At 35.7% G+C, this 54,001-nt stretch overlaps 1 protein-coding gene across 3 annotated transcripts; it reads right to left on the bottom strand.

The window, feature by feature from the left end:
• Window positions 1–21,722: 21,722 nt before the first annotated feature.
• On the bottom strand, window positions 21,723–35,945 carry LOC110460625 (carbohydrate sulfotransferase 11-like). 3 transcript variants are annotated; one of them, XM_021513648.1, is made up of 4 exons: window positions 35,828–35,945; window positions 25,456–25,699; window positions 24,103–24,158; window positions 21,723–23,212 (listed from the first exon to the last, which is right to left on the bottom strand). In XM_021513648.1, the coding sequence occupies exons 2-4, from the start codon at window positions 25,640–25,642 to the stop codon at window positions 22,364–22,366; spliced, it is 1,092 nt and encodes a 363-aa protein (XP_021369323.1). In that variant the 5' UTR covers window positions 25,643–25,699; window positions 35,828–35,945; the 3' UTR covers window positions 21,723–22,363. The 3 variants fall into 3 exon arrangements, with proteins under 3 accessions (XP_021369323.1, XP_021369324.1, XP_021369325.1); XM_021513649.1 differs by lacking the exon at window positions 35,828–35,945 and adding an exon at window positions 31,140–31,474; XM_021513650.1 differs by lacking the exon at window positions 35,828–35,945 and adding an exon at window positions 31,182–31,474.
• Between the last annotated feature and the right edge of the window lie 18,056 nt (window positions 35,946–54,001).

Here is a 54,001-nt window from a genome sequence, read left to right as displayed (position 1 = left end):
GACATGGACGAATACGGGCTACCGGAAGTGAAAACTGGCTATTTTGTAAGGATTGCCGATGGGTTGATTGGTACAGTGACCCAAGTATCAAGTGATAGGCTTCAGATAAAATTAACAGAGTCGGGTAAGGTCGTGACAGAGCCCAGGTATAGGTTTGGTGTAATTTCGTCATGTTCTGGCCGAATTCGTGAGGCCGGTTCCGAGAACGCAGGTGTCTCTGTAGATCAAGTAGAATCTGACCATGATTCTCTCGATGATTTCGATATTAATGGGTTTATTGAAGCTGAACAGAACAAGAATACATTCAGGAAAACCCAACATGACCTGAACAGGTTTTGTACGTATCTTGAAACCCTCAAAGAGAAACGACCCATTGGAACTATACCCCCTGCTCAGGTGAGCAAGCTGATATGTGTTTATGTTATAAACGTTAACACAGCGAAGGGTGATGATTATGAACCATCAACTATTAGAAGTATGGTCTCTAGCATTGACCGGTATCTCAAATCAAAAGATTACGGATTACAAATTGTTTCTTCCCCGGAATTTGCTTTTGTAAAGTGTAAACAATGGACACTGAAACGGGGCTGAAAGGGGAATTTACAGAACAGGGCTGACGCATTGACATAGACAAACTGTACACATGTAAACAACAAGGAAATGACAACCCTGAAAGTCTGATACGCACTGTATGGTTTTAAAACACCCTCTACATATGTACTTTGGCATGAGGGGTGTAACAGAACACCATCATATGCGATGGGGGATGTGAAATCCAGAGGGAAATTAGTATCTTGAATTTACTGAGCGGCAAACCAAAACTCGCCCTTGATGTAACCCCAAAAATGTAAGGGCTTTACCACCTCGTGCTTGGGCTACACCAAACAACCCCTCCCTGTGCCCTGTCGCTATGTTGAAAGACTACCAGTCCCATTGTGCCTCCACCTACTGTTCTCCTGACGATCCCTACTACATAGCAACAAATACAAACAGAAACAAATCTTCCATATGGTTTAAATGCCAACCAGTAGGTGTTAACAAGTTTGTTGCATTTATGAAAACCATGGCACAGAATGCAGGTAATTATTAAATTAATGATAACAATTCATTTCCGATTTTACAAATTTATTGATTTATTGCAATTGGTATAACTCCGGCATTTTTCGCGTCGGTCTACTATCCCTGGATATCAAAAGCCTAATGTTGTTTTTTGATTGATAGGTTTAACTTGCAACGACAGCACTGAAGTTACTCAGCAGAAGAACAATGGCAAAAGGTTAACAAACCATAGTGCAAGGAAATATTTGGTGCAAAAGTTGAATGACCATGGACTGCCTCCTAATCAGATTATGCAGGTAACTATACAAATACGGTTCTTTGCACTAACCTTGAATCAGAAAAAAAAAATATCCCGTTACAAACATTTAGTAATATTTTAAACACAAACACTTGCTCACACTCGTAATCCGGAAATTATCCCCCCCCCCCCCCTCAGGTATCGGGACACAAACATATCCAGAGCATCAACAATTATTCAACCATCAACTCCAACCAACAAAAGTCGATATCCAGAGTTGCACACAGCAAAACCGTCCCACGTGTCGGCGATAGGGATGTCAACATCCTGTACTACACAGCGTTATAGCTCCTTCACAAGCAGCGTGCCTTTGTTTGGTGGTCCGATTTACGGAGGCACATTCCATGTAAACATACACAATGGGTCATCAGTGAAGCGTCCGCGAGTGATTTATTCGGACTCCGATTCACAATAAATAGTATTCAGCTGGTGATTAAACGTCCAGCTACCGGTACCCTGTCAAGGAAACTTTGGCGGTTATCCGGCATAACTGCGCGATAAAAAATAGTTCTTGCAATAAAGTTAAAAGTACTTTTATAATACACTGATGAATAAAAGAGAGCTCCTTTTGTGTTTATGGCCGAAGTTCAATACATTCTGAGATATAGTTTTTCATTTTGTTATTTTATTTCTTCAGACACGAATACAAACAGTGTTAAATATTAATATGCGCGCGCGACGTTTGAAACGCCGTGAAAAAACACCATGGCCTAATGGACAGAAACACTTCACGAAAGGGTATGGGATAAATAGAACACACCACTCGTACCGGTTTGACTTTCGAAAATTATCTAACTCGAGTGAGATAAATACGATATCAAACCGGCACTCGTTGTGTAACCTCTATCTACCCTGTGTTACTATAATCTACACTACGGTAATGGAATGCCCGATACGCAATACGGGAAATGACGACACGAAAATACGACAAGAAAAAACGTGTGTATTACGTAGGGTGGGAAGTCCTAAAGAAAATTTAACAACAATTATATCAAACCTTCAATCAGGCATCACAATATACTACCACAAATGCATTGTCCTAGTTTATGTCCCTTCAGCTAAAATATGGGAAATACCATTGCGCCAGTTCTAATTTTGTATTATGACGTCACACTGACACACTTCTCGAACAATAGGCTATCATCCGTTCCCGATCTATAAACAATGCTTTGCTAATTGTGACTATGGTTAGTAGGACAAGGTTACATCAAAATATCGCTACGTGCGCAATGACCTCACACATACTCTATTTTAACCTATACATAACGACATTATTTTCTGCTGTAGTTATCAGTGATTAATCTGATGGTCTAATCACAGCAATACGTGATTTATAATGGCTGCAGTTTTTATCATATCATTAGGTCTTGTTATCAACCAATTTTTGTTTACGTTGCCTAAACTTAATTTGATAATGATTGAATAATTTACAAATCATGAACATTAATCGAAATAATTACGTAATTGTCTTAATTCTCTTACGACAGGATTAGACATATCTTGCTGAAATTAAAATAATTCCATTCTTTTAAGTTCCCTCTAAAACAGGATTAGACATGCCCTGATGTTAAAGGGACTATTAAGTCTAATAACCCCATTAAAGTCTATTAGACACTGACAATATATACCTCCTTACGTAACTTGAGTAGTTGATAATGACATGTCCTGAAGCAAACGTCCAGCGTGGTCAGTTTTTTTGTTTTGCGAAAGACAGCTATAGCTACGACCGACACAGCGCAATATCCGGGCCTTTTAGTGATATGTAAAAATATGCAGTACCCTCTATCGACCGACACCACAGTGTCAGTTATTATGATGTTCGTGCATAACACATGTTTGTCGCTTTGAATTTACACATGACATCGCAAGCAAGAATAATAAGTAGCATATTACGTAAATCTAACGCCATGTTCGTGTTCACAGTCGGACAATGTTATACGCTACTCGGTTAATGACAAGGCTTATTTCTTCAGTAATGTTTTTCAGTGAACAAACCTAAATTGATGAAGGAAGTATGATACTTCTACATGAAGGAATTTCACCATATTCATCGCAAAATTTATATATCTCGCCTAGTAATATTGAGGATGCACTCAATGAAGTTTATACAAACAAGGCATGTGATCCAGACTTAATAAGTCCCAAGCTAAATCAGAAGTAATCCGTGACGTATGGAGCTTGGTAGTGGTTAGGAGGTTCGAGTTGTGTTCTTTGACATCAGCAAAGCCTTGGACAGAGAGTGGCACAAGGGTATATTGTTCAAACTGAAACAACATGGAATTTACCTTTCAGAATGGGTTGGGAGCTACCTCGAGGGCTGAAGCCAACAGGTCATTATAGAAGGAAGCTCTTCAACACTGGTCAATACTGGGACCACTCCTCTTTTATTAGGTCACCCGAGCTTTTGCTCAAGTGACCTATTGCTATCCGTCTTCGTCCGTCGTGCGTCGTCCGTTAACATTTTCCATTTCAACTTAAGCTGAAATACTGGCAAAGGAAATTCGTTTATATTTCATGGGAAGGTTACTGACATCTCCTTGACCAAGTGTTGTTATTTTTTCGGGTCGATCAGAAATCCATTATGGCTGCCAAGGCCGCCATTTTGAAAAACTATTTCAAACTTAAAGTCAAGATCTAATAGGCCGATTGAACTGAAACTTGGTAGGAATGATCGACTCATGGTCCTGACAAAGTGTTGTTATTTTTCGGGTCAATCAGAAACCCAATATGGCCGTCCCGGCCGCCATTTTGAAAAACTATTTCAAACTTAAAGTCAAGTTCTGTTTGGCCGATCTAACTGAAACGTTGTAGGAATGATCGACTCATGGTTCTGACAAAGTGTTGTTATTTTTCGGGTCGTTCAGAAATCCAATATGGACGCCATGGCCGCCATTTTGAAAAGCTATTTCAAACTTAAAGTCAAGTTCTGTTTGGCCGATCTAACTGAAACGTTGTAGGAATGATCGACTCATGGTCCTGACAAAGTGTTGTTATGTTTCGGGTCGATCAGATATACAATTTGGCTGTCATGGCCGCTATTTTTAAAATAACTATTTCAAACTCAAAAACAATTTCTAATAGGCCGATCTAACTGAAACTCGGTCTAGGAATGATCAGCTCATGGTCCTGACAAACTTAAGTAAACGTTATACTTTACTATTTTGTACTCAAGTTGGTTCATATTTCAACAACAAAAATAAATACTGTAGGACTCAGGTGACCGTTAAGGCCCATGGGTCTCTTGTTATTTTTATAAACGATATAGTAACTGATATTAATGCCCATATTCGACTGTTTGCAGATGATACCTCACTTTCTTTTACTGTTGAATATCATGAGAGTGCAGCAAATGTCTTATAAGCATGGAATGAAAACTTTCTACAAAATATATCATGATGCTTCAGCAATATATTTACAGAATTTGCTTCCTCCTGTGAAAGGAACTATCGAAAGTCATAACTTAAGGACCGATTTAAATATACATCCACCATCAACTAGAACTAATGTTTAAATGACTTCTTTCTTACAAACTGCCATTAGGTAATGGAATGCCATACCTAATGATATAAGAAATTCTCCGTTTCTATATACTTGAACAAATTACCTCGACAGTCAATGTATCAACGTATTAGTACACCACACTATTACTATGCAGATCATCGCTGGGCCCGGGTACTTCATACACGGCTTGGCCCTGTATGTAGCTCCCTAAATTGTCATCTCTATAATAATCATGTTTAAGACATAGATCTATGCAGATGTGGGCAGGTGGAAACTCTTTCCCATTTTAATGCACTGTACACTCATATTCAAGCTAGATTTACTTTGTATATTTATTTGAACTCTGAATGTATGGTGACCCAAATCTGTGTCCACATGATACACTGTAACATACTAATATTTGATAAGGTACAAAGGTACATTTTGGAGTCTGGTAGGTTCTAGGTGTGGGATCTGTTCATGCTCTCTTCATTACTGTTTCCATTCTTTTATCATACCTACCTATGATCTTTGGTTTATCACATAAAACGGTCAGAGTGAGTTAATTGTATGTTGAAGAACTTCTATAGTGTTGCCAGCTCCTAGTTCTATTTATGTGTGTGCTTGTAATATACATGTATGACGAAATAAAAATAACTCATTCACCCCTGAAATTTCATAATGAACTATTCCAACCTTTGAATCGAAAGAGTTTAAGTATGTCTTCAAGGTTAAATGAGTTAAACCAATAAGAGACGATACATACGACTTGGCAAGTTATCTGTATGAATTAATCATCGGCTAAAATATATGTTCTTTATCCAGTCAGTAGGTTTTTATAGCGGTGAATCACATTTAATTTTTTTCCATTGAAAGTATTAATTACTGCCATACACTCAAGACTACATTCTTGACCAGGGTATTTAGAAATATTTTGCTTTCGATTTCGCAGTGGTTAATCTAGAGACCAATCTGATGGGTTGAGCTTGGATTTTCATTCAAACATATTTTATTGACATTGAATAGTCAAAGAGACTGGACACAAGTTCTTGCCCTCTCCCAAGCGTGGATTGGGGTTAGGGTTGGTTACGGTTTAAAACTTTGGGGATGGGGAAGGTGATTTAAAATACATTGTTTAAAATTCTCGTGTTGTGTTATTTCTTAAAGCTCAGAAACATATAACGCTCAAAGTTCAAGGTCCGCACATTCTTTCTCCTGGAACTCTAGTAATAATGCTATCTTTTACATGTAGTAGTTTAGGTACACTGTGAAATTGTATTGCCTTACACATTCTTTTGTGATAAGTTAATGAGATAAGTTAAGTCATGTGATAAATCAATAAGTTCTGGTCGGTTTGAATGGTAACTACGGTTTGGATCCCATCGATCACGCCACATGGGAGATAATGCTGAATTCCTCACTTGTTTGTATTTAAAAAAAAATAGTTAACTATGTTTTGAAACTTTTCTTCTATATACAGATGACTGTTTCAGAATCGGGCCCATAGTGATGTAAGCGTCATCTTTGTATCATTTTCGCACTCAATAATGTGCAAAGCAAACATAATACAAATGTACATGTAAATGGCGTATGCCTTTGGCTGTATTTTTGTTTATGAAAGCTATTACTTTTAGATCGATTTCAATTTGTGACAATGTATTAAAGAAATTCTTCGATATAGGCCCGGTTTACATGTATACATCAATGTTTACATTTGGTGTGGCAAAGCCCTTCTATATTACTACTAAAGTACTGCTAATAGCAGCTTCCTCGTATGCTACTATAACTGAAGTTGGTCTTTGCACCTACGAGCGACTTAACAGTGTCACTACCGAACTTATCGGTATCTTCTGCTTTGATCGCGAACACCAGCTGCCTGTCTCAAGTGTCTGTGAGATCAACAAACAATTTTACGCCTGGATTTTTCACCATTTCAACCTTCTCCGGTTGAACGATCAACATCCACAACATGCCGGACTGCAAATATAACTCTGACCTGATTACTGTGGGCTTCCGATGAGTGCGTGCGCCGGTCGCAATAAAACCGGAAAATGTTTTACGACACTTGTTTAGTTAAATACAAAATGTTATTTGTTACTATTTTATGAATTGAAAATTTGATATATATATAAATTAAAAACAAATGAGTTATTAACGAAAGTTGCGAAGCCTTTTCAATTGTGTATGGGAAATAACGCGTGACGTCAGCTGTTATCTTTGTGCCGTTCTAAATATTGACCTGACCTGACGGTAATAAGCGGGAGATTTGAAAGTTGGAAAAGACATAAATTATTTTTTGCGAATTCTCATTACGAAATATAAATATAAGCAAAAAACAGACCAACTGGTATAATTGCCACATGTGTCACAGACAAACTTATCATGGTGCGCGCTAGCTCTAATATATTTACATTTGCTCGGAATCCTTTCATTGCAATGCATTAAGAAGGCAAATGTTACTATGAGACTATAACAACATTTGCTATTGTAACGACATCAATCTCTATTATGACGTCATCAATTTCACTGTTGTCAAGATTTAATTTGCTGTTCAAAGAGCTGTTCGAAATAACTAAATAAAGCGTACCTTCTCTATCAAATTGTAAATATAAAAAAATGCTTATTTTAGCAAATATTGTTATGGTCCTATAACACTCATTTCTATTGCTGATAAACCTACATAAGCCCTTCCCGGACTTTATTAAGTTTGTCATCAATAGCAATGTGTGTTACAGGATCATAACAACGTTTGCTAAAACATGCAAAAATGGAACTTTCGTTTGCTTTTATATCTGATGCAGTGGTACCTTCTACCTTAAGAACTAAACTATTTAAAACACTAGCGAATCGATGCAGAACGCCAATCAAAGTAAAACTTTTCACTGCACCCTACGGCCATTCTTTATCTATCAGGATTCGTCAGTGGCGAAGTCAACAGAATGAAAATCCACGCCGGAAGAATTCCGAAGCATATGTAGAAATACAGCAAAAAGAAAAAGGTGCATAAAAACCTGTTTAACCTTACAAATGTACAGCTTTTGTCTAAAACTATAGTTTATTCTTAAATTAATATTTCATGGATCAATGCAAGAGTAGGGTCCAGCTTAAGGATATTGTAATCTTCGGGGACTGATAGTCAACCTGCAAAGTCACCCACCCTGTAACGTAGAATAAGGTATATATGTAGCAATGACCACAGCAAATCCTGGCAAGGTGGCCTATCTCTCATCCAAAAAATCCCGTCAGGTAACAGGCTATGGAGGAGCGAATTTAGGTAGGTCCATCCTTCTCTAATTAAGCGCCACTGCGCAGGAAGCTGCGCATGTTGGCTAAATTTCAGAATGATTTACGGCAACCTAACGACACCACGCTTGGATTTAAAAAGGGTCATCGACAATTATTTACAACAATTAAGAACGTCCAAAATATGTCAACTGTCCAGTGCGACCATCTTTTATATTAAAATAATTGTATTTAATGTGATATTGAACTCCCGTAAATAAGAACGAAAATCGTTTACACCGGAAGTTTACTATCGCAGCTGATGACAGCGATATGACATCTGCTGAGGATGATGTCTGAAAGTGAAAGAATATGTGCTTTCCGTTGTTATTGATCACTTATCTACATGTTGAATAGAACGAACGATACTCAGAGTCTATCACCACTTGAACGGAATAGGTCATTTCGTACGATGGAAGAATTATGCCCATCACACTGGCGGCGACACTTCTCTACAGTACTGTACTGAATTATTTACTCACAAGAGCCATGAGCAGCTTTCTAGTTTAAGGAAAAGCAGTGGTAGGAAATACATTAATACATTACAGGTAATTTTCCTTCATTTACAATTGTTTCCATGTGTTGTTTGTTAATTCAGCTTTCAGTGCATTATCGACTCTTTTGCTCTCTGCATGTAATCTCTGTTTTAGGGAGTGAACTTTTGTTATGAATATATCTTATTAGGTTGCATTTCAACTCAAAACATCAAAGTAACCAATTTCATTGAAATATTTTAAAATTAGTAAACAAATCACTTTGTTTCTTATTGTATTAGTAGTGTATTGTGTGCAATGTATCAAATGCTTTTTTGTCAAACTAAATTCATATTTGAACAAATCAAGAGTTAATTTTTAAAACATGCATACTTTGTTTGTTATTATAACAGGAAGTAAGGACGGAAAGTAAAATGCAATAGGCCAAATCTGGATATATCAAATCATAGAGAATAATTTATTAGGACATAGGTCATCATAACAAGGGTGGAAAATTAATAGAAACAACATAATTACAGTTTCGAATATATCCAGGTAATAGCAAAGTAACAACAGATAATTTGATAAATGTCAGATCAAATGTGACAAAACCTGATACATGTATAATGAAATCTATCATGTGAAAATGAATGTGTAATGGCTGCTGCTAATGTCTCTTTTAATATATGAATAGTCTCTTTGCTGAACCAAGCATTCACCAAGATTGATTTCTGGTGATATATTAATCAAGAGATTAGTTAAAATTTTGAAGAAAAAATGTAATGGTGTAAAAACTTGGAAATGGGACACTGGTGAGCTGACATACTTCCTCATAGATTTAGCAACAAATAGTATACATGTCATATTTTTCAATATGGATTGTGGATTAAGCTGTTATGAAAAGTCACGTTTGTTTTATTTTAATACTGTATTCTACATGTATATATATATTTCTAGCCTATCTACTACCATGAAAGTAAATATTATCAATATGTATCATTCCTGGAAGTTTGGTTAAAGACCAGGTATAATTATGCAGTATTTGTATAATTTGATGCAGTCATTTCTAAATTATGACAAATGTGATTATCAATAAGATATTGTAAAGCACTACATGTATATAGTCATAATTATATATATATGTACTTGTAATATGGATTCTGCATACCAGGTTTTTGTTACAAATCGTTAAATTTATATTTCCTTTTTACAGGAATGTTCTAGGTCATGGCTACTTATTCAGAAAGACATATGTCAGAAGACACCAGGATAGAAGCAAAACTCTGGACAATTTAATGTGAAAAACAAATCAAATACATAGGTCCTGTAAATGTGTTATTAATTTGATACATAAAATTCATACTACAATGCACATACTCCAAAGACAAATATTTCTATCTTCAGTTAATAATAATAGTATGATAATTCGATATACCGCTTTATCACAACCTAGTTCGTAGGTCGTCTCAAAGCGGTTCACAAATTATTATCCGTGGCTATAGGGCCTTTGCAACCAGCCAATATCTTTTTCAACTCCCTGGGGAGCATACAGCCGGTGCTGCCATTTCGGCGCTCACAGCTAGCATTCAACAATTCTAGCACTGCCCAACCACGTACTCATTTACAGCTAAGTAAACTGGAACAAGCGGAGTAAAGGACCTTGCTCAAGGATACAACACAGTGCCGTGCCGTGACGCGAACCCGCAACCCTTCGGTCACGAAGCCGGCGTCCTACCACTAGACTACCGTGCCTCCCAAGTTATATAGGTATATTGTGAAAGATTAGTCACAGTATTTCATAATCCGTTTTAAGACGAGAGACCCAATGGGCCTGCATCGCTCACCTGGTATTAATCTCACACATGTAATCTTAAAAGTAAAATACAGCTACAAGCAGATTATCAGTGTTTGATTCATAAGAACCTATTAAAAGATTTAAACATATGACACCTGTGACCTTGAATGTCGAACAAGTATATTAGGTTGAACAGAGTTTATAGTCTTCCAACCCAGCATGCTTCTGGCAAAATATCATTACCCTGGACCTTTTGGTTATACAGAACAAATAATTTAAAGATTTGAATATATGTCAAGGTCATTCATTTGAACAAACTTGGCAGTCCTTCATCCCAGCATGTTACTGGCATTATCATAGGCCTCTAGGTTATTCAGAAGACGTTATTTAAAGGTTTAAAACATATTTGACCCACGTGACCTTGAAAAAGATGAAGATCATTCATTTAAACAAACTTTGTAGCCCTTCATCCCAGCATGCTACTAGCCAAATATCATCACCCTAGGCCTCTTTGTTATTCATAAGAAGTTCGTTTAAAGGTTTTTAACATATTCAACCCTTGTGACCTTGAAATATAAGTTAAGGTCATTCATTTGAACAAACTTTGTAGCCCTTCATCCGAGCATGTTACTGGCAAAATATCATCACCTTATACTTCTTAGCATCCTAGTATGCTACAGGCCCAATATCAGTACCCTGTGCCTTTTGGTTATTGCGTAGAAGTCGTTTGAAGATTTTAAGACATTTGACCCCTGTGACCTTGAAAGCGGGTCAAGGTAATTCATTTGAACAAACGTGATAGCCATTCATCCTAGCATGCTAAAGGCTAAACATCAGTACCCTGGGGCTTTTGGTTATTGAGGAGAAGTTGTTTGAAGATTTTACGACATTTGACCCCTGTGCCATTGAAAGTGGGTCAAGGTCATTCATTTGAACAAACTTGGTAGCCCTTCATCCTAGTATGCTACAGGCCCAATATTAGTACCCTGGGCCTTTTGGTTGTTGAGAAGAAGTCGTTTGAAAATTTTAAGACATTTGACCCATGTGACCTTGAAAGCGGGTCAATGTCATTCTTTTGAACAAACCTGGTAGCCCTTCATCCCAGCATACTACTGGCCCAATACCATCACCCTATGCCTTTTGGTTATTGAGAAGAATTTGTATTTGAAAATATTGACGGCGGACGACGGACGGACGACGGACGCCGCACCACGGCATAAGCTCACCTGGCCCGAAGGGGCCAGGTGAGCTAAAAAAACGTAACTATAAAGGAACATTGAAAAGTTGTATGCGCAGTATATAAACTGTAATGAATGAGATTAAAAGAAATAAACAATGTCTTCGGCAAGGGGGTACCGATCGATGACGTCACAGGGGGGGTTCTCATGTATTTGGGTTTCTCCTGACTGCCTCTATTTATAGCGACAACCTATATACGAGGGGGGTACCGATCGATGATGTCATAGGGGGTTTCTCATGTATTTTCTTATAGCGATCCGATTGCATCATGTTTAAAAATACTCAAACCGGTTCCAACCGGCTATGAAAGCCACAGCGAGAAAGGCATACCGTATTTCTCATCCTACTTTAAATCCATGCCATTATTGTAATAAATTGATGTAAAATGACGATTAAATCGGATACATGGTACACTCAATAACCCTGGTCCAAAACCCTTACTTTTGTACCACTATCCGGACAAAACCCATGTGTTTCGGAGTTATTTCGGAGAACCTTTGGTGCTTTTCTTGACAAAGCTGGCTTCCTCTTTTAATAACACAAGGTTACATACCAAATGTACTCAATACTTCTTATTCTGTATTATGTTTCACAAATTTGATTAAAATCAATGTAAGTTTTTAAAATGTGTATTATTGCTTTTTTTTCTCTCCTGTTATAAACGACTAAAATACATAGTACGTTAACTTAGTAAATATTGATAACTTTCCAAGAATTTATTTCTCTGCGAATTTTCTCTCAGGAATTCTGGTTCAGATTCATATTCAGAATCTGATATTACACTTGTAGTTTATTCNAAAGTACATTGTAAATGTGCAACCACCTCCCCACCTCCAGGCTCCTCCTCATATTAGTCTCATAATCCGACACTGGGAACTAGAATGTTCTTTTCGAATTGAATGTATTTGACTCTGTGCATCTCAAAAAGTGAAAAAATAAATTAAATCTAAAAAGTAAAAACTTTGTACATTAATGTCTTAGAGATGTGTAACTGGGGATGGTATTCAACCTGGCCTTGAAGCCTTACAATATTGATGCCTCCACTACTGATTCTGGTGCAAGATATTCTTACAGTTTGTTACTCTGTCCTGTCTTAGCATGTGATGTCCTCAAGTTCTAGTTACCTGCTGTGAACTATACTACTGGAACTGCTTTAACAGCCTGTATGTTTAGATGATTGTCAAACAATATATTGACACTTAATGTTGTGTGCGACCAAAAGAGTAACAACAAGGTAGACAAGGGCTCGAATGTATGAAAATACAGTCTAACATTAAAATTCTAATTTATGCTTGGCTGTCCTTTGTTTTAATAGTGCGATAACCACACTGCATTTTCTTAGGTTACATGTGTTACAAACTAACTGTATGAGTATATACATATATACCTACAGTATGTAGTCATGTTGTCACGTGGACCAAACGAACTATTTCGACAGGACGGAGCAGTGATTGAACTCGAGTGTGTTCGGGACATCTTTTTAATTAGACTTTATGCCAATTAATTTTTAAGGTGATTTTTGATTAAATATAACCGGTTTTGAATGCGTACATTCTCAGTTCTTAATAACTTTACGATGAACGCAGCAGTCAGTGTTGAATAATTGTAATTATACATGTACGGTATAATTGATTTAAAAGGATTTTAAGCGAATGAATTATAAAAGCGGGGCGTCTCGTACGACGTGATCACCGACCTTCAATTCAGCAATATCTAACACATATAATTATGAAATGCATGACGGTACTTATAGTTTGTAAGTATACACAAGTTAACCACGTACAAGGTTAAACTGTTACGTATTGCCCAAACATTAAACTATTACGTATTGCCCAAACATTAAACTATTACGTATTACCCAAACATTAAACTATTACGTATTGCCAAAACATTAAACTATTACGTATTGCCCAATCATTAAACTATTACGTATTGCCCAAACATTAATCTATTACGTATTGCCCAAACATCAAACTATTACGTATTGCCCAAACATTAAACTATTACGTATGGCCCAAACATTAAACTATAACGTATTGCCCAAACATTAAACTATTACGTATTGCCCAAACATTAAACTATTACGTATTGCCCAAACATTAAACTATTACGTATTGCCCAAACATTAAACTATTACCTATTGCCCAAAGATCAAACTATTACTTAATGCCCAAACATCAAACTATAACGTATTGCCCAAACATTAAACTATTACGTATTGCCCAAACATTTAACTATTGCGTATTGCCCACACATCAAACTATAACGTATTGCCCAAACATCAAACCATAACGTATTGCCCAAACATTAAACTATTACTAATTGCCTAAACATCAAACTATAACGTATTGCCCAAACATTTAACTATTACGTAGTGCCCAAACATTAAACTATTACGTATTGCACAAACATCAAACTATTACGTATTGACCAAACATTAAACTATTACGTATGGCCCAAACATTAAACTATAACGTATTGCCCAAACATTAACCTATTACGTATTGCCCAAACATTAAACAATAACGTATTGCCCAAACATTAAACTATTACGGATTACCCAAACATTAAACTATTACGTATTGCTCAAACATTAAACTATTACGTATTGCCCAAGCATTAAACTATTACGTATTGCCCAAACACCAAACTATAACGTATTGCCCAAACATTAACCTATTACGTATTGCCAAAACATTAAACTATTACGTAGTGCCAAAACATTAAACTATTACGTATTGCCCAAGCATTAAACTATTACGTATTGCCCAAACTTTAAACTATTACGTATTGCCCAAACATTAATCTATTACGTATTGCCCAAACATCAAACCATTACGTATTGCCCAATCATTAAACTATTGCGTATTGCCCAAACATTAAACTATTACGGATTGCCCAAACATTAAACTATTACGTAATGCCCAAACATTAAACTATTACGTATTGCTCAAACATTAAACTATTACGTATTGCCCAACCATTAAACTATTACGTATTGCCCAAACTTTAAACTATTACGTATTGCCCAAACATTTAACTATTGCGTATTGCCCACAAATCAAACTATAACGTATTGCCCAAACATTAAACTATTACGAAGTGCCAAAACATTAAACTATAACGTATTGCCCAAACATCAACCTATAACGTATTGCCCAAACATTAACCTATTGCGTATTGCCCAAACATTAAACTATTACGGATTGCCCAAACATTAAACTATTACGTATTGACCAAACATTAAACTATTACGTATTGCCCCAACATCAACCTATAACGTATTGCCCAAACATCAAACCATAACGTATTGCCCAAACATTAAACTATTACGGATTACCCAAACATTAAACTATTACGTATTGCTCAAACATTAAACTATTACGTATTGCCCAATCATTAAACTATTGCGTATTGCCCAAACATTAAACTATTACGAAATGCCCAAACATTAAACTATTACGTATTTCCCAAACATTAAACTATTACGTATTGCCCACAGATCAAACTATTACGTATTTCCCAAACATTAAACTATTACGTATTGCACAAACATCAAACTATTACGTATTGACCAAACATTAAACTATTACGTATGGCCCAAACATTAAACTATAACGTATTGCCCAAACATTAACCTATTGCGTATTGCCCAAACATTAAACTATTACGGATTGCCCAAACATTAAACTATTACGTAGTGCCCAAACATTAAACTATTACGTATTCCCAATCATTAAACTATTACGTATTGCCCAAACTTTAAACTATTACGTATTGCCCAAACATTTAACTATTGCGTATTGCCCACACATCAAACTATAACGTTTTGCCCAAACATTAAACTATTACGTATTTCCCAAACATTAAACTATTACGTATTGCCCAATCATTAAACTATTGCGTATTGCCCAAACATTAAACTATTACGAAGTGCCAAAACATTAAACTATAACGTATTGCCCAAACATTTAACTATTACGTAGTGCCCAAACATTAAACTATTACGTATTTCCCAAACATTAAACCAATTCGTATTGCCCAAACCTTAAACTATTACGTATTACCCAAACATTAAACTATTACGCATTGCCTAAACATTAAACTATTACATATTGCCCAAACATTAAACTATTACGTAGTGCCAAAACATTAAACTATTACGTATTGCCCAACCATTAAACTATTACGTATTACCCAAACATTAAACTATTACGCATTGCCTAAACATTAAACTATTACATATTGCCCAAACATTAAACTATTACGTAATGCCCAAACATTAAACTATTACGTATTGACCAAACATTAAACTATTACGTATTGCCCAATCATTAAACTATTGCGTATTGCCCAAACATTAAACTATTACGGATTGCCCAAACATTAAACTATTACGTATTCCCAATCATTAAACTATTACGTATTGCCCAAACTATTGCCCAAACATTAAACTATTACGTAGTGCCCAAACATTAAACTATTACGTATTGCACAAACATCAAACTATTACGTATTGACCAAACATTAAACTATTACGTATTGCCCCAACATCAACCTATAACGTATTGCCCAAACATTAACCTATTGCGTATTGCCCAAACATTAAACTATTACGGATTACCCAAACATTAAACTATTACGTATTGCACAAACATCAAACTAGTACGTATTACCCAAACATTAAACTATTATGTATTGCCCAAACATTAAACTATTGCGTATTGCCCAAACATTAAACTATTACTTATTGCCCAAACATCAAACTATTACGTATTGCCCAAACATTAAACAATAACGTATTGCCCAAACATTAAACTATTACGGATTACCCAAACATTAAACTATTACGTATTGCCCACACATTAAACTATTACGTATTGCCCAAAGATCAAACTATTACGTATTGCCCAAACATTAATCTATTACGTATTGCCGAAACATCAAACTATTACGTATTGCCCAAACATTAATCTATTACGTATTGCCCAAACATCAAACCATTACGTATTGCCCAATCATTAAACTATTACGTATTGCACAAACATCAAACTATTACGTATTGACCAAACATTAAACTATTACGTATTGCCAAAACATTAAACTATTACGTAGTGCCAAAACATTAAACTATTACGTATTGCCCACAGATCAAACTATTACGTATTTCCCAAACATTAAACTATTACGTATTGCCAAAACATTAAACTATTACGTAGTGCCAAAACATTAAACTATTACGTATTGCCCAAGCATTAAACTATTACGTATTGCCCAAACATTTAACTATTGCGTATTGCCCACAAATCAAACTATAACGTATTGCCCAAACATTAACCTATTACGTATTGCCAAAACATTAAACTATTACGTAGTGCCAAAACATTAAACTATAATTTCAATACACTCAGCGCTCATATTTACCTGCACAGGATGTCAAAATTCAAACCTCTATTGATCAGTCTGTTATGAAAATTCTAGCAAAATTTGAAAACATCAAAATCGAAAGAAAATATTACAAAAAATTGTATCATTGATTTGTTGCGAGAATTCGGCATAAGTTTAAAACAGAGAGTCGCGGTCGATGGAGAAAAATCAGTTTAGGAGTGGAATGCCCCAAGGAAACTTACTCGGGCCACGTTTTTGTATGTACATATATCAATACTCGTAGATATTATATACGTGTAAAGTACACCTTGCTCGACTTATTATAGGGTATTGATCCTACTGTACATTGATGTAAATCTACAGCACAAGTCGAAAATTTGGCTTCTCATTTTCATCCGAATAGCGCTATTGAATCAAGTAAAACAAACACCCAAGCCAAACATCACATATCGATGTACTAGCGGGTAGAAGAAAATGTCTAAGAACAAATCAATATCAATATATCAATATATAGCGCCTTCAGTCAGAAAATAGCCTAAACATGTCTACCACGAATGAAGTTGGCGAAGGAATGATACGAAGAAATGTGGATGGTACATTATTATGGCACGCATGTAGCATGTAGTTGTCACTACAGATTGAATGTCTATATGAACATTTGGGACATTTTTGAGAACTCGTGCTGTGAATTATGTTGCCTATGAACGAATATTTAGGCCTATTCGTCGGATAGAATATAAAAAGTGGTATTTTTCGGAAAATCAATATTTGACAAATTCGTTTCATTCTGTTGCTTACATCGTTCGTTATATAGGCTATATAGAGCGTGAAGGCTATAACCTGAATACTGACCGTAGGAGCTTTATCTCGACCGTATTGATATAACTAAGATCTCCTGTGGAGAGTAGAAGAACCTTGGTACAGTGTACACACACAGCAAACCCATATTCACCAAATATATCATTACTGTCGTCGATAAAGCAAATATGCCTATAGGAACACTACGGTGAACGTTTGTAACTTCAAACATCAGCACTCAGCAATATATTACCAGTGTATTAGACATGTATTTACAAAAAAAAGAAAAAAAGATTTAGGAAAACTAACAAGTGTTCAAAGGAGAGCTGTGCAACTATTTCAGACGATCAATTATCTGAAGTAAGAAGAGAGAAACGGACAGGTGGCGACGACCTCGGGATGCTAAACTCAACATAATATGACTAAGGTTAGTGCAAATACGTACTATATCATCTTACATGAATTCATGGTGCTTATACAATGTAGCTATATATTGCCCTTACTGTAGAAAAACACGGGTCTTTTTTTTCTGCAAGGTCAATCATGTTTCACGAGGGCAAGTGAAACATTATTCATCGGGGGGAAACAAAGAATCGTGCCTCCCTAACATAAGGACAATACATATCTTATTATGTCAGAAAAAAACACTAAAATATGATCGGGAAACTTGAGCGCCTAGGGGCGGCATGCTGTTTTATTGCCCCGTCATGTGACCAGTACATCAGGTATCATTCTATCAGGCACGATGTTATAAAACTTAGGTATAATGGTCTGTATTGTAATTAGTTTCAAAACTTGCATACAAATTCACACAATATAATTTTATCTATTTCATTATGTTACACTCAAACGTATCAATGTAATTAAGTCGCCTGAATGCAGATGTTCTTATTCTATAGACAATGTTTAGCACCACTTTAAGAATGTCCATTGTATGAAGGAGCCAGGAATATCTTCCACAGAAAACTTTTAGGGAATTTGAAATTAAATTATATAGTTACAAATTTACTTCAGTCCGGCACAGACATGCTTACTGGTAATGAAAATTAATTTATATTCATATCAGTTCAGGTATATATCAAAAATCCACAACGGTTTAGTAAAACAAGTATGTTAAAACTGAATAATATATACATATATCACCTGCACGTGGTTAGCATTGTAGTACTACGATGACGGTGTAGATTGCACCCGGAATTGCAGGACGCCTTGCGAGCTCGAAACTCATTAGGAAGCCAATAAATTGTGTTATTTGATCTTGTGAAAAGCACACTTTGTATAGAAAGCTTCAAGGACGTGAACATAGTGTGATATGGTCTGCTGTGTCATCAAGTTGCCACCGTTTTGAAATTTGTACATTTGTAGGTTGATTTCAAGGTTGATTTTATTTTATTTTTATTTTCTTGCATTTCTTTTATTACATGTATCATTGATAGCAGTTTCAATGAAAAATGTGTGTTTTTTGGTATGCTATAGATGATGTACATGTAATAACGTATTATAATAGGAGATGGACAAATCCACGGCCAGACCGGGCTTCGAACCCGGGTCCCTCGGAACTCTAGACGGACGCTCTACCAATATAACAATAGAGCTAGAGTATGTTCTATAATGTATACTGGTTGTTGAGACATGTAAGGGTGCATACAATACAAAATAACCTACATTATTTGTAAAGAGCTATGGCGTAAAGCGGCCCATATTTCCCAAAGTCGGCATTTATGCAAACGGGGAAAAATGAATGAGTAAATAATTTCTAGTATCGAAAATGCACTGAATAGATATCAAACCAATGGGATATGAACTTATGAACTGCTGAGATATTAGTGTGTTTTTTTTTATATAATACTGCAAATAATAGCCATATTTACTATATCTTTGAAAGTGATGGGGTTTCCCAAACTTAAACACTTTCCCATCCGGGGACCAACTTTTGAATAATCTTTTTGATTCCGTGATGTAATATGAAAAAAACAAATAGTATGACGGATAAGTGGTTATCATGTGGGAAAGTGCTTAAAATAATGAAAAACATGGCTGATAAAGTTTCTCAAAACTGCGACAGGTGCTTCTTTGGTTAAAACAGTTAGTATTTCCATTTGTGTACCACAGTTTACTTAATTAAGTAATGAAATACTTTTCAAATCAATGGGACGTCTTATTGATATCTAAATAACATACATATTGATCTATCTTCTATGGAATCATGTCAACAAATCCCTGTATACGTGTACAGTACAGCTACTGTACGCTTTGTAGATAAGACATCATTTTAAATGATATTTATGATTTTTTTTACCTACCAATTGGCACCAGTATTTTTATTTATTCAAACAAAAACAAATGATACCGAAATGCAAAATAAGTAGGATTGTTACGTCAGGACAAAAAAAGGCCAAGCAAAAAAATAAAAAAAATAACTGTTACAATTTGTATTATCGCAAATATATTACCGAAAGTGCTGGGAAATTCATCGTTGAGGACAGTCTTATTTGTTTGAAATGCAGGAAGACTGCAGCACAAAGGAAAGAGTGCAATGCACGTGTAAGACATGCTATTCGATAATTATATGTACTTTTGCCTGTCAAATGAGCAGGAACAGAAAAACAGAAAATGCCGCCCTCAGAAGTAATTAAAATCAATTCATTTCGACCTTATTGATAATGATTAAAAAAACCGCGAAATAAGTATTTTGTTGGGTGTTTATCGTGAAACACGAGTATTAATAGCCATGGCCATAAAATCGCCTGTTCACAATAATCTTTTTTAGACACAGGATTTCGATAGAGCTACCTTTATAAAAATATACCTGAGGACGCGTCATGACGGTACACGGTGGCACTATCGGATCATAGCTTTGGGGAAATACGCATAGCAACCCGCCATAGCTCGTTTAACCTCATCTAGTTTGAATCATGTAAATGTAGTTATCATTGTTTTCATATAGCCCCATCAAGTAATAACGAGGGAGGTAACTCTTCATCGTTGTAATAATTAAGGTTGTAAACCACTAAAATAACATCATGAGGGTTTTGTTTGTAACGTTGCACAGCTATGTTTACCTATTTATTCAAGTGAATAATGCTTCGCCCAGTAGAATTATCGTAGTTTAGGGACAACTACCTTAGTGTATTTTGTTGTGAAGTGAAGTAAAACAATTGTGAAGGTAAACAACATGTAAATGGGAAACCAGAAACGAGAAATATGTAAGTAAACTATGTAGTCCCAGTTAAAAATAGTACATATTATCCGACTTAACATTAAGTTCTTCATAAATCAGAAGCTAAAATTCAATTTGAAATGAAATTTTGACGAAATGTACGAATATCGTTGTAATTTAAAACGAAAATACCTTCATTTGGTTTTAAACATAATTAATGTATCCGAAATTTGGTATTTTATTCTTATAATAACACAATCCCTGTATGTCGTTTGATTTATTTTGCTACGTATAACTGTTAGACTTGAACACATAGTATTTGAAGGGTCACCGTTGAAAATTGTTTATATTTTAAGTGTTCTCAGAAAATAATAAAGCTTGTGAACTTGACACACAAACAAAAGAAAAGTTTTTGTTAATAAAAAATATTTATTTTCAAAGAAAACAAAATCAAACAACATTGATAACCCCTTTCCATGAGCATCCTCGATATCCAGGGGTTACTCTCACTTTCGCTCTCTACACACCTGGAATATGTCATAGCAAAATTGAAGCCACGAAGATAGCTGTTTGATTGGTCTCAGGTGAAAAAACCCTGACCAATCGCTAGGCTGATACTTGTCCTTTGAAGATTACAAAAGAGAGACGCCCGACTTCAAATCCTGTCAATTTTACCGTTACGTGACCGCGAGATTATTTTGATGTACATCAAAGGATCGAACTTGTCCTCTTGTCTCATCAACAAGGTGGCGCCCACCATGCCTTTAATTTTGCTATGACATATTCCAGGGATGAAGAGAGCGAAAGTGAGCGTAACCCCTTGATATTCATGTATTTACTGTCATTCGGAAGGCATCTTTGGTATAACTCGGAAGGTATCGGTGGTTTACCGTTAAGCAATGTGACATCGGACCATCAAAGGTGCTACTGTATCTGGGAAGTTACACTGTTGTTTTGTCGAGAATGTTATTAAAGGTATTGAATTGAACTTTTTACAAGTATTCATCAAAATATTGTTGATATTTTTCTGTATTTTAAGAAAATCCTACTTGACACATAGGAAAAAATGACAAAGACTTTTTACACGTGGGTATGTTATTAACTAATTTCAATAAAAGTTTGAACGTATTTTGATTTTACTTTACTCCAATCACTCCTTATTTACACGATTCCGCTAGAATTAAAAGTTAAACGAACAGGATACATCTCAGCTAAGTCGGTACAAGGTTAATCCTAGAGAGATTCGAGGGTTGTCCAAACGTTCGGAAAACGGTATAAGCTAATGAGAAAAAACAAACATCTGGAATGACGGTCCAAAAATTACATTATCATTAATCCCTTAGCGCTGGAAAAAAAAAATAAAGTTACAATTATCAGTTTAACGTTATTAATTAATGTAACGGAAACTTATAATCAAACAATAGATAATCAGATTGATAAAATTTCTGTAATCTCTTTCGGTAAAAACTTGGTATTTGAGAAAAATAATTTACAAGCGTCTCATTAGTTCTCGTAGCATTATAAAAAGCGGACCTCTTAGGGAATGAATACCTGGATAGTCCAGCACGCTTTAGAAGGTAGTCGGCGTCGTCCTCAATGGTCTCGTACTTCCCTATATAGTCATAGTTTATTTGACACGGAAGACAAAGTTGACTCTGTCGCTCCCAGTGTTCGTCATATTGGAAACTTTCATCTCGAAACTGGTTCTCCTGTACTAAATATTTCACAAAATCCAAAAAATTAACATCCCCTTTTTTCACATTTCCCTTTATTGGAGACTCCGGGTGTTGCATTTTATAAATATTATTTGCTTTCTTTTGAAAGGTTTTATCCTCGAGACCAACTCCGGCAAATTTATCCCGATATGCCGACAATAACCTTTCCAATGGTTCACGAACAAACATGAACTTTCGATAGTTTCGTAACCGATCATGTATCCCGGGTATGGAATAATCGGTCAAAAAACGGAGACGGTTGGCATATTTGAAATGAGTTTCATTGTGTGTTATATCTCCCGGCCTTTTCTTGGTTTTGTCGAACATTCCCGTCATATGTAAGAAGATCCGTTTCCAGTTGGAGCAGCCAACCTTCGGGACGTAGCAATACAGCAGGCGGTATTTGTCATCCACAACGAGGTGCGTAAGTGTAGAAACATTAACTGACATGCTAATATTACCGCTAGCAACCATTGCGTCACAATGGACGCTCAAATGTTTCTTTCTTTGGCGTTGTAAATCGATCTGAAAAGAAAAAATGCGTTTTTATGATTTTTTTTATATATCACACATGCATTCCGTTGTATGCAATTTAAATACATCAGATATTTTTTCCCCCCAATCGTAGGAGTCATTTTCATTGGTAATAGACACTATTATAATACATGTATATATGTTTCTAATTTATTTTTGTCCCCAATTGGTCCAGACAGACGCATGCCCATGTGACATTGCTGTTTGCTAGTTCTCTTATCGTATCATCTTTTTTCTTGAAGAACACCTGTCCATATCATAATAGTTATTTTGCTGTTTTTAAAACGTCTATGTTAAACTTTTTTAATTAATGACATAGAAGACGAGTTTCATTTTGTTTTAGTTTGCACAAAATATACACATTTAAGACGGAAGTATTTAAAATATTACTATAGAAATAACCCTAGTGTATATAAGCTTGTTCAATTACTTAATACAAAGAATATTAAAGAAGTATGTAATCTTGGAAAGTATCTGATAGTTGCAAATAAGCGCCGATCAGATATATGACCGTTTGTATGTGTGTATTATTCATTCCCCTGTGACCAGTGTGGCTTTTTGTACATATGTAAATAACCTGTTTATTATATGTTTACACTGATAAGTGGCAAGACTTAAAGTTAATAAAGAACTTGAACTTGAATATCACCCTACCACTTTGGCCATTAGTTAAACTGGCCGTTGACACCTTCGTTTTCAACCAGGGGTGCGTGATAGTGAACTGACGACGCCATATTATATTGATCAGACAATGCAGAAAGAAAAGTGTGTTACAATAACGGTCAAACCTTACTTTGTTATTTACAGAGTCAATCGCTATTGTTATCGGATCACACAAACTCGAGAACAGAACAGTGAGATACATAAGTGTACGCCCTTACCTGGCTAGGCGTTGAAAACATCCGGATTAGCTTCATTCGTCGACCAAGCTCTGAAACTATACCAGAAAAAAACATGTCATTCCTTACTGTATATGAGAATCGTCTGTAGTACAGCAGAGGTGTTTATTCACCGAGAACGATGGAAAAGGTCCAAATAAAACTGAATTGTTTGAAGCATTCTGTTTTGATAAGTTCAGTATCATTCTCACACTTCGTCAATTTGAGTAGTAAGTAACCATCGATTCACTGATACATGTTTAAGCTGACAGTGCAAGTTAAAAAGCTTTCACTTGAGATTAAAAAAAAGTGGGTTTTTTTTCATTTTTTTTCTGTTTTCGAGATCTTCCCTATTTATTCCGACTATCGTTTCTCAGGAAGTGCCGATGTTTTAGTTTGTCCTTGCTTGGTAACGAGTATGGATCTCGCTTGATATAAAAAGCTTCCTTAAAAACGCCAGCCGATTGTCACTGGGGAAACCAGAAAAAAATAAACTTTTTTAAAAGAAATCTCAATTGAAAGCTTCTTAACTTGCACTGTCCGCTTTAAGTACTAGTAAATTCATTATTAACCCAGGGTGGCCGGGTGGGGCATTTGATAGCGCATCACTCTTTCACTAAGACGGCTGGGGTTCAATTTCCGGCGATCTTACATAAAATGGCATGCACGACGACGCGAGATTTCTCAAGGTGCTCTGGTGTCCTCTCAAATAAGACCCATTGCACGTTTTTCCCGGACAAACAAGAGTCATTGATAAATAAGGATTGAAATGCAATTGTTCATGTGTGATCAACTCTCGTGATAAGATTTTTGAGAATTAGTACTCCGCAAAGTCTCGTGTCAAAAATTAAAAAAAAATCTTACCCTCTAATTGAGATTTCGCATAAAACATAAGTAAATTATTTTATAAATTAAGACTGTCTTGATATTTCGTATCAGGCGAGTTAAACAATTAGACAATTAACATGAAACAAGAACCCCGTTTCATAAAACATATTTCACATATACATCATCCATGTTTTGAATACTACAGATTCCCATGGAATTATCTAGTTATATTAATTGGCCTCAAGATGAAAAGAAAATGTTTGAAAATAGTACATGTATCCTTGATTCCTGTTAAATTGAAAACAGAAGTAATACAATGTACATGTGATTTTGAGAATAGGTCATACTTTTCGTCAGCTTACTTACTGTGACGTCTTTGACGTTAATTATAAAGATACATGTATAATGAGCGACATGTCGAAGCGTCAATTCTGTTTTTATACATGTAACACGACATGAACACACATATTGATGACGTCATAACTTTGTGTGTACACACATATCTGACATTGAGGATGCAGCACTTACGTCTTGATTTATCTGGTTGTGACGTTGTCGTTGTCCATATTAAACAGTATGTGGTCATCACCAACCCGACCACAATGGTTGCCGCCAATAATTTGACCTTGGTAAACCGCGGTCTAGCACACGGATACCTCACGTGAAGGTCACTGTTGGATAGCGTACGACACCTCGTGGGAGTATGTGTTGACATGGCGATTTCCTGTGAAGGTCAAGGCCAATTTGTCCCAATGGATTATTTCTTGCTATTCTAAAAATAAATAAATAAGAATATTTTGATTTGAGATGAACACATCATAAGCTTACTATGTACAAAATCGGTTGGTTGCATTGCCACTATTTGCTGAGAAACAGAGATAAACGCAAAACTTGAACGTCTACAATGCCGCCGCCGACCCCGGAGAATCAGAACCTATGTCTCATCTTCAGCAACAAAGTTACAGGCGAAAAAAATCGACACGTATTAACTGAAGTGTTTCTTTGAATGCTATACAATGTGACATATTAGTGATGAAAAATGTAGATCATTGTTTAACATTTATAGATCAATCCCAGCTCTGTGCTGTGTGTTTTTTAAAAGAAAATGATAAAGGTCAAGACAAAACTCCTTTGTCAATTACAAACTACCTATAACTGAGCTATACATGTACATTACAAACTACCTATAACTGAGCTATACATGTATATTACAATTACAAACTACATATAACTGAGCTGTACATGTACATTACACTTACAAACTACATATAACTGAGCTGTACATGTCCACTACAATTACAAACTACATATAACTGAGCTATATACATGTACATTACAATAACAAACCACATATAACTGAGCTTTACATGTACATTACAATTAGAAACTACATACAACTGAGATATACATGTAGATTACAATTACAAACTACATATAACTGAGCTATTCATGTATATTACAATTACATATAACTGAGCTATACATGGACATGTACATTACAAACTACCTATAACTGAGCTATACATGTACGTTACAAACTACCTATAACTGAGCTATACATGTACGTTACAAACTACCTATAACTGAGCTATACATGTATATAACAATTACATATAACTGAGCTATACATGTACATGTACATTACAAACTACCTATAACTGAGGTATACATGTATATTACAATTACAAACTACATATAACTGAGCTGTATACATGTACATTACAATAACAAACTACATATAACTGAGCTTTAAATGTACATTACAATTACAAACTACATACAACTGAGATATACATGTACATTACAATTACAAACTACATATAACTGAGCTATATACATGTACATTACAATAACAAACTACATATAACTGAGCTTTACATGTACATTACAATTACAAACTACATACAACTGAGATATACATGTACATTACAATTACAAACTACATACAACTGAGTTATACATGTATATTACAATTACAAACTACATATAACTGAGCTATACATATACATTACAATTACGAACTACATATAACTGAGCTAAACATGTACATTACAATTACAAACTACATACAACTGAGATATACAAGTACATTACAATTACAAACTACATATAACTGAGCTATACATATACATTACAATTACGAACTACATATAACTGAGCTAAACATGTACATTACAATTACATACTACATATAACTGAGCTATACATGTACATTATTTCTGGGTTGTTTGGAACAGAATACAATAGAAAATGACCTGTGTGCTTTTTGTTTAAATAACTTATATTGTATACAATCCAATAGCACAGCAAACTGGAGTTAAAAGATAAATGCTACCTAAACGTGACACCTTGCACGTCCTTAAACGACCATAGCTGTTACCTGTAATAAATGTAGGACGTAAAAACACACACAAACAAAACAGACATGTTCCTTTTCAAAAGAGCTCTCCTCCAAGGAAAATATACGTAACGAAAGTACTGTTTGTCTTTTAAAATAATCGATGACACATATAAACACAACAATTGATTTCATATTTGAAAGCTATGCAATCATTATACTAACAAAGCTTACGATTTAAAGATTCTAAGGGAGATAATCTGACACCGCTGGAAACATTACAATGAGAGAAGTAGCATAATTACTTATAAATTAGATATAACCAGTGTTCGTTATTTTTTGTTTTCGAGCTATCGATCCTTTTCAACACAAAGTAAAACGAATAATGTAATAAACAACTTGTCGATATACGGTTGTCCACTTACTACACTTAGCTGCTACTCGACAGACCACTGGAGATTAATGCCACTCATTACTGAGGACAGCCAGTAATATTAACTTAAAAGCTGACTTGCAGTGCCACTCAGCGAAAGGTCATACGGTTCATGCTTACTGTACCATTTTAGTGTAATTTTTAGCCCGAATAGGTGTAATAATCCTCAAACTAAGCAACTCATAATGGACTCCCAGGTTCCCGTGGTCCTTTAACGCCATACATTTATGCGAACGCGTTTGTGTATCATTTTTATGACAAACGGCTTGTCATATCATCTTCACTCAGACGATCTCCTTACTCAACATATTCTGTAAGCTCTATCACTTAAAGGATTCACTTTTATCAAACAAATGACAATTACGTATAAGCGTTACATACATCACAAATCAGCATCATCAACATCCCCAAAATTAACGTCGTCTAACATGGACGCCAATTAGTACTGTGCTACTGTACCTGTGTTGGAAACATTTTTTTGACCAGGATTACGCTTAGTGCTAGGTAGACACAGACAGGGGGTAGGGACCAAAAGAATGACCATAGGTATTGTCATACAAAGGTTAAGAACTCGATATTTACAGGTATTTCGGTCAAAAAGCCGTAAGTCTTTCTATTTATAGATACGTTCTGAGGTCATTTAAAGAACTTCATTACAAATCGAATACAAAAACACCACAGGTACACTATAGACCCGACCGAACCGGAATGTAAATACGGGAAAATCCACTAGTATTAGTGAACCGGTCAAAGGTGTGTTAAAACGTCCACTTGTAATGATGTTATGATTTATTTTGAACTGGGTCGATTCCCTATTATATATACCCGGCTTTATAATATGATTAAATTTTGGTTCAAGTTATTGAATGCCAAGAACTGTATCTTGAAAACTGCCTATGATGAATTATTGAAAATGCCCAAGCGTAATAATGTTTTTAATTGGTAGTCCTTTGTGAAGGATAAACTTTTTTCACTCGGGTTTGGTGATGTGAACGAACGTAAATGTAAACAACGAATTTTTGATCATGCTAGATAAGAACTTTCTGAAATGTTAGAGAATTCACCAAAATGTCACTTGTATAGACATTTAGTAAATACTATATCATTACAACATTATCTATGTAAATATATACCCAAGAAACATAGAATTGCACATACATTGCATATTGAAACAGGACGATATAGAAATATTGTAAGGAATGAACGCTATTGTAAAATATGTAATTCTGTAGATATAGAGGACGATTATCATTTTTTGCTTATTTGTCCTATATACCAAGAGCTCAGATCAAAGTATATAAAAATGTATTACTGGAGAAAACCATCTGTTCTAAGTTAATTCAATTACTGTGCTCAACAAATGTAAAAGAACTAACCAGGTTTAGCAAATATATATACGATGCCACTAAATTGAGGAAGTGTCAAATCTTTTGTCCATTCTCCATTGCGTTTTGCAGTGTCTGCCAATGTATTTATATTGTTACATGTACACTGATGAGCTGGAAAGCTTAAAGTTAATAAAGAATAGAATAGAACTGGAGCTTGTACAACACTTACGGTGTCAGGGAACAAAAGGCACACGGGGCCTGCGTCGCTCACATTTGTAACTACTTACTCTATTGAACTGTATTTACCATTGATCAATGTATAATGTCAAATCATATTTTTAATTTATTTTGAACAATTCATCAAACATTTATTTTCAAGTTATTGACCAATGCAATGCGGTACTGAAGACGAATATTTGGTCCATTTCTTTTACAAACATGGAGAAAGAATGAGAATGACTTTTCCTACATGCATCAAATATCACATGTCAGAAGAAAACTTAAAACTCCGGACATATTATTGTACTTTGTTTCAAAGAAAAATATTTTCAAAACAAATTTTGATTATGTTTTTTTTTATAAATTATCTAGTAAAACAGGTTGATAGCTAAACATAACAAAGTGGAAACAGATTTTTTTCCTTTTTACTAAACTGTGAGATAGTTGATGTGTTATTCGTTATCTATTTCAAGTCACAGACCCAACTATTCCCGACATCAACATCTTTCTATTAAAGCTTAAAAAGTTTTAAAACACCAAAGTATAACTGTTATAATAGTGTTTATTATATGCATGAACATTTCTCGCAATCACATTGGTCGGATCCTATACACGTGACCAGGCCTCAAAAACTCATGTAGACTGGTTATCCGGTGAATATCGATTTCTAAATAAAGCTTGCATGGAAATTCCCCGGAACCTGTCGTAGCGCATGCGCAGTTAGACTGGAACGCGATCTGTCAGACGACATTAAAAGATGGCTGCTGGCGAGCGTGTCTCCTCCGTTAGGAAAATTACCAAAACTATTCGAGGATAAAGATGCTGTTAACGTATAAAAAGGCCATTGAACACGCAGTGCATGTCCTCCATGCTTATCTTAAGAAAAATAATCTAGACGATGCCTTCAAAAGCTACAATGATGAAATGTTGTATTCAAACCTGGCTAAATTTTACACGGAAGCTCGCGTACAAATATCAGAACCTTTAGTTTTGTTTCGTTTTATTTCATTGTTGAAGCATATAATAAAACAGTTATGGGATTTTGTGCTGGTAAATATGATGTGATATGAACCTGAAAGAGGGATATTGACCTCGGCTTCGCCTCAGTCAATATCACTCTTTCAGGTTTATATCACATCATATTCACCAGCACAAAAGTCCATAATTGTATAATATTGTATACCGACATATTAAAGGGATGTTGGTCGAGGTTCTCAGCACATTTGATCACTGTGGACTTCGTTATCGGTTTCCTGTAAAAGGCGAGTTATCTGGGCAATGATCTCCAGGATTGGTAGTTGTTAGAAAGAACTACTTTGAATTTTCTGAGCTCAAGTGTTCACAATGACTTTGAACGTATGTCACTGTAATTAACATATTTGATATCCTTTCATACAAGTACGCTACACAACATATTTTGTTTTGTTTTGTTCGGGGTTGAACTCGGCCTCGCATTATCAAAGTTCCTAAGAAGATGAATGCCTCCGAAAAGAGAGTTGAGTTACGGAAGTTTCATCGTCCAAGGTATTACTAGGGGTGCCGCAGATTAAGTTTAGTTTCTTGAATGTTCCTAAAAGCAGAAGACAAAGAAGATAATCCCTGATTCTGAGCCCCAACGAGTCGCCTCTTACGACAGCATGCTGTGGGTTACTTCCCACAAAGAACAGGGGGTACACGTCAAATCTGAAGGCTTCGTTGTTCCAAACAAGAATTACGCGTAATTTACATTTCATAAACAAATTTGGCAGTACATCAACATGGAGGTATAAAAGGAACAAGTGCTAATGGTAATGGGAGCCGGCCACTACAGATGTCCTCTAAACTACCCCCGCATTTGGAAAAGCAAATGTAAATAGGTGAACGGAAGTTGCAGTGCCATAACACATGTACATACCTTGGAGCAAAATCAAAATATATGTGAATTTCGACCACTCACGCAGAAGCCAGTATACCGCCACCATTTTGTCAGTTCAGAAAATGGATCCACGGTTGAGAGCACAGTGCGGAAATACACGTACATACGGATTTTTAGCAAACTCGAACAATAACTGAATTTCGAACAATCAGAAGCCAATATACAGTGGCAATTTTGTCAAATGATAAATGGATGTCATGGTTGATTTTGTAGTGCCAAAATACATGTACATACTCAATTTGACTGAAACTGAACAATAACTGAAATTCGACCAATCAGAAGCCAGTATTAGGTGGCCATTTTGTCAAATCAGAAAAAGGATGTTGCGGCTGATTTCACAGTGACAAAATACACCTGCATAACAAAGAGGTATGGCGGGTTGCTATGCCTATTTCCCCAAAGTTATGTTACGCTAGTGCGCGCATCCAACCGTGCACTGTTATGACGCGTCCTCAGGTATTTTTATACAGGTATACGTAGCTATATCGGAATCCTGTGTCTAAGAATAGATTATTGTAAACAGACGAATTTAAGGCCATGGGTATTAATACATGCGTTTAACGATAAAGGCTCAACACAATGCTTATTTCACGTTTTTTATATTGATTTATAACAAATTATACGCTTAGATGTAATACAAGATCGTGCAATCTATACGAAACACTGAATTCAGAATGAGTTCTGAGAAAGTATCCGGTCTCGGGCGATAATCCGCATGTCGCACTAAATAGTAATGAAATTATTACTAACAAAACTGATAAATCAATAGGTATGTTATTAAAATGTAAACAAAATTTTCCATCGATTTGAAAAACAAAATATTGCTTTATTAAGGAAAATGATCACATGCCTAAATATTTAAAAAAAAATGAGCGAGGATTCGAACCTGCACCGTTTATTTTTTAGTCACAAGTAAACTGCGTTAAACATTCGGCTTCATAGAACATATAGATATTGGCAATTACAAACTGATTTAACCCGAGAAACACCTGTCGCAGTTTAGAGAAACTTGATCAACCCTGTTTTTCATATTTGAGCACTTTCCCAAAGGAGGACCACTTTTCCGTAATACGATTTGTTTTTGCATATTACATCACGGTCACAAAAATTTTATTCAAAAGTTGGTCCTCAGATGGGAAAGTGTTGAAAGTATTTTTTTTTTAAGTCCGGGAAACCCCATCACTTTCATAGATATAGTGTATATGGCTATATTTGCAGTATCATATTATCAATACCTAATTTCTCAGCAGTTTAAAAATTCATATTCAATTGGTTCTATATCTTTTGTATGCATTTTTGATACACGAAATGTTTTATTCCTTAATTTGTTTTCCCGTTTTCATAAATGCCGACTTAGGGAAATACGGGCAGTTTTCCGCCATACCTCTTTGAGCGAAATCGAACATTTTCTGAATTTCAACCAATCAGAAGCCAGTATACTGTGGTCATGTTTGTTGTCTGATTCCGTTAAAACATTTACGTTGTAACCCTAAAGATGGTAATAATCATCCCAATTTACAGTTAAAGTGTAATTAATCTAATACTTTAAATGTTTGAGATACAGCATATAACACACAGCTAAATGCAAAAGCTTTATATTGCGGAAGATGCTGTGAAAGTCACCGGACCGGGAAATGTAGACCACATTCATTATATCATGCATGGTTTATAATCCACGGGTTATGAATATAAGACGCATGTATGGTCCAAGTTTGGTTGGTCTAACACTTGTACTTTTTGAGAAACACAGCTAAATGCAAACACTTAACAGTGATGAAGATGCTGTCCAAGTCACTGGACCGTGAAATGTAGGGCACATTCAGCACATGATGCTTGCATTGAGGTGAAGTATGTAGGATACATGCATGGTTGAAGTTTGGTTGGTCTAGCACTAAAACGTTTTGAGAAACAGAGCTAAACGCAAAAACGTAATGTTGACGATGACGCCGCCCCAAAATATGATCCGTAACACCCCAAGTCCTTCTGCGGGTACACTGTCTTATAACAAAAGAATTATTGACCGGTTTTGGGTTTGGTTTGGTTTAATTTTGTTTAACGTCCGATTAACGGCTTAGGTCATTTACGGACGTGCCTCCATGTGTGTAGTGTATGCATGCTTGCGTATGTGTATGCAGGAGACAGGTTATATTGGTATGCTCGGCTCCTTGTGATAGCGCGGATCTGATGCCGGCTTTATAGTGCTATCTCACTGAATTGCCATGCCGAAGGTACCAAGCATAGCATTCCGCCCGGTCACATTATACCGGCAACGGGTGAACCAGTTGTTGCCGTTCCCCTTAACACTGAACAACATACATGTAGGTATTTGTAACCCCGACAAAAGTGGTATTTACAGATGTCGAGGACAGAGAAGATTATTATATTTCGAGTCAATACTTGTAAATATAATGTTCACAAACCGGACGCTTGACCTCCGTACAATAAAGGGGATCCTAGCCCCACTAATAATGTATATAAAAGATCGGTGGGAACTTCAATTTAAAAGTCCACTTATGAAAGGAAATAATTGTAAGGTTAGCAATTAGAAACGGAAACATTTTTGTAAGCGAGTTTAGGATACGTTCCATGTCACTACTTCTGTCATAACCTTTCCTAATATGACTATGTAGTGTAGATCTTACATTTTGGGTAGAATCAATTGTGGCTATATAAGCAGTCTTTAAGAAATATGCAAAGTTATGATGATGTGTGGAGCTTAACTCAAGAAAATTTGCTGCAAGAACGAAATTGCAAAAGATTAATCCCCCGAAATTAAAGCCTTGCGTCCAGCAATATGCCAAACGGACATTGCCTATCGGACAATCGATGTATATATGATTATTTTACCTTTAAAATGAAGATGATATAAGTCTTTAAATTAGAGAGTACCAGTGCAGTGTTTTGTTTCTCGAACAAAAACAAATGTTCCAGTTTGTTTTGCATCTTCCCGACTATTGCGTTGCTTGTCCATCTACTTCAGCAAAGAGTTATATCTAATGAAATATATTCCTTATGGTTACATATTTCACTACAGGGATTCGAACACCAGAAGTTCTAATTCTCCCAAAAAATCACAACCTCTAATTGTCTTGGCATGCTTATTTTGTAATTCTCCAGTAGGTCATTATAGATAAGCTTGCAATTGACTTTTTCAGAAATAAATTCTAAGGCTAGGTCATTATGAAAAGGCATTTCTTTTTGGATCAATCGTCTGTGTACATCCGCGGTACTCCCAGGTTTGGTTTGGTTTTATTTTGTTTAACGTCCTATTACTAACAGCTAAGGTCATTTAAGGACGTGCCTTCATGTGTGTTATATGTGTGCTGGAGACGGTATGTTGGCGTAATTGCCTCCTTGTGATAGCGCAGATCTAATGCCCACTTTAGAGTGCTACCTCACTGAAACACCATGGCGAAGGCATTCATTACAGTATTCAACCCGGTCACATTATACTGCCAACGAGTAAACCAGTTTTTGCGAAAACGTTTAAAAAGCATGGACTAACAACTAGCACTTTTAAGGATTTTGGTATGTCCCGGCCTGTGGACCCCTGGAATAGCGAGGACGGTCCCTGTATATAAAAAAAGATGAGCATGGAGATGCATTTCAACTTTTCAAATTGTATTTGTAAAACTTCAAACGTATTTAAATTAATTAGAAATAAAAAGGCAGAAAGTTTGGCACCTTGCGCTATAACCTTATAAATTAGTCCACTTATTAACAAAAAGAGTGGTGTACCTTGGCCTGATTTTGGTCATTTTCAACTAGGAAACAGTGAACTGCATTTAAAATGGGGATAGCATTGTGGCAGATTTCAATTGTACATAGAATAGATTATGTACAAAGTGTAATCTTAATGACATAGAAGACGAGTTTCATTTTGTTTTAGTTTGCACAAGATATACAAATTTAAGACGGAAGTATTTAAAATGTTACTATAGAAATAACCCTAGTGTATATAAGCTTGTTCAATTACTTAATACACAGAATATTAAAGAATTATGTAATCTAGGGCCGATCAGATATATGACAGTTTGTACATGTATGTGTGTATTGTTCATTCTCCTGTGACCAATGTGGCTTTTTGTACATATGTGAATATCCTGTTTAATATATGTTTACACTGATAAGTCGCAAGACTTAAAGTTAATAAAGAACTTGATTACGGTCGTCTTCGAGACTCGAGCTAGAGGGAATTTCCCTTAAGCATAGTGGTAGAGCGTCCGACTATAGGGACCGGGAGATCGAGGGTTTGATCCCCGGAGGAAGCACACTATTCTCTTTCCTGTTACTGCATGAAGGACGTTTTAAAGTAAATACATGATATTATAGCTGTTACTGAGTTAATTATTTAGAAAATTAGTGCTCCAGTTTTTCTGTAAGCATCTAAATAAAATACCATAGTTTGCCCTTGCTCACACACACCCTCCCCTCTTCTTCTTTCTCTTCAAATGACCTTAACTGATTTAAGAAAGCCACCCGCAAACAAACAAATTAATAAACATACCGCCATAATGTTCACCAGCGTTGGTTTGCTATTACTCATATAGTTACTTCTACCCTCGCGATCGTCTGTCAATACACCTGACAGACGATGCTTGAGTACCTGTGGGCTGACAACATGTAATGTAACTGCAGTTATATATAGACTTACAAATACTACTTACCAATCATAAAGGTTCAAATCGAAGAAAGTAGTTGCTGATGACATGAGTTGCGAGTTCCCGTCAAATTCTGCTTCTGCATTATGATTGTCGCAATGTATGTAGCCATATATAACCTGTCTGAAACTTAGACCCCGTACGTAAACAATCACAGGGGTCAACTGTTAACACTAAATAAAGACAATTCTAATTTCATTTTTCTATCATTGATTTTTTGCTATATTGTTCAGAGTCAATTTGCACGTTTGTGATTGAATCTCTAAGATGTATTTATACATAACGTTATGTAGTTAAACACAGTTTGAGCATGTCGAACTCTTCGGTCTGAGATGGTAGACATACTCTTTGCATACTTCAATGGTTGGTTAAGTTATATGTCCGCTTGTCATTCAATACTACGGTCCGTGTTTTACGCTGAAAATACGAGGTGTAATATTCTGCTCCATTGAACATATTCCAGGTAAAAAGAAATCTGATAATTATTTCTACATTAAGTTGGAATCGTGATGTATTTCTTACGTTGATAAAAAGATCTAATATGAACAGCTACTGTCCACAAACTAGGCTTACAGTTTCTTACCGGTAATAATACCTCCGGGTGAGAGGCGTCATGGTCGATCGCGTTTGGAGTGTAAAGTTTTATTCTTATAAATTAAACAATACAGAGTAGAATGGCAACTGAATTCCACCACCCTGTACAGGTAAGTCGTTAAATAAACTCTCTTTGCAAATATAAGTCACACAAAAACATTAGTGTCGTTGTACGTTATTTTTAATTTTATATGAGTACGTGTGTAAGGGAAAATATTTCTGATTGCATTTATTATTACTCGGTAGGGTTACTTGTGTAGCGACATGTAATATATACGATGGCCGATAGCAGCCGACACAAAACAACTACAATGTAAGACATTTATGTACATGTACACTTTTTAAAAACTGTACATGAACACATAGTCCGAATTATTCTGACATTTTATCAACTTTTTTCATATCGGTCTGTCGTCGATTAACGTCAGAACTCCGGCCCTCTATAATATGCGGGAAATATGCGACCCGTGCCCGGAGCGCACTTCAAACTGATATTTTAGAAACAAATCGTCACTTTCACACACATTGTGTACATTAGTCCGAATTATTCTGACAATTTATCGACTTTTTCCATATCGGTCTGTCGTCGATTAACGTCAGAACTCCGGCCCTCTATAACATGGATCGAAAGATCTATTCTTTATGTAATACTGAAAGAATAGATCTTTCGATCCATGTGCGACATGTGTGTGAAAGTGACGATTTGTTTCTAAAATATCAGTTTGAAGTGCGCTCCGGGCACGGGTCGCATATTTCCCGCATATTATAGAGGGTCGGAGTTCTGACGTTAATCGACGACAGACCGGTATGAAAAAAGTCGATAAAATGTCAGAATAATTCGGACTAATGTACACAATACAACTACAAGTGTTATAATAATTCCTGAACGGGTCGGGTCAACTTGATATTTCACACTTGCCTGATGCGGCGGTGAAATTAAAGACCAAACGACAAGGAAAGGGAATATGTTCATAAATCAGCGAAGAGGCGATAGAGGTCACCACACAGTGTTGCTACGTAGACTGTACAGAATATTTCCCTAGTTGATGCTTGGAGACGACTTAATCTCATTACCTGAAAATGGATGTACTAGAAAAGTGTTGACATTAGTAATTATCAAGTGTTTTATTTCTTAATCTTTTCTTTGTATGTTGATTGGTCTTATGTCCTATTTTTGTGTCGCCTACGACGGATGTCGGAAAGACACATAGGCGCTGTTTTTCCGACGGCGACGGCGGCGTCAACAATGTTAAGGTTTTGCGCTTAGTTCTGTTTCTGACAAAGCTACACCAACAAAACCTCGATCATAGATGAAGCATGGGTAGTGGAGCCTACTGCACTAAAAACATTTTATTGATTTCTGCATTTTTTTGGTAAAAACCTCAAATTTCTGGACTTAGAAAAAACCTCAACGTGAAGGTTTTGTGTTTAGCTCTTACATATTAGGCTCTTTCGGACAAAGTATAAGAGCTAGACCATGGGTAGTAGAGCCTACTACTCTAAAAACATTTCATAGATTTCTGCACTTTTTCGGATAAAAACCTGAAATTTCTGGACTTTAAAAAAAATCAATGTTATGATTTTGCGTTTAAGTCCGTTTTCTTATGTACTATGTCAAATGCTTATTATATTGACAAAGCGGGACAGGCGACACATATAATTACGCGTAATTCTTGTTAATTTGAAAGAAATGTAACAGACATAAACCATCGTTATACGCATATCTATGTGGGCATTTTCTAATGTATGGATTGGAGTCATAAAGTAGAACGTTGCATTGTTCAATGTGAATAGTTGAGTACTAAAGTCAAATATAATATAATTCTTACTGTAACAAAAGTTGTATGCAGATTGTTCTGAGAGAAATAACCAGTGTTTAATACCAAAGGCAATAGCCTTCAAACTTGTGAATATGTCACATAGAACACTTTAAATTACATATTTTGGGTTATTGAGTTAAAATTGTAATTCTATATACAAATTAAGTAACTACATGTTTTTGTTTTGTCTCCAACTAATCACATAAAAAGTATATGATATTTGGTATACCTCTGATTTGTGACCGTCTAGTATTGTTTGACTGCTGGGGAATCTAGTAATTTCCTTTTGTCGTTTATTAGCCGCCGTATCAGACACGTGTGAAATATCAAGTTGACCCGAACCGTTAAGAAATGTTCATGTACAGTATTTAAAAAGTGTACATGTACACAAATGTCTTATATTGTAGTTGTTTTGTGTCGGCTGCTATCGGCCATCGTAAATATACGACATCGGATGCATTCAGAACCGAAAAGAATTGTTCAATGTTTATACATTTTTAACCCACCATCATCTGATGGTGGGCTGAGATGATGGTGGGCTATTCAAATCACCCTGCGTCCGTGGTCCGCCCGTCCGTGGTCCGTCCTGAAACAATTCTTGTTATCGGTATTTCTCAAGAAGTACCAGAAGACACTTTCTCAAATTTTATATGTAGGTCCCCCTTGTTCCTTAGCTGTGCAGGGCAACTTTTGAGACTGATAGGATAAACAACATGGCCGACAGGCAGCCATCTTGGAGTTTGAAAGTGAAAGTTTTCTATGGCTATTTCTCAAGAAGTACCAGAGGGATCTTTCTCAAATTTTATATGTAGGTTTCCCTTGGCCCCTAGCTATGCAGGGCAACTTTTGAGACTGATCGGATAAACAAAATACTGGAGAGATCTTTCATACATTTTTAATGTAGGTTCCACATGGTATGAGGTTATGCATATTTAAGTACCCTAAACGAATTTGAGTACTTATTGTTTTTACTCCGATTCTTATTAAACCACCCCGAACGAAGTCGGGTGACTTATTGTTATTGTTCCGTTTCTTACTTATTATTATCATTATTTTTCCGATGAAAGTTTCCGCGATTAATCTCAGGAACTGCTAGTGGGATTCCTATCAAACTTCGCATACATATTAAGTACGATGTTTATTTGTGAATCTGACTCTTATTTTTCCGCGTCAACCATCAAAGATGGCCGCCGCTGCTCTGATTGGCCGAAATCATATCCAGTTATAAAAATCATTCTATGTGACGGAACATAATGAAACTTGATGAAAGGGATGATAACTTCACACCGCTCGTTTTCGACATAAATTATTTCACTTTGGATTCAAAATGTCGGTCAAATGCAGGCTTCTGATTGGTCGAAATTTAAATATCGTCCGATTTCGATGAAATGTGCTATGTAGGTGAAGTATGGCACTACGAACAAAACTGCGGTGTTTGTTTGGAAAAAAACAAAATGGCTGTCATTTCCTGGGGCCTGATGGGTCAAAATTTCAATGTCGAAATCATATTTCCAGTAATAGCATTCGTTCTATTTGATTGAGCATAATGAAACTCGATGAAAGGGATGCTAACATCACAGCACTCGTCTTCGGCAAAAAAATAATTTACCTTTGATTCAAAATGGCGGCCAAATGCAGGCTTCTGATTGGTCAAAATTTTAATATTGTCTGATTTTTATGAAATTTGGTATGTCAAATCAAATCAAATCAAATCATAGTTTTATTTAACGTCGGTTTGGTTAAAACAATACAACATAAGCTCTAATGAGCTATTAAAACCGACACATAAAATGACATGCACAGTTACATAATAAATATTTGGCAAGAACATATTAAAAGATGAGCACTATCTAATAGAGAGGTGACATAAGTAGAGGTGATCTTTAGCTAAAAACATGTATAACTGTATTGGGAGCCTATGCGTTTTGTCTGCATGTGTTGCATTTGCATTTTGGCCCATACAAGCTGTTTATTAGTGTCTTAAATTGTGTTAGTGTAGTTGTTGTTCTGAAGTGGTCTGGTAGGGCATTCCATATTTTAGGTGCTTCAGATCGAAATGAGTGTTTACCATACTTTGTAGTCCTAACATGTGGTACATCTGCTGTGTTGTGATATCTGAATGTGTATGATTTTTCTGTGATGTTGATAAGGTCGTGTAGGTATGCTGGTGTCTGTTTATTTGTGATTTTGAATACTTTTATTGCAAAATTTCTGAGTCGTCTGATTTTGATTGATGGTAATTTTGAACGGCTAGTAAATTTTCATATGTATTTTCATGTTCATCGTAAATACATTTTAAAGCCCTTTCCTGGATTTTTTCCATTTTTTGTGTGTTTGTCTCACCGCAAAAGTGCCATGTAAGTGGACAGAAATTAAAATTTGAGAGAATAAATGAATGGTATATTGTAAGTTTGCCTAATCTGATAAGGTGTTTTCCTTTGCGTTTGAGTGAGTTGAGCTGTCTAGATGCTTTTTTACAGATGTTGGATACATGTGTATGAACATTTAACTGGAAGTCTATGGTGACCCCTGGTAATTTTACTTCTTGTTCACATGTTATTGAGTTGTTGCCGATGTTGAAAGTAATGTTTTCATTTTGTGCTTTGTTTCCTATGGCCATGGCTTGAAATTTGTCTGGGTTTGCTTGCATATGATTGTTTGCAAACCAGTGAATGAGTGCACTGCAGCCTGTTGTAGTGAGGTTTTGACTGTCTAGTGAAGTGTGTGCTTTACTAATTGTATTGTCATCAGCGTAGTTGTAAAGTTTACAGTATTGTATGGTGTGGAAAATGTCGTTTATGAAAATATTGAACAGAATTGGGCCTAAAATTGATCCCTGAGGGATTCCTTTATATAGTTCCTGAAAAGTACTTTCCTAATTTCCTAATTTGACATTTTGTTTTCTGTTTTTGAGGTAATTTGACAACAGTTCTGAAGCCGAAATAAAAAGTCCATAATTTTGTAGTTTTAGCAGAAGGAGGTTGTGAGGCAGACAGTCAAAAGCCTTCGAGAGATCCATAAGTATGCAGCCTACATACTTGTTCTGGTCAAGTGCCCTTTTTCAATCCTCTATGACTCGCAATAATGCTGTCTGACATCCATATCAAGCTCTGAAATATGTAGGTATATCATGGGACACCGGTCACTTTCCTTACCTCAGTTTCACATCTCGACAAAATGGCTGCCATATTCTGGCCTCTGATTGGTCGAAATTGAAATATCGTCCAATTGTGATAAAATTTGGTATGTAGGTGTAGTATGGCAATACGAACACAACTGCGGTGCTCATTTTGTGGAAAAAACAAAATGGCTGTGTACTTAACCGGGGAAACCTTTTTGTTTTTCCGATTACTCTCAAAGATGGCCGCCACAGCCTCTGATTGGCTAAAACACTTTGAGCCATAACTTTTGTTATATTTGGCGCATAAAAATAAGATTTTGAAGAAATATCGGTATAGGGCGTGCTCCAAAGTCGAATAAAAAAATGACATTGTCAACAAAATGGCCGCCTATTTTACATGTTTTATAGATATTTTACAATGAATTCCAAATTTTGCATGTAGGTGTATGATGGTACCGCGAACTCAACCATAACATTCGTTTTCTAATTGGACAAAAGGACTGCCATATACTGGTTACTGATTGGTCGAAAACTCCATTATTGTTCGATTTCGTTCAAATTTAGTATGCATTTATAATATGGCATTGCAAACTCAACTGCGACATTTGTTTTCTAATTCGACAAAATGGCCACCATATACTGGCTTCTGATTTGTCGAAATTTAGATATTGTTCGATTTTTGTGAAAATTGGTTTACAGGGGTATTAGGGGACTGCGAATTCAATCGCATAGGTAATGTTGCCAAATCAACCACACGGAGGCTTCTGATTGGTCGAAATTTAGATAGTGTTCGATTATGATGACAATCGATATATAGGGGTATTAAAGGACTGCAAATCCAATCGCATACCTTCGTTGCCATAGCAACCACACAGAGGCTTCTAATTGGTTGCAATTTAGAAATTGTTCGATTTCACTCGAATTTAGTATGTGAGACTATAAAGGCATTGCGATCATTTTATGGTGCATCTTTGCGACTATGGGGTAGATATTGTTCAATTTTGATAACCATTGGTATATATGGGTATTAGGGGACGGCGAATTCAACCGCATAGGTTTCGCTGCCATACCAACAACATGGAGGCTTCAGATTGGTCGAAATTCAGATAATTTTCGATTTCACTCAAATTTAGTATGAAGGTGTTTTATGCGATTGCAATCCTTTTCTGATGTATCTTTGCGACTATGGGGGCAGTTTGGGGGACATCTGTAATGGTCACCCATTACAATTAGTACTTGTTTCATATGAGACTGATCGAATAAACAAATCTTTGATTTTGACAGTTAAGGTTTGTTAGTGCTATTTCCCAGGAAGTACCGGAGGGTTCTTTCTCAAATTCTATATGCACTTTCCCCACTATCCTTTATTGTTCATGTTTACTTTTGAAACTGATCAGTTAAACAGGATGGCCTACCGACAGCCATCTCCGATTTTTGACAATGAAGGTTTGTTAGAACTATTTCTCAAGAATAACTTGAGGGATCTTTCTCAAATTTGATATGTAGGTTCCCCTTGATCCCTCGTTGTGCATGTTATATTTGAGACTGATCATACAAACAAAATGGCTAAAGGAAGAACTAAACAGATCTATTTCTTTCACATTAAGTATTGTACTAGTAAATATGTGAAATGACAAACTCACTTTGAAGGTTGTCTTTTATACACAGCAGTATTAAGTTTAGATCAAAAGTTACTACAAGATGCATTTACTGTTAACATGACTCGATCAAACAGATTAGAGGAAAGAAGAGAAAAGATCGAACTGACGAAGAACTAATGAAGATGGTACAATGGTGGGCGCCAAGATCCCTCGTGGATCTCTTGTTCATATAAAAATCTACGTTGTCATAGTTCACAAAGGTTTTGAATGCATTCGATAGGGTATTCCAAAAACTGAATCCTCTAAAAAAAATCAGAATGAGATAAGAAAAAAGTCGGCAAGTCGAGGAATAACAATAAAACACACACTTTAATGAGATTAAGACCGACATAACAATAGGGAAGACCGGGACAAGTTCGGCCCTTCTTTTTATTAAAGTTTGTTCTGGGAAGTATGGCAGCACGTCCGTTTTTGAACATTATTTAACTTTTCCTGTCGGAAGATCGGATGGTCGAACGAGCCCCGCTATGGGCTTGTAAGTTGGAGTCAGCTTTATTATGACGTCATGCAACGTAATATTTTACCGCTAATTTTAAGACTATTTATGTGTTACATGGGCCGAACTTGTCACGGTATCATTGGCCGAACCTGTTCGGGCCCAAATTGATATTTCAATAAATTCTTATCGTACAGCAATATGGAAATGAGTGATTGGCTTGGCTGTTATGTATTATCATTTGAAGCTGATTGAGATAAGCTGGGGAAAAAACTGTTTGGTAATTGCTATAGAAAAAAGTGCATATTTAAATATTTGACGATTAGTCTAAGAGATGTTAGTTGCAAAAATAAAATCAAAAAAAGAAAACATTGTAATACTTTGATGTAACTGAGATTGTCGTTATATCGATATGTAGTCTCAATAACTGTTCCATCCTGAAACACCGGATTGAATTACAAATTTTGTAACTGTCACCGATTTTTAACAGGTAATAATGCCAAATAAAATTAATCAGTTTTCTGTCTGTAACTAGTTATAAATCGGCACGCGTTGTGAAAAAGTAATACGTTGCTGAAAAAGGGCGTTGCACTTAAGTTGGTTGTCTGGAAAATTATTGTTTATTTCGACATAAAAGCATTTTCCATTGTTTCTTTTATGAGTGGTGATGCATAAATAAATAATGTAAAGACTATAACCACACTTTAAAAAATGTTAATTATTTCGTTCATATTCACAACAAATGGAAATCAATAGCTGACGAAGTTTTAGATGATGAAAAGTAAATGTTCATGTTGACTTATTAGTTTAATGCCGGCTTTTTTTGAAGATATCTCCCAGGAGAACAGAACCGGGTTGATATCAAAAAGGATCTTCAGAAAATATCTGCATTTTTACTTTTTGTGCCTGTGGCAAAAACAGAAATAAACAAGTCTTGAAGCACCGACACAGAGATGAAATCACTTTTACTATCTGTGATAGTGAGAAATATATCAGTTTTGCAAGTTTATGTAATTCATAAACCGAACTTGTGCTAATCTAATAGAGCAAGCACTCTTCATTTTATATAGAGAGTTTCACATATAAAGTGTTGTTTATATTTTTAGCGATTCCCATATTTATGTAGAGTACTATAATCTTACAATGACCGATTCTCATATTTATGTAGAGTACTATAATCTTGCAATGACCGATTCTAATATTTATGTAGATTATTATAATCTTACAATGACCGATTCCCATATTTATGTGGAGTACTATAATCTTACAATGACCGAATCCCATAATTATGTAGAGGACTATGATCTTACAATGACCGATTTCCATATTTATGTAGAGAACTATAATCTTGCAATGACCGATTCTTATATTTATGTAGAGCACTATAATCTTACACTGACCGATTTCCATATTTATGTAGAGTACTATAATCTTGCAATGACCGATTCTCATATTTATGTAGATTATTATAATCTTACAATGACCGATTCTCATATTTATGTAGAGTACTATAATCTTGCAATGACCGATTCTTATATTGATGTAGAGCACTATAATCTTACACTGACCGATTTCCATATTTATGTAGAGTACTATAATCTTACAATGACCGATTCTCATATTTATGTAGATTATTATAATCTTACAATGACCGATTCACATATTTATGTAGAGTACTATAATCTTGCAATGACCGATTCTTATATTTATGTAGAGCACTATAATCTTACACTGACCGATTCCCATATTTATGTAGAGTACTATAATCTTGCAATGACCGATTCTCATATTTATGTAGATTACTATAATCTTACAATGACCAATTCTCATATTTATGTAGAACACTATAATCTTACAATGACCGAATCCCATATTCATGTAGAGTACTATAATCTTACAATGACCGATTCTCATATTTATGTAGATTACTATAATCTTACAATGACCAATTCTCATATTTATGTAGAACACTATAATCTTACAATGACCGAATCCCATATGTATGTAGAGTACTATAATCTTACAATGACCGAATCCCATATTTATGTAGAGTACTATAATCTTACAATGACCGATTTCCATATTTATGTAGAGTACTATAATCTTACAATGACCGAATCTCATATTGATGTAGAGCACTATAATCTTACACTGACCGATTCCCATATTTATGTAGAGTTCTATAATCTTACAAAGACCGATTTCCATATTTATGTAGATTACTATAATCTTACAATGACCGATTTCCATATTTATGTAGATTACTTTAATCTTACAATGACCGAATCCCATATTTATGTAGAGTACTATAATCTTACAATGACCGATTCTCATATTATGTAGATTACTATAATCTTACAATGACCGATTCTCATATTGATGTAGATTACTATAATCTTACAATGACCGATTCCCATATTTATGTAGAGTACTTTAATCTTACAATGACCGAATCCCATATTAATGTAGAGGACTATAATCTTGCAATGACCGATTCTCATATTTATGTAGAAGACTATAATCTTGCAATGACCGATTCTCATATTTATGTAGAGTACTATAATCTTACAATGACCGATTCTCATATTTATGTAGAGGACTATAATTTTGCAATGACCGATTCCCATATTTATGTAGAGTACTATAATCTTACAATGACCGATTCCCATATTTATGTAGATTACTATAATCTTACAATGACCGATTCTCATATTTATGTGGAGTACTATAATCTTACACTGACCGAATCCCATATTTATGTAGAGTACTATAATCTTACAATGACCGAATCCCATATTTATTTAGATTACTATAAACTTACAATGACCGATTCTCATATTTATGTAGATTACTATAATCTTACAATGACCGATTCTCATATTTATGCAGATTACTATAATCTTACAATGACCGATTCCCATACTTATGTAGAGTACTTTAATCTTACAATGACCGAATCCCATATTAATGTAGAGGACTATAATCTTGCAATGACCGATTCTCATATTTATGTAGAGTTCTACAATCTTACAATCACCGATTCTCATATTTATGTAGAGGACTATAATCTTGCAATGACCGAATCCCATATTTATGTAGAAGACTATAATCTTGCAATGACCGATTCCCATATTAATGTAGAGTACTATAATCTTACAATGATCGATTCTCATATTTATGTAGAGGACTATAATCTTGCAATGACCGATTCCCATATTTATGTAGAGTACTATAATCTTACAATGACCGATTCCCATATTTATGTAGAGTACTATAATCTTACAATGACCGATTTCCATATTTATGTAGATTACTATAATCTTACAATGACCGATTCCCATATTTATGTAGAGGACTATAATCTTGCAATGACCGATTCTCATATCTATGTAGAGCGCTCTACAATCTACATTTACACTACCATACCTCTTACCAAAGTGAAGGAATGCAATCGTTTACTTATTATGTAAGAGTTCCAATGAAGGCGAACTGCGATATAAATATATGATTGTAAGGTATTGTGGAGCATAGTGTACGAAAACGCGACACGTAAAATATACCGATTGTGTACGAAAAACAGGACACGTGAAACATACCGATGTGTACAAAAAACACGACACGTGAAATATACCGATTGTGTACGAAAACGCGACACGTGAAATATACCGATTGTGTACGAAAAACACGACACGTGAAATATACCGATTGTGTACGAAAAACACGACACGTGAAATAAACCGATTGTGTACGAAAAACACGGCACGTGAAATATACCGATTGTGTACGAAAAACACGACACGTGAAATATACCGATTGTGTACGAAAAACACGACACGTGAAATATACCGATTGTGTACGAAAAACGCGACACGTGAAATATACCGATTGTGTACGAAAAACACGACACGTGAAATATACTGATAGTGTACGAAAACGCGACACGTAAAATATACCGATTGTGTACGAAAAACACGACACGTGAAATATACCGATGATGAAAACATGAAAATTATCGAGTGCATGGTTGGCAATATCTTTGTTGAGTTTGGGAGCGAATTTTTTCTAGCAGACGTTTCTATTGGAATGAAGCGTTCCTCTCTTCTGGATGGTCCATTTATGTTTTTATTTGAGGGCTAAATTATTAAAGAGCTCATCAGGACGGGTGTAACATCATTCCAAGTCCTTCATTTTCGCTTTTAGATACTTAAGTATATCAATGTTGTGTTATATTACATAACAAGAAATTTATTGACGTCAGTCGGATATACCCTTCTGAACTTGAAATCATGGACACTAAAGGCATTTTTGTGTTGTGAACTAAGAAATAAATATCAAAAAATAAAATAAAAATGTAAATATGATCATAAAACAGCATTTTGTTCCGTGTTATGGTCCTATAACACAGAACAGAATGCCTTTTAATGTTTAAATATACTATTTCTTTGTGTGATATGACGTATGTCGAGTTTTAGCTCACCTGGTCCGAAGGACCATAGTGAGTTTATGCCATACCGCAGCGAGGTAATACCTTTAAAATCATTCTCCTACCATTGGGATGCAGGGATTTTATCCTAATTTAATATATAGCATCCTTGGGCCAAGCGGACTCACTTTAGTATAAACAGTGGGTGTGCCCCCCCCCCCCTCCCCTGTGGTCAGAGAGGCGGGACCAAATAAGGGAAATAGAGGTAATACCTTTAAAATCCTTCTACCATAGGGATAAAGAGATTTCATCCCAATTTGGTCAGGAGCATCAATTTTGTATTAATGATGGCTGTGGCCCCCCTTGAGGCAGAAGAGTTTGTCCGAAGAAGGGAAATAGAGGAAACATTTTAAAAATCCTTCTCTTACCGTAGGGATAAAGGGATTTATCCAAATTTTGCCTCGTTCATCCTTTGGCCAAGGGAACTTAATCTTGTATAAATGGAGGGTGTGGCCCCTTTGGGTGGGGAGGGTCAGGCATCAAAAAGGAGATTTGGAGGTTTAAATTTTCAAAATCCTTCTCCTTCTGTAAAATTGGCAGAATTTTATTCAAATTTGGCCTAGATCATCCTTGGGCAAAGGGGACTATATTTTGTATATATGGAGGGTGTGGCCCCTCTGGATGGAGAGGATCAGGGATCAAAAGGAGATTTGGAGGTTTAAATCTTCCAAATCCTTCTCCTTCTGTAACATTGGCAGAATTTTATCCAAATTTGTCCCGGAGTATCCTTTGGCAAAGGGGACTAAATTTTGTATAAACAGAAGGTGTGGCCCCTCTGGTTGCAGAGTTGCGGGGCCCAATAGATGAATTTAAAATCATTCTTCTTCTGTACCATTTTAGTCAAATTTGGCCTGGAGCATCCTTGGGCAAAGGGGACTAAATTTTGTATATATGGAGGGTGTGGCTCCTCTGGATGCAGAGCTACGGGGCCCAAAAGGGGAATTTGAGGTTTGAATCTTTAAAATCCTTCTTCTTCAGTACCATTGGAGGGATGTTTTGTAATAAGAATAATTTCCCATAATTGCTTTATTATTCAGGTGAGCGATACAGGCCCTCTGGGCCCCTTGTTTATTATGCTCATTAGATTACCTTGTTATTTCGTTGTAAGTAACCCGGTTCTCGCTTTGAAAAGGTACCATTACTTGAATTTCGACCATATTTCTATGGCGGGTGTCGTTGATGACGCTAACATAATGTACCCTTCCGGAACGTCTGGTTTTATTCTATTGTACTTTGTCAAGGATACCCCCCATGTACGTTTATCCTTATTTTTGTTTTGCCCTAGTTTTATCGATTTTTAGTTCAAATTACGATTTTAACACATCTGTATTCTGTGGTGCTTTGTTCTCTATAGGGCGCTTCACACAAATATTTATGAGCACTCCTCATTGTATTTTAAGCGCTTCACATAATATATAGAGCGCCCTAAATATAGTGTTAACTTCGTAATCAGCGGAGTGCTCAGCATTATACGTTCGCCTTACTCGTTCTATCGAGGGAATTTCTTATCATGTACATTAGGGGAAGATGATACCACATTGCCGTTTTTCAGGACATTCAACTTGGTCCTTTTGTTTGGTAAAAGGATCATTGGAAAAGCTTCTTCATTAAATACATTTAAATCAAGTTTTATCTTTAGAATCGTTTGAGGCCTCACAGAAAAACTTTTTTCCATTGAAAGACATGTATAAACACCAATTAGATACAACTTCCAAGTTACAGTTATTGCATTCTCTCCAATGGAAAACAGTTTGGTCGCGGCCTTTACCATCCGAATCAATATTAAAGTTGACGAGATATTAACGTATGGTTCATCCCAGATCAGAGAGTGCAAATCGGACGGACCGATACCACCGCGGTTGAAACTGTTCCCTAGTGAGTGGGGAAATGGAGAAACAACTGAATAATTTATCACGTACTATATATACATTATTAAGTTTTTGAAGGACCAGACTTTGACACGTGTTTTTATTTACATGATTCAGTTCTATAACTGTTAATTAATTTCCTTGGGGCAGTATAGCCTATGTGAAGTCCTGTAATGGTTCAGTCTAGTAATATTTTCTCGAGGGGGTACTCATCCTCCATACTCCAGGTGTTACGTTCACATTCTCTCTATGCACCCCTAAACTTCATAGCAAAAAATGAAGGCACGCGGATAGTTTTTTATTGGTTATTGGCAAAAACACACCTGTCCTTTATAGATTACAGAGGAGCGACGCCCGACTTTAAAGGTAGTCAGTTTTACCGTTACGCGACCGATTGATTCCTTTGATTTACGTAAAAGGATCAACTAGTCCTCTTGTCTCATCCACAAGGTGGTGCACACTGTGGCTTCAATTTTGCTATGACATACATATTCCAGGGGTGCAGAGAGAGAAAGTGAACATAACCCCTGGATCTCGAGGATGGGAGGTACTCAGACGAAAACGTTTTGAAGACTTGCACTGGGGAAACTTTGACGACACATTTCATGACATGTTTAAAGAACACTGTTCAGATACGTTTTGGGGCGAGCAAACAAATCTTGTTGCGACCGCAAAACTAGGACGTACCTTTTGTCGTTCCTGACGCTTTGCTAGTTATGGCTACACACTGGCAACGATATGTGTTTGCATAGCCACTTAACAAGGTTTCCACTCTTCATACAAAAAACAGGGCCTTGTAGATAGGAGTCGATATCACATAGCAAAGCTTTTACATAACTTATAGTGTATACGACATGTTATTGTCGATGAGTGTCATAGGATTGCTCTATCAACTTGCTTGTGCTGTATTCTTTCTTTTCCTCAACTGTTAAAAAAATTCAGTCTTCGTGTGTATTGTATTAGTCAACTGAAAGCTTCGATTGTTCCCTATTATTTGTTTCAGCAACATTTTCCTATGCCCTAGGAGGAGGTATTCATTGTTCATGGAGAAGTTACCTCGCAAAAGATCTGAAACATGTTAAACTTTTCACCCTTATGTAGCTTTCATAAACTCTACCATGCATTGATCTGGATGAGTCTGTTTATGGTCTACAGGCAGTAGTGAAATGGGTAAGAAAAGCACGTTCTCAAAACTTTTCACTTCCATTAGCTTGGTAAGCCGAAATGATTACTGAATAATTTATCTGTTTCTTTAGTCTTATTTGTGATCGCTTGTCCATATTTGTTTTCAAACAGCGGTGTCGGTGTGCCAGGAAACACTGCATCCTCGGGAATATCGATCTATTTGCTTTAAACGTTATTTTCATCCTATGTAAAGCTATAAAGGCCATAACCTTATTCCGTCTGATGGTAAGTGTGCACTAACGGTGATCCCATTGTCGGTTAGCCCGAGTTTCCTCTGGCCCTGACACAAGACCATCCTCGATATCCAGGGGCTAACGCTCTCTACACCCCTGGAATATGTCACAGCAAAATTGAAGGTACGAAGATAGCTGTTTGATTGGTCTCAGGTAAAAAAACAACTGACCAATCGCAAGGCTGATACCTGTCTTTTGAAGATTACAAAGGAGAGACGCCCGACTGCAAAGCCTATCAATTTTTACCGTTACGTGTCCGCGAAATTCTTTTGATGTAAATCAAAGGAACAAGGTGGCGCACACTGAGCCTTCAAATTTGCTATGACATATTCCAGCGGTGCAGAGAGCGAAAGTGAGCGTTAACCCCTGGATATCGGGGATGGACTTAGACATTTTGACAGATAGATGTCTGGTGTACACAGACACCTATCTGGTGTCACGAGCAGAGGAAACTAGGGCTCATTTCTGTTGTTTCTATGGCGTCTGCACAGCCTTGGACAATGCAAGAATAGAAATGTCTTTCGGAGCACCTAATTTGTTGCTGTAAGGCCTGACACGATATCTGAATTAAATATATTGCATGCGATGTATACAACATTTACATTAGCTGATCAACATACGTAAATCAGTCGCGTAATATAATTAACCATTATACATATATAATATCAATAAAACATGAAAAACGTAAAAATTTGCAAACGAGACATGGAACAACATTTATTTATAATGATAAAATCTACATGAATCCTATGGGGCAATCCTCCTTTTGGACAAATGCCACATATTATCCGGACATCTGTTCATTAAATCCTTAGCGGCTGCCATTTTTTTTTAAGAAATTCTTAATCATGAACATTCTAGATCTTATTCCTTTAATTTTCCCTCAGTTCAAACGTTCAGATGACCTGACGTCTGCTCATCAAATTTGCGGCGGTCATTATCAGAAAGTTATAAAAAATATTAAGTATTGTAAAGAGTAACATGTCGGACGTGTAATATCATTAGCCTTCTGTTATTGTACAATGACAGTTAAAACTCGTTAGAAAAAATGAATTACATTGTTATTCATTTCTACCTACAATACTTTGATTTTACCTTCACAACAAGACACATATTTGTGATTTTCAAAAGATATATCAATAGATATAGGTCTGACTTTTAATATTATTAGCTTTTTGGTATAGTACAATGACAGTTAAATTTAATTAGAAAATATGCTTGCATTGTGATTTATTCCTGTGATAAATGTTACCTGTCACTAGAAGACACATATGTGTAATTTAATACGTTGATTCCAACGTACTTGAATATTTCATTTTACAGTATAATAAATAAAATAAAATTGGTTTTGCTGATGAGGACAATATTTTGTAAATCATATTTCGGTTAACTTTTAATAATGATAGTAATACTATAATATAATTATACTGGACACGGGTATTTTCGCAACATTATTTCCGAATATATAAATAAATTCGTTACAATTATTAGTTATATTTTTTTCCATATCATTGAACGGTCACTTATGCGTTTCAGCTGCCCGGGTCAAAGTGATAGAGTAAACTCAAGCTGTTTAGTAACAGAACCAGGAGACTCACGGTCAGCTATTCTCTATGACAAGAATGGGGTGTGGTTAAAGGTGGTTTTTTGGCGATTTGGGCGTGGCCCATCTTCACCAGTCGCTGCATCTGGGTATGTTTTTCCTCACTAATGTTTTTTGTTTCGTGGGAGGGCGATCGAAAGGGGCCAAGAAGGCTTATAATAGTAATAAGGTATAAAAATTATTCGATAGTGTTGTAAAAATAAAATTTCAGATTTTTTTTTTTTTTTTTTTGTATTATTTGAAAGTGCAATTATTGTGTATTTTAATTTTCTAATAAGGAGGTATAGGTTGTGTTTGTTATGTACCCCGGGTCTTAGACAACCAGTTACACCCGGCAGTAGAGAAACGTCTCTGCTTCCGTGAGGTACAGTGCATTGTTTCTTTTACCGGGCTTGGCCAGAGGCTGAGATTATCCGGGGGGTCCCTACGGTGTATGCGAGTTTTTAATTTTATTCTAATGGGTGTGCATTTAAATAGTAAAATAAAGAATTATATTGCTGTTAGGTAAATATATGATTTAGTAAAATGTATAAATTGGCAGTTAGAAAGAGATAGAAAGAAAAAACTTTTGAGAGGGGTGTAAAAGTTTCATAATTGGTAAATATATATATATTGTATATATATTTATAAATAGGAGATATATATGAGTATTATTTTGCCGTCAAAGTTGTTTGTTTAAACATACTTATAGAGGATAAGTAATGTCTGAGGGTATCATTATGTTTGGAATTTACGTAATTAATTACGTATAATATTGAGTAATTTAAAATGTTAAAAGGTTAAAAGATGATATTTGTAAACAATGTCACATATATATAATTTCTGCTAGCTGGGCAAGCCCTGTTCACTAGCCTTTATAGTTGCTTATAGATTATTTCCTGATTCTGTCAGTGTGTCGACAGAGGAAATTCTATTAATTTAATTAAAAGGTGAGATGAAGGGTGGTTTGATGGGTGATGGTGGGGGATGAAGTAGCTTCACAATAGTGATTTAAAAAATAAGAAATAATTACTGGAGATGCAAAAAAAAGAAGAAGTGAAAAAGAAAAAGAAGAGATCAGTTGTGATCATTACATAGTGATATTACTTTACAGTACAGTAAAGGTTTATATAACTGTTCCCCTGCCACGGGAACAGTTACCATATATATATGTTTTATACTATAAAAGAAAAAAGT

Source organism: Mizuhopecten yessoensis, unplaced genomic scaffold (genome assembly GCF_002113885.1).
Source record: "Mizuhopecten yessoensis strain PY_sf001 unplaced genomic scaffold, ASM211388v2 scaffold10441, whole genome shotgun sequence".
Lineage (NCBI taxonomy): Eukaryota > Metazoa > Mollusca > Bivalvia > Pectinida > Pectinidae > Mizuhopecten > Mizuhopecten yessoensis.
The sequence above is the reverse complement of the archived record's forward strand: the minus strand, read 5'-3'. Positions and strand labels throughout refer to the sequence as shown.

What these genes read in the sequence shown, in the direction of transcription:
- LOC110460625 (XM_021513648.1), bottom strand. Translation starts at nt 25,642, where the DNA reads ATGTCAACACATACTCCCACGAGGTGTCGTACGCTATCCAACAGTGAC. An exon ending in ACAACCAGATAAATCAAGAC is followed by an intron (nt 24,159 to 25,455) that starts GTAAGTGCTGCA and finishes TTTCTGGTATAG; the next exon opens with TTTCAGAGCTTGGTCGACGA. An exon ending in TGTTTTCAACGCCTAGCCAG is followed by an intron (nt 23,213 to 24,102) that starts GTAAGGGCGTAC and finishes TTTTCTTTTCAG; the next exon opens with ATCGATTTACAACGCCAAAG.